This window comes from Phaenicophaeus curvirostris, chromosome 5 (assembly GCF_032191515.1).
Source record: "Phaenicophaeus curvirostris isolate KB17595 chromosome 5, BPBGC_Pcur_1.0, whole genome shotgun sequence".
Lineage (NCBI taxonomy): Eukaryota > Metazoa > Chordata > Aves > Cuculiformes > Cuculidae > Phaenicophaeus > Phaenicophaeus curvirostris.
Window position 1 is genome coordinate 53,283,996 of NC_091396.1, and position 72,089 is coordinate 53,356,084.

The 72,089-nt window shown below is 40.2% G+C and overlaps 1 protein-coding gene across 1 annotated transcript; it reads right to left on the reverse strand.

Annotated features, from left to right (window-relative positions):
• Positions 1 to 27,914: 27,914 nt before the first annotated feature.
• Positions 27,915 to 29,373, reverse strand: GSC (goosecoid homeobox). Its single transcript, XM_069857062.1, has 3 exons — positions 28,997 to 29,373; positions 28,628 to 28,887; positions 27,915 to 28,222 (listed from the first exon to the last, which is right to left on the reverse strand). Exons 1-3 carry the CDS (start codon positions 29,334 to 29,336, stop codon positions 28,070 to 28,072), a joined length of 753 nt encoding a protein of 250 aa, XP_069713163.1. The 5' UTR covers positions 29,337 to 29,373; the 3' UTR covers positions 27,915 to 28,069.
• Between the last annotated feature and the right edge of the window lie 42,716 nt (positions 29,374 to 72,089).

Sequence of the window (72,089 nt, forward strand, 5' to 3'; positions counted from 1 at the left end):
CTGGAAGGCAATTTATTTTTTTTTAACTTACAGAAAAAATTCTGCATTAACAGCATAGTTTCTGTTCATCAAAGTTCTAATTTCCATTGTTTTTTTTTGGTTTTCAGCTCCATAAATCCTAAGTGTGCCTTTCATTTAAATTTTCCACACGTTAAGGACATCTGTTCAACATTTGGTTCATGAAATAGTAGGAAGTATGTTCTGAAGAAATATTCTTTTTACTTGTCAGCCTACAAAGAAAATGCAACAAATGTGTACTAAAGTTTTTCTTTTCAGTAGCACACACTTAACCAGCTAACTCCCACACCTCCTAAAAATACACCCGTGGTTTAATTTACATGAGGTTAGTTCTGCACCGGAAATATATATTAAAATATCAATTCCAGTTGCTAACTCTTAGAATCATAAAAGACAATAAAAAAATATTACAATGTCTTTAATCTATCTTACGTCAAGGCATGTCAGGTTGGAATCTGTTTGAATCGAAACAGTGCTCTCTTTTACTAGTTCTCTCTTTAGCTACCTTTTACTCTTTTTAACACCTGTAAACAACCTCTATATTGGAAGAATGATGTTCCCACCAATTTAAAAATCTCCCTATTTTTAAAATTTAAAATAATTAAATATGATAACTGTCTTCATAGTGTTAAAGAAATATTAAACAAACAGCTAAACTTGTAACATAAAAGAAAAATAATTTTAACCTGTATTCGTCTAAGTGCTGACTTTAAGTAGTGTGACATCAGTATAGGTTTTAGTAGATCTGCTTCTCCAGTTAAGTGATGGAATATCAGGGTTCAGTGACTGGCTGAGGCATTTTCCTGTATCCTGGTACAAAAACACACAAGGGTACAAAAAACACAAGCCAAGCCTTTGGACAACATCCAAGCCAATAATACCTGCTGACCAACATGATACAGAAATTTTTGCACTCTAAAAATTCTGTATCTTTGTTAAAACAAAATTGAAATGTTGAAACAATAGCAAAGTCTCCAAGCAAACACTGCCTGCTAGCTGCAAGACCCACTGAAGCTGTCAGATGACTTTGTGTGAAATAAACCTAAAGTCTTCTCAGTCAATCTTTTCTTTCTCAGCTCACATCATCTTCTGATCCCAGGCTGACTGAATACGCTTCATCCATAGGCCTTAAAAAATTAAGATGAGGAGAAAGTATGACTGTGTATCTACTTGAAGTCTCATGCAGACTTTTCGAAGGACTGCACTTACACTAGTGCCAGACCCCAGCCTGAGAGGAGAGTCAGGTTGAGACTACAAGATATCAAAGGAAGCTAGAACACCTAGCAATAAATTAACAAGGAAAACCCAGCTTTTCTTGAGGAAAAATTGTAACCTGAAGCTGCCTCCACTTGATAATTGCAGTCTGAAGTGACAGATTACACTAGTGAACAATTTACAGCTCTTTCTCTCCTGAGCAATTGATTTATGTTTTATTCGTAGCGATTTGAAAGTAATGAAAAACAGGGAACTATGGATTAGAAATTTTCCCAAATATCTCCGTAATAATTTGTTTTGAGACAACTGGATTCATTCCCCTCACATTCCTCTGCAGAGATACTTCTCTCTCCTCAGTTGCCCCCCTACAGGAGGCCAAAGGAAGACTGTTTTTTGCAAACAAAGAAGAGAGCTTGGGGTCTTACCAAGCTTGCAGTATTTTCCTCTTAGCTCTTTTAATGATGGGTGTATTGTTTCCCAGGGGATCTCATATGTAAGGGATGACTGGATCCCTTCTGAAAGACAGAAACGCACAGGACAAATTGTGATCTCCTTTCTATATGTGAAACATTAAGTGCTATCTAGTGAAATGGTTCTGTTACCAAGGCCTGACATGTTCTCTGGTTATATCATTTGCCACTACACATTGCTGCTTTCTTACTGGAAAATCAAGAAAACTAAAAGAATGGCTATATGACTACTTAGGGAAACACCATTCCCCTATTCAACAGTTATATATGCACTTTTCTTGGTAGGAAAAATAAACCAAAACCCAAACAAAATCCCTTAAGTTATGTCATTCTAACATCACATAAAAATATTTAATTTTTCCCTCCTGGATGCAAATCTGTGGTAACATTCTTCTTTTATTATTATTTTGATGTGTGTGTGTGTAGCTGTTTGGAGTAGTAATAGTGCATGCTTCAAGCCTGTTTTTTAAAATTGCCTGCTTCTAGCATGTGCCAGAAGTGGAAAGCACCAAATTGAATTTGAGTAATTCCTTCAGAGGGATTACTCAGAATTCCATCAGACTGCAACTGTTTGTCCAAAAGGTGATCAACTCTTTGTCCAAATCTTGATGCTGGGCATCAAGATTTATTTTCTTCTTTGGATTTGGCTACATCAAACACTCAACAGACTGATAATTTTCCCTGATCTCCTTTTCCAGCTTTTTTGGCTTCTTGGGGTCCCCTATTGAAAGTACTCTATCCATTTATTAACTTATAAAACCCAGGATTGTTTTTGGATAGAACTGGTAAAAACTGCTGGAAAGTTGGTAATCTAAACTCCCCAAGTGAAATAAAACTTGCAGACAGATACTGTTTTTACAGGAGATAATAAGGAGAAGGGTTTAAATATTTTTATAACATGCCACCAGGTGCTGTGTGTTCTGTATCATGGGTTACTCTGTTGCTGAATTTACCCTTGGAAAGTAATGATGAAGAAAACTCTATAAGATTCAAAGAAACTGTTCTAGAGGGATTCTACAAAGGCGCAGAAATCTATTCATCTGCCTCCTATTTGAAATATCTTTATATTCTTTCCCGAGAAGGGAACGCTACTGGCACACTCCCTCAAATAGCTCATCCACTTGGCTACCCTTTGAGCACAGCTGGTCCTGTACACATTAAGGCCTAAGGAAAGATTTTTTTCCTTTCTTTTCTTCTTGTACCCTGTAAGCATCCACTTGGCCCCTTATGGGCGTCATTGCTTCATTCAGTAAACCTTCAACAATCAGGCTACTTATATTTTTAATGAATCGGAGAATTGTTTGTACTGTCTGATGTGCGACTTGGTAGAAAAGCAGTAAAAGCTGACACACCCTCAACCCTGCCTCTTACAACAAAAAATACCCATAAAAACAAATTAGGGCACATCTCGCACCCATGACTGCCCGCTCACACGAACCCAAATACAAATAGTAACTTGCTCCTGAAAAAGGAAGCCATGTGGGCAAACATACTGCAATCTATGACTATTTAGCACTGCTCAGCTGTCCTGACTGTTCTCTGAATAAAGGTTTCTGGATGGTATATTGGCCTAAGCAACTCCTACTGAACTTCCCTCTGATGTAGTTTCTGCTCAAGAGTTCTTTTCCCTTCATCCATTCCTTCCTGGTGCATCTACAAAAGCAAGGTCACCTAGGTGGGAGGTCCATTGAGTCTAATTTATTATTCAAACATTTAGAAAGGTACAGGTTTGGTTTAGATATTCGGTGAGCCAACAGTTACACCACTTTACTGAAAGAACAAATATTTTAATAGTCAATATTTAGTCCCACAAAATGTAATCCTGGTAATTTTTCCACAACATTTAATGACATTAGATTAAACTTACTAGATATTTTTTTTCCTTTGCAAAGCTAAATGTAGTACAAATTGTTTTTAAAGAATTTTATTGCACATTTTATACTTTGAGAAACACTGAAAGTACATGCTTTCCACCAAGCACACATGACTCAGAGGAATAAAAACTGCAGTTAGGCTTGTAAAAAGCGTATTATTTTTAAAACCCTAACGCAATGTAGCGGAAAAGTCTTGTATGTCTTTACTTCTTTTATAGGAGAATATTAAGTGCAACTCCAACCCTTTAAAACAATGTATCATCTGTTTCAAATTGGAAGCAAATCAACTCTCTAATATGGTAAAATAACATATAAGTTAATTTTCTAATTGAACTCTCTGGTCTTGGACTGCCTGCAATAAACCTTGACAATGTGAGACACAGGCAGTTTCTGGTAGTTTAGAGAGCGGGTTGAATGTTACTAATTATATATAGTTGACTATTTCCACCAGTATAAAGGAAGAGCAGTTGCCCGCATACTCAACATTCAGCCAAAAAAATACACATTAATGCCATATTATTGTTGAGAACTGAAACCCATAACATTCAGAAAATTCTGAGCACTGGTAATTATAGTTCAAAAACATCTTCTCATGCAATATTACAGACCAACTAAAAATTCACCATTAGCATATGCACAGGATAGGACTTTTCACATACTTGTAGCCTTTAGGGTTTTTTCCCCTCAGACAGCATTAATGACAAACCACAGTGGAATTCAAGTTGGAGCCAGTGAGATTCTGAATGACATTCTGGAAAGGAAAAATTTCACAGCACTAGTTTTAGTTGTAACGTACAGCTGTTCAAAACCCATTCTCCTGAGCAATGAGGACATGCATGGTACCTTTCCCTGTCCCTGACTGCTTTATTACAAATTATTATTATGAAGTGTGCAATGCACAAACTATGCACAAACACCAGGCAGCATACAGCTTAGGAGATTCTTTCAGAGATGATGACATTTCAAAATTCCCCCTAAAGATGAAGGATGCAGGCATTCAGCATATCTAACAAACAGGACTGTGGTATTCAAGATACATGAGGAGGAAGAAAACTATATTCCTTGCTGAAAGACTATTCCATCTCCACTCAAAAGCCACCCAAGGTGTGAACCACATGACCTGGAGGTATTTAAAAGATGAGTAGAGAGGTGCTTGGGGACATAGTTTAGTGGCAGATAGGAATGGCTGGACTTGATGATCTAAGAAGTTTTTTCCAACCTGGTGATTCTATGATTCTATGACCTCACCAGACACTCTGCTCTGTGCATTGGAACAGCTCATCAGGACAGAGCTGCAAGTAGGAACAACACTGGCAAGGCATATAAAGGAGGTAACATGGAATTAATCCTATAATTGTTGATTAATGAACTTCAGCTAGGAGGAGGGAAATGATATTCAAATGTATATACATTATACACACAAAGAATAACACAGGAATGTATGTGTGTGAGTTAATTTATCTTATGTCAGGCTGAAAAAGACAGTGGCCAACTATGCTGTTACCACTTATTAAGTCCCCTGGTTAGTGAGAAAGCTGTCCTTAATATTGTATATGTACATTGGCTCACAGTGGGCTTACTATAGCCCAAATTTAGAAGAGATTTTTTTTCCCTGAAATCAGAGATCTTTGGTTACATCATAACCAAGGTTTATTTCCAGTTTCCATTCCAGCATCAATCTAACAAATCCAGACTTCAATGGTGGGTTTAAACAAGCTGAAGTATGAGAAGAATGCCTTTATTAAAATATGAATATGTAGGCTTGCACTCTGTGCAACTTCATTTTCCAAAATAAAATTTATTTCTTCTCCACGGAAATGAGACAGTCCCAGAATTAGTCCAAAAAAAATATGAAAGGGTTCACTGATACAGCTAATAATCTGCTTTATTCTTCCGAAGTGCCTCTTGTGGGACAAAATCATTACCTGGATTTTGCAAAAGATGTAGACAACATTTATTTCTTCTTCATCCAAATAAGGAAAAGGGGGGGGTTGTACTGAAAAAATAAAAAATAAAATCTTCCTGCAAAGTTCTCTACTTAGAGTAGGTCTACTGACCTATCTTATTTACTTTCATAGCTGTGTAACATAAAGTGTGAATTTAGTTGGACAGGCAAGTAGAAATAACTTCTAAAATTGAAAAGGAAAAGAATTTTTTTCAGTGCACTAACCCACTGAGATCAACTAGCTGATAAATTTATGTGGTAGACAGAAAATATGATAGTTAAGACAGTCCAGGCTGAGGCTTGAAATTCACAGAGGAGAATCAATCCATGGTGGCAGTTTTAGAAACAAGACATGTGGTAGAAAGTGGACATCTGACTCATATAAAGAATTTCTATGGCCAGGTACTAACCTACACTATGCATATCTTCATTTGCCCCTTCAGAGATCTGTACCTCTAAGCTAATGAGGGTATTCATGAGTTAAATTTTCAGGTCTTCACTTGTTTCATTCTACCTTCTCAGTCAGTTTACCACTGGGATTTATTTACTAGGCATTGAAAAATATACACAGCTCTCAAGCAAATAGTATAAGGTATTTGACTAAGCAACTCTGGCAGGGAAGAAATTAATAGGTGAGAAACAACTCCAATCAAAATGGACTTAAAAGCCTTTCCACTTTGAAAGCCATGGGTCTTAATACCTGGTCACAAATGCAAAAGCAACCCTGACATTTTAATATAGCTGAGACCAACCTGAGCCAGGAGGACTAGCTAGGCAACATTTCAAGGTCTCTTCCACATTACTCTTCATGATCCAACAGACCCAGAGTTCAGCTGAGTAGATTTGCTCATATCTACAAAACATTTCTCTACTCAAAAGAAAAATTTATCCAGGGAGGAGTAAGGACTTAAATGTCATTCAATCCCTGTCAAAACAGAGAAGGCAGAAAACCACAGCAATGACTGAACTGAAGAAACCAGGCAGAAAGGCTGCATAGCCTCACTAACTCTAAAGGAACTTCTGTCCTGATGGCTGAGGTTACTAAGCCTTCCTCTGATGACCCTACACACATACTGGCTGAGCACTGTGCATGGACCTGGCAAACTTGCATGATCAAGATAGCCTCAAATGAACAGTGTTCCATTTAACTCCTTAACAAAAATCCACGTGCTTGTTTCTTTCTCCTTCCCCTCTCCAGAACTTCACATCATAAAGTACAACACCACAAACCAAAACAGGATCCTCCCCTTAAAACTCAGAAGTTTTTCTCTTAGTCCAAGTGTGACACAGATGGATGATGATGTCTCCATCTTTACTGAAGAAACAAGTAGTAGTAGACTACAACTCATTATTCTTAACCAACGTCAATAGCACCTCTGTTTTGCAGAATAGTTAACAATACTGCCATCCCCCTCAGAATTAAAAAAAAATAAACCCAGATCAGACTTGCAGAAAGCATAGTATAAATATTAAAGGGCGGTACTAAAGAACTTAAAATCCATCTGCATCGTATCATTTGTAGGCTTATAGTTACCCACAAAACGGCTCAGACTGCTCAGAAAGAAGAATCTTATTTCCAAAGCCAGAAACATTCTCAAGCCACAAAGAAACCACAGGAATATATGTTCAAATGTCCACTGTGAAGAGGCACCTAAACCGACCTCTGTTATGTCATCTTTAGGCAGCTGCATCAGATTACTTGTCTACTGGCTTCAAATTAATAATCCTTTTACATCTAGTAACCATCAAAACAATCCAAGAAAGCTGTAGAGCTAGATTTATCAGAGTACAACCTTCAGAAACAGTAATTACACAAAGGTCAGGAACTTCTATAGAACTATATAGCTGAAAGAAGGAAGAAAAGAAATTGCCACATGGCTTAATGTACTGACCAGCTGCTAAACAAACTTCTTTCTAATAAAGCATTCTAGTCTGGGAAGTTATTTATCTCTGCATAAAGGGTTTTTCTTTTCTTTGAAATGGAAGTAACAAAATCTCATCTTGTAATACTCCTGGCTGCAAACACAGATAAATTTGGGTTGTGCCAAACTGAAAGGACAAAACAGTCTAGGTGCAGACCCAGCTGTAATGCACACCAGTCATGACCTTCGGTGGAGAAAACCTGCAGTTCAAAAGATCAACTAGAGTTTAAAACTTTATTGCATGAGATTTTGTTTAAAAGCCCTGTTTGACTTTATGATTTCTCTTCAGTGACAAGCTTAATATCTATACTAAAACTGCAATAGCAATAACCATATACAGAAAAGTGAATTTTGAATGTGCTTTCAATGAAAAGCAATTTATAAGGCATCTTGGGGCGAATCTTCAGTGAGCTGTACAGGGTATTAGCCACCTGACTTGCATTAGCAACAATAAGAAACGGCAGTTAAATCTCTGCACACTGAGCTAAAAATCTAACTGCTTGTATTGAATCATTGCACTTTAAATATTATTTCATAACAAAAAAATTACTATTACTGGAAATACGAAAATGTGTAGTGGTTTCAAGAGGATCTTGTAGCTACTTTGCATATTAGACATGTATGGATAAAGAGGTGTGCTTAGATTAATGTACAACAGTGGCTGGCTCAAAAATCCGTCAGCCATAACCTCCACTATTTGCATGCTCTGTGAGAATATTCATATGAATAATTTCTGACCATGCAATAGACCCCAGACAGGACTAAAAGTGCCCATGGTTGTTGTAGCTGATATTCTGCAGTAACACCTCATTTATTCTAGAAGAGCACGACTGCACTGTCTGCAACCCAAAACCATGTTAAAACTCCCCTTTTCAAAGCTGCATGATACAAAATATTTGCAAGCTACTGGCACTTTATTAAAAAAAAATTAGTTGTGTCCACATCATGTCTCCTGATGTGACTACTTTTTCACATTGTAATAGTCACATAGAACTTATAAAAGCAATAATTAAAAGCCCATGTACAGCCAAAACTTTAGAGCGGGAACGACTACACTTATTTTGCAGTAAAACGTTAGATTTGAAATTCAGCAGTTCAAGGAAGTGGGGAATTATGTTACTCCAACGTCATGTGTTTCCACCTGGATTAGGTACCCTCTAGGCCCAGGATGGTCAAATGGAAGGGCTTTATCTTATACACACATATTCACCACAGAACTCTCTCCAACACACATCTCTATTAGAACATGAGACTAATGATTCTCCCCTTTTAAGAGCATTGGACATCAAAATATTGAGGTTAGATCATCTTAAGCAATTGTGCTTTCCTAATTGATAGATGACCTCACTCATGATCAGCACATTTTGAACTGAAATGCGATCAGCATATTAAAGGAAATGTTAGCATTGCATTCATGGTAAGGAATCCAGGATTTGTAAAATGCCCTCAATAGGTAACTTTCATTCTCAAAAATATCTTTGTAACTTTCTGTCACAGCCTCCAGCTGTTTGCCTAGACTTCAAAGGATAAAGATGTACAGCAGAACCAAAGAGAATAAAGTTACTGCTAAGGTTAGATTATTTTTGTGTGTGCTTTATGTTTATTTGTGCTTTAGTTTGGAATAGGAAAAAAATTCTGACCTTCTTTGTGATCAACTCACATAATCATAGTAATTTGTATGGAGGAATGGGACAGGTCTGGAATATCGCAGTCAAAGCTAAAAGAGGTTGAAAAAAGGTTTGATAAGGATGCATAATGAGAGTCTATGAAGAAGAGTTCTGTTGACTGCAAAGCACAGTTGATCAAGTTGATAAAAAGTAAAATGCTTAGGAAAACTGAAACCAGCTCATAAGAAAACATTTCTAATATTGCTCTACACAGAGCCATTCACCGCCATTCTACAACCTGACTCATCTGCCTGTCTATAATAACAAATTAATTGTATTTCTACTTTTTAGCAACAATGTTTGTTGCATATGGTTATAAATCAGAAAAAAAAGAAACCTCATCCCCAACAGTGCAATGCTACTTAAAGAGCCAAAGCAGCTCTTTCATTTTTTCTCTTGCATATTCATATGATGATAAATATGTGAACATTTATGTACACTATAGCAATGTAATGCCCTCATCTTCTTGCTTCTCACTGCCTGAACATGAAAAACATCCTTGTCTGTAGGCTGAGAGACATAGTACCCAGCTGAGTTTAGTTCCATCCAATAGAGGGCCAAGGTAGAGGCATACAGACCAATCCTTATGCACTACCCATTCTTCAATGATGACTTAAATTAGAATTTTTTCCTCCTTTCAGTGCTGTGAGAGTGAAAGATGGGAATCAAAAAAAAAAAAAAAAAGGCAAATATGAGGAGAAAAGAAAGAACATTTGTTTCCAAGATTTAGCACATTCCAGCCGGTAGCTCCCAAGGGAGCTACTAACTAAAAACCCCTACAATCCACAACCTTGCACCCTTCAGCAATGCTCTTTTAATGTCTCTTGAGGCTTGACTACAGCACCCCACAGTGGATGACTGCAATGAAACTAGGTGGCAAACTGAATTAGCAATCGCTTTTCCACTCAATGCTGTCTCTTGTATTTTCACTGTGACCCAAAGTAGTAGATAATAAACTTTTCTGGTTATATTTTATTTCTGTTAAAGTTTGACAACCATGCACTATGTGATTGCTGTACCTCATAATATGGAAAAGACTAAGTAGCTTGCTACTGCTCTGATCATTCTGAAGGTCCAGAGGTGAGGGTGAAACACGTTTGAAGGCACTGCACACCCTGCCTGAAAAACAGCTTCACAAGTGGAGCACACAGGTTGCCCAGTAATAGAAAATGTGGGCTCGCCACCTTCTAACACTGAACATATGTATACAAATAAGTAATTAGAAGAGGCTATCTAAACAATGACATCACATTAACTATACCCTGCTTTGATGAAGATTATAAATTACTTATCACTACACAGTATTACTACACTTGGCATGTTACCCAAATGGCCAGATATTATGGCATATGTGTTTATTTTGTTTGACTGAAGTTGAATCCTTATTTCTTCTGTCAAGATATTCAACTGATGAGCAACTAAAATTAACAACCAGTTATCAGAATTATTACTGGGGACACCATAACTAGACTTTTGTAATAGCTTCAATGAAAGCAACAGCTGCTTTTGTAGGTCTTTCTGGCCCCATGTCACACAGACATTATTGCAATATGACTAGAACCAAGTGTGATGCTGTATCCCAGTCAAGCTCCAAAAGGTAAAATGTTACAATTGACTAAAAAGAAAGTGACTCTAACTAGTCATGTAGTAAATAATTGTTAAGTATCAGTGCAGCCTTCGCTGCAATAGGTCTGGCATAAGGTCAAAAGGTCTGGCATATCAGACTTCAAATAGCAATAATTTTAGGGAAACAAAAGGACTTTATTTCTTCTTATAGATGTGTATTTTTTTTCCTCTTCTCTGTGGATTTAAAGCCAACTCAAGTCCCTTGCACAACAAGCCCTTGCATTATTCATTTTATTAAAATAAATAACAGCTAAATAAGTGACAGATAGGACAAAGTAATGAGTTCCTACAGTGAATGAAAATCCCATATGGCATTTTGCTTTTTGTCACACTTGAGTAAAGCTAACTGTGAGAGAAAGCTCTTGCATACAACAGCTATGGACACCCTGTAAGAACAGATGATGTGGATCAGTATCAATGGCAGTCCAGTGGTGAGAGGTGGCCCTCAAACCTTTGGTATCCAGCCTCAACCAAGCCAGCCGCATGGCAAGCATGACTGCATGTTACTATTTGGAGAGGGACAGAAAGGGGAGAGAGTGAACAGGTTGAATCTGGAAAGTTTCTGAAAATCAAGTACATGAACATGGCTCTATCTGGTCTGCCCAAAATACCTCTTTGGGAATACAGTGACCCCTATACAAAAGCTGGCTATCCACGCTGTACACAGCCAGCGATGGGTCAGCCAAAAGGCTGTGGGATCTGTGGCAGCATCCCAAAAGTTTTCAAGAGTCTACAACACTAGCTGTGATGTGCTGTGTTGCTGCCTTGTGGCTGATCCAAAGGTTTTTGGGTGTAGAAAATTCCAGCCTAAATTTGGGGATGTGGGAATTCACCCACCGTTACTTAGCTGTCTGCAGAAATGCACTGTAAAAATAACAGTCCTCAAGCACTTTTAAAAAAAGTCTCAGGGCTTACTACAGGAAAAACTCTATGCATCATTAGCAGGCCCAACCCAACATGCATTTCTAAACTTTAAAAAAGGCAGTTAAGTAGGTGACTATCAGACAGCACTCTGCTGGCAGAAGGGAGCAGATTACCCCTTTATATGGTGCTTCCTGAGCCAAACCCAAATCCTCAAGGGTAAAAGGACTGGGACTAGGGTCAATGGGTTAGGTAATGTGCTTATTTTAACCAAATGTAAGCTTGTTTGCTAACACAAACCACCTAAATTTCCCTACAAGGGTGGGAAAAGGACGTATGTTATTTATTTTAAAGTTCCACACTGTAATAATAATTTATCTTCCTGATTTATGTGCAAGTATAAATTCATATGCAGATTTAACATATCCAATATTTGAGGATGAAGATGGGAAGACAGAGAGGTTAAGAAAGAAATACATTATGGCTTAGGTATATGAAACATGATCAGAAGAGAGGGCAAGAGCTGGGATGGCAAGAAGCCAGAAGTTAGGACAGAGCACACTAGTGTCAACCAACATTTGAACAGGAAGGCACAGTACCTAAAAAAAATCACACACCAAGAAGCAGGACTGTGCAGACAAAAGATGAGAACAGGAAGTAGACATATACAACAGAAACCCAAAATCAAATAAAGAAATATGCTAAAAAATGCAAAGTGACCAGTAGGGTTCCCTCACAGACTCAAAGATGAGGCTACCTGTCATGGGCTTATCCCTCAGCCAGACCCCACCTTGGTTGCTCTCTGCAAAGCTAGTTGCAGGCACTTACTGTTTCCAGCTGCAGCTCTGATGGCCTTCAGACAGCTCAGTGAGGGTTGGTGAGGACCTGGTATTCAGCTGCAAGCGAAGATATAGCTGTTGTACTAAGGCCTCCACCATGACTGGGCTCTCTAGAATCCAAAAAATTAATAGATTATAGGAAAGGCCCATAATATTGCTTAATAAAAGAGGTAATGTGTCTCCAATGTCATCTTTCATATGACATCAGAATTATAATGGGCAGCAGATTCTTAATTTAGTGGTTTGGGTTTTCTTTCTTTTTTTCCTAGCAGAAATACCCTGAGAAAATCCAAAGTAATGTTTAATTTAGGCCTTCTCACCTGGCAATACAGAGCCAAACTAGTAATGCTGAAAATCTCAATGCAACAAGTGAACAGTCCTAACCATGGTAACCAAGTGTGGTACTTTTCTAACTTATTTTAGAGCAAATGCATGTGCTGGAAACCCTTGACTCTAACTTTCCTATTGAGTTCTGTGACATTGCCTCACAATTGTTGCTGCAATCTCATCAGATATGCCCTTCCTAAATAATCTTTATGATACTTCTTTTTGCCTCTGGTTGGCAGTGCACAGTACCTCTACTATTTACAGCTTTCAGCCCCAAGCAGCTGAAATTGTCATTGGTTTCATGCTGTGTTAGCTTACAGGGATATTTTTTTTATTGCGCACACACACAGAGCAGAAATGTCAATAATAAACAAGCTCCCAACCTACAGTTAAAAACCACCATGATACACAAGGAATTCCAATAGTATACAGCACATTAAATAGTGTCTATTACTTTTCTGTTTAGAAAGCATGCTTTACAGTTACTTAAAATCATGAATGAAGCATATCTGCATTGCAAGGCAAACCCTATAATCTGCCCACCAGGCCATTTCTGTCTGGTCTGCTTTCTTTGAACTAAGAAGAGTTTCTTGTTAGCAAAAGCAGCAGGCAGAAATCCTTCATCTTTCATGATCAGTCCGGCTGAAGTCAGTGAGATGATCTGCAAGGGCAAGAACCAGGCAGGGCTGGCCTCTCTTTGCCTTGTCTGAGATGGTCATACATATGGTGTGTTAGCTAGATCAATAATGTGTTTCATGAGATAAAGAATATTAAAACTCACATCTGAGGATTTTTGATATTCTTTGTGGGTTTCAGCCCCTATTTACACCAATGAAAAGCCAGATTAATTCCAGCTTATAAATATGAAAACATTCTGCTCCTATATGTAAAATAGCTACAATATGCTAAAAAAGGTCAAAGTGATAATTCTCTGTAGAAAAGAAGAATGCAAACAAATATCAGCTAATCAAGGAACACGTGTTGTTTTTCAAAACATTAATATAAAGATTAATAGCTCTTCTTTGACATTCAAGAGTCTTTGGAAGCTCTTCATATTAAAACACTTTGTAAATCACTTTTAGAGAAAAAGTATTCAGGGAGCCCCATTTAATCAAATTAACTACTAGGGAACCTTAATAGCATTCAATAAAACTGCGTGTGCTTAGAATTCTCTCCTAGGATATGTAATTATTTATGCTGCTTTACACCATTTTGCATTGCTGTGTAACCTCAAAAGAGAATTAGAAACGGTAAGGAAGACTGTTCATTCCCCTTGTGTCTGCTCATCTTGGACCCAGTCCTGGTCCCAGTGAAGTCAAACAAATCCCAATGAATCCCTGGCAAAACTCCCCGAGACTGCAGGAGTAAGAACAGACACATAAGGTCTGATTCAAACCCCACTGAAGTTGATGTAGGACTTTCATTCCTTTCTAATAGACTTTGGATAAGGCCCCATCCACAAAACATGTTTAGAATCGCTGTTTTAAGGCATCAGGAGGCAAAGAGCAGATTTCTGTCCTGCTTGATGCTGCCAACAGATGGAGATCTCTGTGTGGCTTAGGTCACCCATGACAAACTGTAGATGTAGCCTAAGGGACTGGCCATGTCTTGGTGGGGCCATGAATGACACTTGTGTCTAAAACCAAGCATACGAAGAGCAACCACAAGGCAGCACACTGTGGAAGTGAGCTAAGCCTGAACGAGGCATAGCGTAAAGCCCACAGAAAGAGGACTACCGTTTTCTCCTCTCCATTCTGCTACTCTGAGCATTCTCCAGCATCAGGAGCAATGCAAACAGGCGTAGGAGCTCATCCAAACCATATTATTCCCCCAGCCTCGCAAGCATCATTGCTGGACAAGTTTTAGACCACACCCTCCCAAGGTCTATGCAGAACGGTTAGCCAGGGGAATGTCAGTAAAGGATCTGCTAGTTTTCTGCAGTCTGTGCTGCTGGGATGTAGAATGTTTAACTTATCTCCAACTCGGTGTCTCCCACACATTTCCTCTACTTTATTTCCTGTGACTTCAGGATTCACTCTGTAAATGACATCAAGATTTAAACTAATACCTTATTTGAGAATATAATTAAACAAAAAGGTTTTAAATCCTTGAACCTCAGTTGCTCTTAAGAATCATAGAGCTGTGAAGTCCTGAGGTCCCCTGAATTTTGCCAGTGACTCATTGTAAAGTGTGAGTAGGCCTTTAGCATCCTGGTGACTCTACTCTTCCAGCTGTAAAATAGGTATGTTATTACTGCACATACTGGGGAATTTTCAACACGACTTGCTAATTGTTTCAAGTATATAGAGCTCTACTTGCAAATGCTAGGTTTAATTCTTTGGATCTAGAACTGGACCAGGATTCCAAAGTCTTGGGACGTGTTCATGCTTAGAGTTTTGCCTTCACCAGGACCAAAACTCAGGATACAGAACTAAAGTTCCAAGTTGCAGGCATTCTGCAAGAATACATGAAAAGAAAACAAACAGAAACTCAGAAAGGGGAAAGGTGACTACAGTATTTTACCCCCTCTGTAGCTCCCATAACTGACATTAGCATGTGCAGTGATGTATTCTTTACCAGTATGCACATAATCATCTTGGGGTCTGATGTTCCTCCCACTGAAATACAAGAGAGAAATTATGTATCATACGTCGTGAATATTTTGAGATTTGATTCCTCCCACATATTTGAAAAGGAGGAAGGCATTAAATGCCAAAACCAAAAATAAGCATACAGGACCTATCCCTCAAAACTGTATTTCATTCCAAGGCACGGCATTCATTTTGCTCTTACACTGACCTCCATCCCACACAATGCAAACCCATGGTTATTCTCCAGTTAACAAGGCAAATTCTGCTATTTCAAGTGGTGCATACAAGTCTGGTCTTGCACAGCTTCTACAAGTGCACATAGGTTAAAAAATGCATTTTTTGAATTTTCCTTCAGCTTTAATAATTTGTTGGATTTTCTTTTTTTTAGTAGAATTATTCTTTTCAGGTTTGCATCACAGACAAGCTTAAATCATCGGAGAAATCCAGATTATAGTGAAGCAAGTATTAAAATGGGCATCTACCATTTCTCCAAGCATATGGGCACAAAACTATGTATATGAGATATTGCCTAGAGATGGGCATGTAATTTATGCCCCGTGTCTGTAATCCACAGGTGGAAATGTTCTTGTTTACACTATATAAGTTCCCATCACCACCCTTTAACAAGTTCATTCTTATTTACTACAGTACATTCTGAGGAAGTTCACCCTGTCTACTGCATGCACACATTTTAATATTAGCATATGTGGGCATTATCTTCACAACCAAAGGAGGCCAATGGTTGGCTAATATCTCGGTTTCAAGCTGCACTAGTCAGTTTTAAGACGCCATTTTTGGTTTTGAGAAAAAGGAAACAAAGCATACCACCGGGCTCCATGCCAAAATTCCAACTCTGCTTCTCCTGCATTCATTCTGCTTTGATGTTGCAGGAGCCTGACCTTGTCTGCTGTGATCTGCATCTGCTGGATGCTACTATCACATGAACAGAAAACAATCTTAGAGTCTTGACTGTGGGTCAGGTCCCACAATGTCTGAAGTATCGAATCATAGAACCAAGAATCATTAAGGTTGGAAAAGATCTCTAAGATCATCAAGTCCAAACATCGGCCCTCCTTACCTTAAACTAAAAACTGTCACAGTCCCTTTCCCATTTACAGAAAAGTGAAAACTAAAACAAAAATAATGCATCCGCAATATGCTTCCATAATGAACTTGCATGTTTCATGAGGCTGGCAAAAAGAACTCTGAAGAGTAGTGATACGAACAGCAAAAAGGAGGTCATGATTTTATTGATTCAGGTTCTCTGTCTAATGTGATAGTCCCCTTTTCTCCCTCAGGCTTGAAATCACATGGTAAATGCAGGAATACTATGCACACCAGATAACATTTCCATTTGGCTCTCATTGCATCAGATCTCAAAAGCTGGCAGGTCAAGATTTAATCAAGAGGTCTCCAGGACCTGCAGAAAGTGACAATAACCACACAGTAGAAGATCTTTTATGGGGTCAGCTCTGAGCTGATGCACATGTTGATATGTAACTGCTATGACGTGACTAGAATTTTAACACTATCTTCCCAAACAAACTTTAGTTTAAACCAACTCTTGGAAGGTCCTCAAAACATGACATTACTGCAGATTATGAGCATATAAATTATGCATCAACTGGATGTACCACTTAAAATATAGTAGGTCCCTTACCACAGAAAGCAGATCACGCAAGAAACAGATTTGGTGCACCATCATACCCACTGCTTCTGCTGAAGCTTGAGTGGAATTTGACTCAAAAGACCACCAACAGGCACAGTGTAATACTTTAATTTGAGTAACATATAGAAATTAAGGACTTGGACAGTCCTGCTGACCTATGTGGGAGATGTTCAGTACTTCTAAAAACCAACTCAGACTGATATTGCAGCCTAACTACCAATTAAGATATTAAACTAAAAAAAAAAAATTTTAAAATTCAGCTGGAAATTTAAAAAATTACCTACACTAGCTCCAATAAAATATATATTGCTGTGCTGTTGAAGTTTTATTGTGTGTCGTGTTGTTGAATTGCTTGTGTCACCCAAAATGTTGGGGTAAGGCAAACAGTGAGATTTCCCTTAAAGTATCAAAAAAAAAAATCTGTGCTTGGACTGTTTGCCTTGCAAGTTAAGGGTTCTGTTAAAGATCCTACCCATGTCCTCCACAGAGCTTTTGAAATCTAACAAGGTTCTCAAGTACAGATGGTTGCAGAGGGATCACTACATCAGCATATGTATTTATACAAACACATGTCGGCCGTTGGCTTTCTGTATCTGTTCCACATCAGAAGTGGGTGAATTTCTTCACCACAGGGATAGAATATCTTGCATGATATAAATGAATCTCACTAAAGTGGTTTGCAACAGAAGAAATTAAATGAGCAAAGTGCTGTACCAAACACGCTCTTTTAGGCCAAATTACACCCATTTCTGGAGCTCTACAGTCTGAGAAGAGAAAGATTACGAAATTTGGAAGAATCTCTCAAAACATGAGTTGAGATTTTTAACCACAATCAATATCGTCCAAAGAACAGCTATTGGAGACGTAAAGAAAACGTACTAAAAGAACACAAGTCCTTGACTGAAACCAGTACTAGATTTCCAGCACGTGCAACAATAAACTGCAGCTATGGAAAGGAATGCCTATAAATTAGTGGAAGAATAATCATTCTGAGAACATACATATAAAGCTCAGTTCTCAGAGGAGGTAAAGTTGTTCATCATTAATTCTGTCCTTTAACTTTCAACTGTCTGGATATAAGAAAAGTTCAAACAGTAGCTAATCTTACCAGATGTCTGCATCCTATATCACTAATTACTTTTTAACTTGAAGCTCACCTCTTCTCTTGCCAGACTTGCAGACAGAACAAAACTTTATACGCTGATTTAGAGTGAATGAGTATAGCCGCAGAACAAACAGGGGAGGAAAAAAGCACTGTAAAGCTCTCCAGGCAGCAAAAGTAAAGGTATGCAGCAAATCTGTGATGTTACTGGAAATATACAAGGACTAAAAAGCTACAAACCAGAAATGAACTGAAACATGAAATGGCCCTAACATCCAACTGCACTTATGCGTTACTGATCATGAAAGCACAAAGCACTCTAGGAATTCCAACTTTTCCTCTTTCTTCATGAATGCTGGTATAGGCAGTGAGTCTTCCACCCGGAGATACTTGCCATGGAGACACTAACATTTTTTTTTCCAGTATACTCTTGCTTCCCTCCTCCCACAATCACTTTCCCATAGCTCAGGCATACAACTGCTGGTAGCAGAATTGGAACATTCAATACACAAATGCCACCAAAGAAATTTCTACTATATTATACATATTTATATATATACACTATAAATGCACAAGAGCATTCTTTGTCAAATTGAAAGCATCCTTCTGGATACCAAAACACACAAATTCAAAGAACAGGTTATTCTTTCCACTGATATTAATCATGCATACAAGACATTATGAGAAAAGGCATGCTCGGGAGATGCTGCAAGCCCTCACCTGAGGCAACTCAGTTACCATGCAATGGGAACACAAAGTTCTGTAGGGCACTGAGTCCCCAAAGAGCAGCAGATGTCTTACATGCTTCATTTGTCTCCTTACTCTTGTAATCTCATCCTCTACAGCTTGTACACTTCTCCTAGAAATACTGAATGCGTGGCACCCTTGGCATCTCACATTTGCTCAGATGCCTCCTTGAAAAGATCTAAAGTTGGTTTGTCCCTCCTTCAGGATGGATTTTTAAATAAGATGTCAGAGGAGAAACTGCGCTCTAGTTTACAAACTTATCAGTCTGTTGCTGCTGAAGCTACTGAGGTTAAGTCAGGTTTGGCAATGTTTCAATTCCTAAGAACCTCTTTGATCTGGTATTACAAATCTATCTAAGTATTTTAATTTCCCAATCTAAAACATGACTCTGTCCGCAACGAATGGAGGAAAACGCTCAGCCAGAAGATACTCGGATTGAGAAATAGTACTTGGTATCTATGGATATCATTATGAATTCTTTTATTTTACAGATGGAAACATATCTGGCCTAGATGAGATGGTAGGCAACCAAGAGTTTTTACCAGCAGAACTATGGGCAATGTCTCGTCAGTTACTCCCATACTAGTGTCCTATCCAGTGAACTGTACTATTCATTCTCAGTTTTTGCTGTAAATCCTACCTATTTTTTTCATTGAAAAGTCTCTGGCTAATCTATCTCAGCAAGAATTTAGACTGGAACACTACCCACTTGGCCTTGCAAGTTTTCCAAACACTTCATCGTTGTTAATGGATCCCAATTTGTATCTGCCAGGTATCTGTTCAAACCTGCTGAAATAGGTAAAGAAGGATCACAGTACTTGCAAATACAATCTGCAAGCCATGTATCATTAGACTCAGTACTACCTTCCGCTGATTTTTCTGCACAAAAGACACTTCTATACCAAAGATACATTTCAGAAGTTTTCAGTTTTATAATAAGCATCATACCATACCCTCCAGGTCTCCTCAGCTGCCTTATAATTGTTTGGTCTGTGTGGAACCTCACCATTTGAATGCAACAAATGAATAATCATGAGCTATCAGAAATAACTAGTGTTCCTAAAATGGATCAGAAGGTTTTGGTTATTTACAAGTGTAAATTCCTGTCTTTACAACTTATGCCACAACAACAGTAGAAGGACTTCCAGTAAAAGGATGTAAAAATAAATAAATGAAACTAAAAGCATATGGTGATATACAAACAGGAATATATTTGATTTTTTGTTTCAAAAATAAGCATGAAATGTATGTCTTATAATTTTTCAAAGAATCTTAAAACTTCAGTTGTACAAACACACTTTCAATCAAACCATAGGTGGTTTTAATCCTCAGCCAGAACCTCAATGACTGTTATTAGCTATACCTGTGGGACAAGTCCCCTTAGCAACAGCCATGGCCACTCATAAACACACTGAGTTTATACCTAACGTTGACTTGGAAATGTGCGAAGTGGCTCTTACCGGCTCTTCTTTTTTCTTGATCGAGGGGCAAGATGGCTTGGCAATGTAGTTTGGAAAGGTACAGCTTCCAGTTCACATCCTCTTCTTCCAGAGGTAAAGGTTAGACTCTATAAACGCAAGACCTTCTTCTTCCAAAAATGTCCTCAGACAGCTGTGCTTCTACTTTGTGCTGATCCAAAAGTGATTAAAAAAATGTAACTGAAATTTAGTGGGATCAATAGACCGATTATAAATTAGTATCTAGTCATTATTTGAATGTCTAGTGTTTTTTAACAGAAACTAGATTTGAAACTGAGAAAAGAATAGGAAAAGCCTGCAGAAATAAGTAAGATGCAAATTAATAGACTTTTAAAGGCTATTTTTAACACGAGATTTAACATAAAATATGCTCTTTTTTTGGTTTAATTTTGTAGTTATCTGACATCCATCCAGCCAAGACCAACATTTTCAATGCATAACGGAAGATACTGTGAAACTGAAAAGGAAACTGGTTTTGTGCCTAAGAAAGACAGCTACTTTGAAGGACTGATCTAAGAAAGAATGACTGCAGTGCACTTCATATCCTAGCTCTTAGTCATCAAAATGAATTCTACTTGATCCTTAACTGCAATGAGTCTGGTAACTGAATAGGTTTCCTAAGGATCAGTCAACTAAAGCGTTGAACCATCATAAGCACTATGGCTGTAATCAGTCCCTGTTTCAGTGGTTTTTTTCTGATGTCAGAATAATTTAGATGCCTGGATATCTGAAGTAGCTGTGCTAATGAATACGTGAACAGAGGAAAACACTGCTGCTTTCCTATTCAGGAACGCTGTTCTGCATTTTCCTAAATACCTGGTAAATCAGATGTTCCCTTAAGGCCAAGCATGATGGGTACCCATAAACTTTGATCTTACCTTTATGCAGATGGAAATAAGACTTTCACAAGGTCTGACAGTCTAATGTTGACTCAAGTCAAGTCCTCTTGCATGGGAAATACCTACGTCTATGTCAAGGATACACTTGCAAACAATATTACCACCTCTGAAATCTTTTCACACTAATAGAGGTATCTCCTTAAAGCTTATTTTATCAACATATTACTAACTGTAGTTACTTTAGTAATACAAATCCATTTCTACCAATAAAACTCTGCCTGTACAAGATGGGAAGGACCACTTTAACTAAATAGGTTAGAGTAGAACAGCTCAAGAATTTTAAGGGGAGAAATCTTCCCTGGGATTACTAATGATCCCTTCCAGCATGGCTCTGTCCCATAATCATTACCCTTTTTGGCCAGGGATTAGTGCCCTTGTCTTCACTGAATGTATTGCAAAATAGCCCTGTCATTTAATGTAAGCAAGGAAATATTACCAGCTCAAGAATAAAGTTTTTCATTAATTCACAAAGGCTTTGAGTCAGGCCCCCATGATATCCCTTCAACCAGGATAAAGAAGCCACAGAGTAAGTTTCACTGTGAAGAACTGTCTCCATAGCACTAGGGCCAACTAAAAGAAAAATACAGTATGTTCTAAAAATGTGCGTGATAAACACAGTATAAAACCAATGAAAAAGTAATATTAAACAAATAAGACCTAATAACTGATGTAAACGAAGCCTGAGACTTTCTATACAATGACAGGAAGCTCCAAATAAAGGGTACTGGGTTCATGCCCTTCTAAATAATTACAGTTTCCACAGAAAATATCAACCTCCCTGAGGCTCTTACGTTTGGGAGATTTGCAGTGATAACAATAGCAGTAGTTTATTTGAGACAGTTAATCAAAAAACTAGCACTTATAACCCCTCTGTGGAAACTACAAATTTAAGAAGTTAAAGATGAAGTATTCAAGAGTAAGCTTGCAACCTACACATGTACAGTAAATTTCAGTTATGTGTTTCATTATACTGGTGCCTTATAGCTTTTAAGGGGTTTACAACTTGGCTGTAATATCCACTACGGGGTAAAATTTGGCATAAAAATAACTCTTTTCCATTCTCTCCTGTTAATAGAAAGCTACTCACTCTCTGCTGGTACTGTGTTCCTTGCACATGCTACGCTCAGCAAGATTTTCTGGGTGTGCAAGAAAAGCAGGTCAGGACTCTCATTTTGTGGCTTTAACAAATATATCTTTCATACACCAAAACTATATTGCTTCTAACTTAACTTGTCTTCCATTAATTTTGCCTTCATTTTGGGTTCACTTGCATGGAAAAAAAAAATACATGTAATTTGTTCATGAACCAGGAGAAATTATACATTTAATTATGTAAAGCATAAGCATCAAGGCCTTATTTTCACCAGGAAAGTCAAAATTCCACCAGGATAACAGAAAAAACATGGTGATGGCATTAAAATTCACCACCAAAGATATGGCATCACTTCTGCTTCCTCCCACTGTGCCAAAGACTTTCTGTGTGTCCCACTGAAAAAGAGGTACCTAAGCTTTTCCAACAGTAAAATGGAGTAACAGTAGTTCCCTGACTCAGGATCACTCTAAAATTCACAGCTAAGTTCTTTGGCAGTTTGCCAAAAGGCATAAATAAAGGAAATAAATACAGTTATATTCAGGTTCAACACTTAAAACACCTTGGAGCCAAGAGGGATGCCAGCTTCAAAAGTTCTCATCCTTGTTCTCAGCAGCTCATTCCTGCACTTTAGTTTGCAGTACAGATCCAACTGGCTGTGATGCTGCCTTACAAATGAGATTGCTGCAATGATGCTGCCAGCATCTGGCTCATTTTTTTCCTAGGAAAAGAACACATTAGGTCTGACATGTCCACAGGTTCACCCATCTCAGACAGAAAGTGGAGCAGAAGTCCTTCAGGGAGCTGCCCTGTTGAAGGAGATGGTTCAGCCCAGGGGATGGGAGCTCCATACACCAAAGTAGACTCTTTTGCCCAGGTGTTTTCAAGTTGAAAACCAAAAAAAACATGTTAATAAAGCGCTCTCTGAGTAGCAAACACTGAATAAATCCCCTCAAAGACAGAAAAGCATAAAGACCTATTATTATTGTACACAAATAAACACAGGCATACTTTGATGGGGATTCAATGCTTAGTTCGGAATTCTGGGGAAGGTCCTTTTCCTGGGCATAATGCAAAGGGACAATTATAACATCCACATTTGCACATGTATTTGACATGTTTTAGAGTGTACTAATAAGGTGAAGCTCTGAATCTCCAACATAAGCATGAATCTTTGTCTGGACAAGGAGTAGAAAAGAAGAGCAAACATCAGCATTCAGATATCATGTAGAAGACAGAGATGAAGTAACTTTAAAGATTGAACTGCGTAAGTACTTTTAAGCTATAATAAGTTTCCTGGCCTTTCTTCTGCTCCTTATTATTCCATTCAGTTGTGCCTTAAGTTTTGCCATGTGTCCTGAATGATAGAGTCTCTGTCTGTCTGTAGACATGTATTCTATCCTGAAAATAAAAAGTGAAAGAAATCTGATTTCTATTTTTTTTATTTTACATTTGAATTCTCCAGCTTTGGATAATTCCAGTCCAAACCATAATATTTTAACACGGGTTCCTATATTTAAAGTTATCAGATACTTTAGACAGATAAGTCACTTCAAAGTTTGTATTAATTGCTTACAATCAATCATATTGCAGCTACAACTATTACCTTCGTATAACAGACTCTTAACCACATCAGGGAAAGTGGCAACCCCAGAGAAACAGAATAATTTGGCTAAACTTCTCTGTCTAGCTTTAGTTAAGACTCACTAGGTCTCCTGAGAAGAAAAACATAAAGTATAAATGGAATGAAACCCTAAGGGAGTAGAATACAAACCAAAAACTCTTTAGGTTTTTGTTCATTTATGCTCCATGGTGTATAACCCCAGAGAACCAATAAATGCAGATGGAGCACAAAAAATATGAACTCACCTTAATGTTGCTTTTTTTTTAATAACTTCCACTAATCCAAATGTTTGCCTCACAATTCATGTGTAAGAAAGAGTTTGCATGGTTTATATTCCCAGGATCCCGTTATGGTAAAACTCAAAACCAGTTCACTCAAGTATCAGTAAAGCTGAAAGGAAAAAAAAAAAAAAAGGTCCAGATTTTCAGCTCACACTAAATCATTTTATGTCAAGCAAAAAAATCTGACCTCTGCTTTCCAGTATTACTTATTACAACAAGACTACAGAAACACATATGGTAAATACGGTACTAAATAGAAACATAAATTTTGGCCATATAAATGCAGATGGCACAATGAAGATACGCATCAGACTGCTCGATCTGCCGCTACACAGAAGAAAGTTTCTGCATTGTCCGTTTACTACGTGCCGTTCTCTCTAGCTTTCCCTCACAAGAGAATTTTGTAGCTTAAATCAGCCTGGTGTCAGGAAGATTTATTTGGTATATTCTCCTTTGGTACAATTACTCAGTAATTACTCCTATAATGCATAGCATGATCTGGAATAATTCTTTGCTACAACAGTGAACCTCCAAAGTAGCTTATGTTTCTTCTTATAATTCTCCCCTCACCCCACCTCCCTGGGATCTAAAAGGAGTATTAGTCATTTTACAGATGGAAATTTAGAAAGAAAGAAGTCCAGCATTTCATAGAAAATCAGTGAGATAGCAAGAAATAGAACTCATGTTGTAAAACCTAGACAGTATATCAGTATCATAAACTGATATATACCGATAGCATATCAGTACCCTCATGTTTCAGAAATAGCAGTGTGGGTTTTTCAGTCATGTTAAATCTCCTGAGAACAGATTTGAACCAAGATGCAAGGTTGTAAATTGCAGTGGAGGAGACACAGACAAAACAAGACAAAAAATATTTTTTTTAATTATCTTTTGGTCTCCTTCTTAGCCAAATGTTAACAAATCTCACTGCAAACAACTCTTCCAAAGCCACTTAGTTAGAACTGAACCTGTTGGAACATAATACATATTCAGGTTTCTTCATTTGCCTTACCCCTACGGTGCAAACAGAAAGAGAAAATGATGAAGGCTGTTAGATGGCATTTGCATCTCGAAATGTAGGAATTCTCCTAAAATAAAAATCCAGACAAACATCTAAAGATAGATTATAGCAAATGAGAGATCTTCTTATTACAATCGTCCTCATGCTTTTGATTATTTAATTTTCCAGTTTCTTGATCCTTCTGATGTCATCTTCTCACTACTTTTCAGTTATTAGACTCCTCCAGACTGCATAGGATCTGACTTTGTAGTGTAAAAACAAGGCAGAACGAAGCCTTTAGGTTTTCAGCAAAAACTCATGAGAAAAAAAACCAAGATAGATACTGCTGCTGTCTAATGGCACAAATGTCATTTTTAGTAAATAAGCTAAACCTTTAAAGTGATATCATTAACTCTAACAGATCTACATCAATATGTTAAGAACATATACCAGTGACTACAAGATCAAGGTTATGTTAATTTTGAAGCAATCAGAGGTGACTTCATCACAATCCCATGCATAGAAAGGATGTTTTGGAACACAAGGTTTTGATTCTTCTGTCACATCCCGTGCTCGCACAGAACAAAATGTTTAAAATAAATCCATTAATCGGCCCGTTTTGTGACCTGGAGCTTCTGTGGTTCTCAAGCACTTTCTCCCACTAGAAGACTAATATCTCTGAAGATGTGGACTAGAACCTTAAGTAACTAGTGTTAGTTAAGAAAAACATAATTAAACCCCAGCCTTCACAAACCCAGATCCCGTTTAACTCCCACATTGAACCATGCAGGCTAAAATCTTTAACAGTGACTTCCAAAATTACCGCTCCACACACAAAAATGCAAACCAAAACAAAATGAAACCCTACCAAGATCCCAACGTGGCACTAAGGATATTTATACATGGGAAGTAAGGAAAATACATGAGTATTTGCAAAATCCTGGGCAATATTATCCTTCGACCTGGCTTTTATTTGCAAATCAAGTATGTACTTTAAAACCTTAGAATGACTGAATACAGAGGAGATGACATTAAAATTCCAGTCGGTGAGACTTCCTGCATATAACATAACAAAACACTTCTTTTGAAAACTAATTTTCAGTAATGTGAAAACTAGCTTTTAGTGCTTCTGGGTTGTAATTCAATACATTTTACAGAGATCAGATACACGTCTGTAGCAATATGGTAGCATCTCCAAAACACAATACCTCAGAAGAGCCAAACTGTGACACATATCCTAGAAGAAGAAGAGTCCATTTGCTTTTCCCATTCCTCCTCTGCTGCGCTAAGGAACAAGAGGATAAATTTCTCCTTCTCTTCAAGCAAGCAGTAGCTATGAAACTGTAAGCCCCCTAAAGGACTGACTCATACAAAACCACAGTTAATTTCTTCCACGACAGCTATTCCTGTCTTAGTACAGGGGGAGATTGCTCAGAGAGAGATACCACCTATGAAAAAGCATGGTTTCATTAGGAAGGGTTATCTGAGCAGTCAGGTACCAAGACTGACCCTATTGCACTAACACCTGCAATACACAACACACTACACCACCCATAAAGGGCTGGATATATCAGGAAAGGGAGGAAAACCACAAGGACAAGCAACACAGCAGCCGACCCTTTCTAGTGTCACTGGAAGCAATGGTGAGCACATTTGTATCAACCAATTTCTCATCTAGGCTAGATGAGCTGCGTACACGTAGGTGAGTTTAGGCATTGGCCATACTTACGGAAAATCAACTCACTACCACTTAACTTCTGAATAAAAGGCACAGCATGAAGATTTTTCAGCCAGATGTTATTGTCATTGCCCTTACAGCTTCAGGTCGTTTGTTTAAAATTTACAGGAAGTCATTGAAGACAAGGAGAGGGCAAGTCTTTTCTGTCCGAGATGGCATAGGGAAACCACGGTGGTTCTGCTCTGAATAGAAGGGCACTAAGAACTGAGAAGTCACAGTAAAAATAGTGTGAGGAAAATGAAAGTGAATTTTAGTGGGAGAACAGACATCTCTTTTAGAAGGCCCTCATAGCTGGAAGAGTAAAATGAGACCGGCCTTCCTACTTGCAAAGGTGCTGCCTCAAATAGGAGAAACCATCCATTGGCAACGTCCTCTGAAACACCCTCAGGAGCAGCACACGAGGGCTTGGGCTACCCTTGTCCTTAATTTAACTAGTAATGGTTGAAATGTACTAATAGCTATTTCAAACACCGATGGAGCATCTAGCTTTTCTAAGCAGGGATCAAAGACAAACTCTTCGGAAACTCAGCAAGGCGTAACTGCAGACAGGAGGAGAGAAAAGCGCAGGGGGACAAGGCAGAACAACAAACTGCGAGGCCGGATTCGCTTCGCCTGCAAATATTTCCTAAGGGCCGGCGGGACGGGAGGAGCAGGGGGACGGGGGCTGCCCGAGGGAGAAGCTCTCGGATGCGGGGACTGGGAAAAGGGGACAGGTCGGTATCGGAGCTCCGGGAGGGGGACGAGCTCAGTGGGGCTGTCCCCGGGGACGGGACCGGCCCGGCGAGAGGAATCCGCCACAGCTTCTCGGCCCTCCGCCTGCTCTCAAAACCACGCGAAACCTCGTTAAATCAGCACCGGGGCCGCCGCTCTCCCGTCCCCATCTCTCCGCGGCGCAGGGAGCAACAAACGCGCCGCCGTCTACCTGTGCAACACCTCCGCAACACATTTTATTTACACGGGATCAACTCGGGGTACGATACATTATATACAGATATTTTCCCCCTCCAACAAAGGCAGAGTTTGTGCAAGATAGCATCCTCTGGAGAGTATTCGACAGTCCACGGAAAGCGTCCCCCCTGCGAGTTATCAGCTGTCGGAGTCTAAGTCACTTTTCCCTTCCTCTTGTCTCTTCTCCGGAGACGTTTTAGACGCTTTATTCCACTTCTGCGCGTTTTCTGACTCCTCCGAAGACGATCGCTTTTGCCTCCTCCACTTCGCCCGGCGGTTTTTGAACCAAACCTGTTAGGTTAAAGTTAAAACTATTAGGGAAAGAACTCCCGAAATAGGCAAACCCGCGGCCGTCCCGCCCTGGGGAGCCCGGAGAAGCTGAGGGAGCCGGGGGAGAAGCTGAGGGAGCCGCTGGGGAGAGGCTGAGGGAGCCGGGGGAGAAGCTGAGGGAGCCGCTGGGGAGAGGCTGAGGGAGCCGGGGCAGAAGCGGAGCTCCTTCAGGAGGCACGACCGCCTCCGGACATCTGCTCGCAGCTGTGGGATCGGCTGGACCAGCCGCCTCCAGCAGGGAGCTTGGGGAAAACGAAAAATCTTTCCCTCTCTCCCCCGCCAACCTGCTACTCTCCCGTCCGCGGGCCGCCGGCGCGAAAAACGCGAAAGGGAGAGGGTGGAAAAGAGTAAAGGAAAGCAAAATACCTCCACTTTTTCCTCTCTTAAGTGCACCCTCCTGGCCAGCTGTTCCCTGGTGCCCACGTCCGGGTATTTCGTTTCCTGGAAGAGGTTTTCCAGCGCTTCCAGCTGCTCGTCAGTGAAGATAGTCCGATGCCGCCTTTTCCTCCTGCAGTGCAGCTGGTTGAGTAACTGCAGCTCCGTCCGGGACAAGGTGCCCACGTTCATGTAGGGCAACATCTGATGGGGAACAGGGGACATCAGGACCGACCCAGTGCCCTCGTAACCTACGGACAGACAGACGAGACGAGGACAGGCTTGGCGTGAGGCGGCCGGCCGGCCGCCCCGCCCGGCTCCGAGCGCCCTCCCGCCGGGAGCCCCGGCCCGCGCCTTTACCTGCGGCGGGGACGCAGGAGCACTGCTGGGCGCCCAGGGCCGGCGCGGCCCCGCAGCACGACGGGCCCACGGGGGACGCCGGCACGTGCAGCTGCCCGTAGTAGTAGTTGCTGTAGCCGAGGCGGGAGCCGCTGACGGCCGGCGGCAGCGCCGGGGCGGGCGCCACGGCCCGAGGGTAGAAGCCGCCGTAGTCGGAGGCGCCGCCGTAGAGCGAGTCCCCGTGGAGGCCCGGGAAGACGACGGGAGCGGCGGCGGCGGCGCTCGGGGGCAGCAGCAGCGAGTCCTTGCAGCGAGGTCTGGCCGCCAGGATGTTGTCGATGCTGAACATGCTGACGGGCATGCCCCGCGCCGGCCAGGGCGGCGGCACCGGCCGGGGGAGGGAGAGCGGGCGGGGGGGTGGCGGCGGTTGTGGTGGAGAAAGGGGGGGGGGGGGAGGGGAGGGGGAAAGGCTGGAAAGATCGAAACTTTTTCGCAGAAATTTTAAAAAAGGGATCGGAGCGAAAAGAAGGGAGCTTTTCCCGAGGGCAGCTTGCGGGCAGAGGGTGCGTGTGTGTCTGTGCGCGTGTGTCTGTCTGTCTGTCTGTCCGTCCGTGTGCTTGTGTGCGCAGGATCCACCCCTGGAACTTTCCCCCCTCGACTCTCGCCTGTTGACTGATCTCAACCCAGAAGGCTGCTCGGAGTATAATCCATCTGAACCTCTTCCCTTTTTTATACCCAGGCGACGTCATCCTGGATTTAGTTCCTGGTAATATGCAGATGACAAACAAAACCAGATTTCTTTTTTTTTTTTTCTTCTTTTCCTCCCCCTTTTTTTTTGGTGGGGAATAGGTGGGGGTTACACAAAAGAGCGAAAGGAGCCCGGGTCTGTGTATTGAGAATTAATGAAATTAACGTAATCCTTTCCATTAGCGGGCTTTTTTGAAAGGCCCCAGATTTAGGCTTGATCTCTGCTGCACGGGCTAATTGCCCAGGTTAATCTTATTAATGCCATTGTGCAGAAGTGGTTAGCGGCTCCTAGCCCTGCCTATTATGCACCTACTTTGCTCGTGTTAGTTCACATTAGTAGGTGCGATTTCCTCTGTCTGAAGCTCGGATTCATTATTTATGCTTCGAATTGGTTAAGAAGCACTTAAAAAAAAAAAAAATAAACTGCGGTACAACCGTGCAACTCCCCCCCTCCAAGTGTTTCTGTGGCAGGTTTGAATCTGGCGTCCCCCGGCTCGGAGAACTGAAGGTGCTTTGCGGAGTTTGTGTTCGTCTCATTTAAGATTTGTGCACGGGAGCAACAAACTCTTCACTGAGTAGTAGAAGTCATTTTTTTTACGCGTGAATGTTGTAAATATTTCTTTTTTTCTTAAGAGATTTAGATCCAGACAGATATCACCTTTCATTTTTAAACAAGCTGGGAGGTGGGAATGTTAAAGACAAGAGCCATCTCAAATCCCTGGGTCTGGTAGGTGTTACGATTTGCTTCTAATCTATCCTGGTACCTCTTTCTTTTCTTTTTGAGAAAGATTCTTTTTTTTTTTTTAGTTTAGGAAAAGAAAAAAAAAAGCCTATAGAGTCGCAATGATACGGAAAACTTTGTATTTTGGATGTTCCGTGAATGTAACATTGAGCGGTTTAAAGTCCCTAAAACTCTTCCTATTAAAATATTTGACTCTCTTGGTAGCTGGCGCTTGTGATTTGCAGAATACTTCGTCTGTCACGACTGTCTCTGGGAATCCACAGGAGGTGAACTGAATAAGATTAGACTATTTACCCCATCAACCCTCCATCAAAGAAGGTAGGAAATTGTACGCATGAAATGAAAACAAGCCATTAGGGTCCGCTTACGAGGAACACATTATTTTTCCTCAACAAAGAATATCCTCTTTTGAGCTTATTCGCACGTTATCCTTCCTTTCCTCGATATCCCACGATGTAAAACGGCATCAGAGAACGATCTAAACCAAACCCTTATTTCTAGCGACAGACTTGTGCGAACGTTAGTGGGGAAAAAAAAACCACACCAGGACTTAATTCTCACTTTCTTAATACAGTGCTATGAGACTAATTGCTAGCCATCTTTTCCTTTATTTCAGTTTATTTGCAGATTAATTTCTTCCTGCCTTCGGCATTTAGACCTGAGCTTCGTGAAAAATAGGAGAATTTGATATAAAGGGAAACTATTCGACTGAGGGGTGGTGGTGTTGTCGTTAGATTTGGGGGGTTCTGTTGTGGTTGGGGGGTGGATTTTCTTAATTTTTTTTTTTCACCGATTGTTCGGGGTTGGATTCGGGGTCAGTTCGGGGCTGATTTGTTGGGGTTTGCGGGTAGGTAATTCCCCGGGGTCGGCTCGGTCAGGCTGCGGCGCTGCTTAATTCCCCCATCGGGATGCTCCTTCACGTCCTCAGCGGTCGCATCCCTCCGGTGGCCTTCGCAGCTCCCGGCGCTGAGCGGGGGCTTCGGCGGTGCCCCGGGGGTCCCCGCGGGGGCCGAGGGGACAGCCTTGTGCCCCCAAAGGGCCGCCCCTCGAGGCTCCGACGAAGTCCCCCGGAAAGCCGCTTCCTCGGGGGCTGAGCAGCGCTTGCAGCAGGATCTCATCCCCGCGCCCGTCCGAGAGAAAACGGGGCAAGAGCGGGGGTCGGGGGGGCGCCGAGGGTAGCCCCGGCACCGGCGAGGCTTGTGCAGCTCGGGCTGTGCCAGCGCTCGGCTTCCCAAGGAGATTTTCGATCGGCAAAGCTCCTGCAGAAGGACTCTCCTCGCTGCTCTCCACGCTTGCCTTTATTCCCCATTTGGAGACGTTTTATTTTCAAATAACTTGTCACCCCCGTGGGGAAGTCATATTTTTGTTTTGTTTTACATTAATCTCAGAATTCTTCCCGTCAAAACCCCCTAGTTCCGACACCCGCCTCGCGAAATCTGCTCTCGGAGTTTCTCATTTCGCGTCCGCCCGGCGCTAACTTCGCAAACGTAAAAAAATCGCGTTAAACAAACAATCAGTTGCACACAATGTCGGGATGAAATTGTAATAACAAATGAAACGCAAGCAAATTGTGCTGCATAGTGTTGCTAAGCAATTGTTTGTTACCGGAGGGTAGTCACAGCATGGGTTGAAAGCGAGATCTAAAGAGGAGTCCAGCACCGGGCAGAACAAGCTGTTAGGTATGAAATAAAGTAAACACTGCACTGATTTTCAATATTATTACCCAAACACGATTTCATATAAAGCAATCACCATACACAAGTCTATGAAAATGTGCTTGTTGAGAAGTCGGACAGGTTTTTTTTTATTTTAAGGTATTAAGGAATAATTCCCGGGGATGCAAAACGCACTCGGCCTGATGGCAGCAGCGGCTCCCCGGGCTGCCCGGTGGAGGCATCCGAGGAGCATCCCCCCCCGTGCCCTCCCGGCTCCCCCGGGTCCCTGCGGAGCCTCCCCCACCACGCCAGGGGGTGAAAAACACGGGGATGAGACAAAGTTTTCGGTGGATCTCCTCTCCGAAACGACATCATGGACAAATGCATCACCTCTCGGCATTCCCTACGCTTGTTTCAAACTGATTGCATCATTACTTAAAATACATAAATAAATAAATAAACAATACCCCAAACCCAATGTGAAATTACGGTAACTTTTTCTCAAAATAAACTTCTCTTGAACTGATTAGGAAAACCAGTCATTTCAAAACGAGGCAGAAAGGCGCTTTTTTTTTTTCCCCCTACAGCTTCCCTCTAACAATATCAGCTTCTAAAGTTTTCATTCGTATAAACTTTATTAATGAAGATCTTTTATTTAAATGTCAAAGGGATTTGAAACTTAGAGTAAATTATGAAGCATGCGTGTCTAGCCAAGTCATGGGTCAGATGCATTTGTGAAAAACTGCTAGAAGAACATATGGTTTTTAATATTTCTACAATGACTAGTGTTTAAATAAATTGCTTGTACTGCTTAACTTCATGTATAATTTTGACAGAAATTGGCCTATAGCCTTTTGATATGTAAACATTTCAGGCTTTTATGCGGTATAAAGAGACACTTGCTTTTGGGGATCAGCTAAAGCAGTCACGCTGTAATTCAGAAAACTGGCACCTAACATTACATTCTTGCTAGATTTCAACTTTCAGGTGGCACCATAAGGGGGGAAAAGAGAAGGGACATTTAAAAAACAGTGTCCAATTGGAATTTAAAACTGCAAATGAAGTGAGAATGGGCCACTCACTATCTGATTGAAATGGATAAACCCTAGCGCTATAGAGAACTGTATGTCTGGTTTTCTAAAAAGCAACAAACGAATCAGTGAAAACAGGCTTCAACGTGGCACAGACCTGATTTGCATGTCAAATTAATGCTTTAGAACAAAAATCTACCTGAAGTACAACTAGGTGTGATAAAGAAAACCAAGATATCCTTTCTGAATTCTAGCATTTGTTTCTCTTTTACAGCCTATCTTGGTCTGTAAAAATTCAAATAGGGTTTTTATATAGTATATTGCATAAAATGTGTATGCACTTACAACCCTTACTTATAACCCTTTGAATTGCTGCTTAGCTAGCTGCATGTTTGCTTGCACCTCACCAGTTCCTAAGTCTTTTGCAATTTGTGCTCCAGCAAATGTCCCATCTATTTCAATTAGTGGTTTGTTTGCATTTTTTTCTTGTGAAGAGAATAGAATTTGCTAAGGGCCTCAGGATACAGCCCATAAAAGTAGTGGAGGCACTCATTTTTAGGTCTCCTAAAACTAAAATGATTTTGTACATGTATAAATCCACCGAGCTACTGAATAAATCCATCTATTACTAATATATCTCTCTCACATAAATAAACCTCCTAATGTTGATTGGGTGGATAAGCCTAGCCCAGTGCTAGACAGAAAAAGACCTGGATAGTTGCCTGGTGCCAGACAGCTCAATGTGTTTATTTCCTGTGTGCTTTAGCTGGGACTTAGCTGAGGCTGAAAAAAAGGTTTAAATGAACTATATAATTTCAATTTGTTACTGTAGTAACATTCATATTTATTGTATATGTCAGTTTGTCATACACAGAGTTCTCAAGATACACTACCCCTTTTGTTAATGGTCAGAGGTGATTTTTTTCAGAATTGCAGCAAGTCAACATAGACACATTCTGTTGCAGACAATTCAGATGCAATATAGCGATTTAAAAGCCGTTATGGATTCAGTCTGATGTGATGTAGTCTAATGAAGAAAATGGAATCTCCTAAAGATTTCCAGGAACGTGAACAAGACAAAAGTAAGAGAGGTATTTTTGTGGATTTCATATATTCCAATACACAACATGTTTCACAGACAAAGAGGTATAATTTTAGTTATATAGCATCTAAACCATGCAGATCATTGCAAAGAGTTTTGTAAAATAATGCATCTTTTCAAGGGGACAGTGGGTAAACACTTCAGGTCCTTGACTGCACATGCAGAAGTCAACAGGAGGATGTTCTGCTACTTGGTAATTTTACTTTCTGTCAAAATGTAGTCTGAGTGAAATTTTTACTCAAAGATGTGTTTAAGCTCAGTAAAAGGGGATGATCTGGACATCAACATTAACAAAAAAGTTTTATGCCAAGGAGTGTGCTGTAGAGGCTGACACAGCAGAAGTCTGCTGCACATGCATGACCAGCGCATGTTTTACTAGTGGCTCTCTATCGCAGTACAGCCAGGAGCCAAAATTTCTCCTGCAGATTGGACCATACTGTTACAAACTTCCAAGACAAGGTGGCTTCACTCTAATTTTTTAGTACTTTCATTTTTCTTTGTAATGGTGAGTAACTCTCGTTCCCTGTGTTACACACAGTCACATATATAATGCTGCATTAGGTAGATATATGTGTACTTAGTCCCTACATACAACGTGCATATATTGTGCACATTTGAAGCCCAAAGACTGCTTTCCTGATTGACAAACATAAAACAAACATAAGACCTCCATTGTTGATTTGCTTTCATCCAATGACTGAACTAAGTTTCTGGACCAACATGTAGCAAACTGGATTTTAAACCGCAAGAGATCCTAAGCACATACGGTTACAAATCAAGTCAACAGAAATTGTGTGTGGTCAGCACTTACCATTCTACACAAGTATCATTACATTGACTAAAGCTCTTCTTTGTAGTATCAACTGTACATACTTAATGCCATCAGAACCTCTCCTCTCTCTGAAATGTCCCTAGGAGATTACACCCAAAGTAGCCTTTTATTTGTAAAGCAAAGAGCCTCAAAAGGCTTTTCTAGGGAGTTAGAGCAACAAATCAGCTTTAAAAATAAAGAAGTCAACTGTGCAAAAGACAGCTATTGCATTGTTTTCTGTAATGAATGTACGTACGATACATTTTTTAAATATCTATTTTTTTTTAGGAACGTTAGAGTTTATGAATATCAGTGTGGTATAATGTAACAGCTTTTACTCTTGTGGCTTCAGAATGAAGGCCCAATCCCACACCTAAGGAAGTCTGGTTGGTAATTGCAGTGATTTTGTATCAGAAAGGAAACGGTGATCGATCTTCCAGCTAAAATTCACATTAACATTCCCTCACACAACATGGCTGGAACCTAATAGACTTTTTTGGAGTGGAGTGTGCCAGATACAGATCATGAAGGTTTATAGTTTAATACAGAACATAATAAATACAGAAAATTATATTAAAAATGAAAGGCAGAAGTAAAAAAAAGAAAAGGATAATTATAGTAGAAAAATACATAATGAAGGGTAATAGATTTAAAGAAAGCAAAGCAAATATGCCAGAAGGGATTGCAAAATTACTACCTTGGTTAGATGATATTTTGCACTAATGAAATAAAGAATATCACTATAATCAGTTTCAGTGTCCAGTGGTCGCATTGGACAGGAAAAAATAGGATCATCCAGTGAAGCATCTGAGGTGGAAGAATTATTATACTTACCTACTAGTGCTCTCAACATTAATCTAGGTCTCTTGATTGAACCACACCACTGTCAGTCAACTGTATCCCCATTTGGGTTCTAATTTATACATTATGGGGAAAATGGAACAGCTTTTTTACAGCAAAGATCATTTACAGGATTGAACACAAGACCCAAATCACTCAAGGAGAGAAGTAAAAAGGTATGTTTATACGGTATTATAAAGCTTAGGTTTGCTTCTTTTTACTATTTCTAAAGCCATTTTAATTCGTAGTGTCAGCATATTTAAGAGTTTCGATACTTTTCTGAAAGTCATCGGAATCTTTTAAATTAGATATAAGTACATTGAAGTCTAGATTACTTTATGGCTATTCCCTTCCTATCTAACCATCCCCAAACCAGGACTAGATTTTTAGAGTCCCGCTATAGATGTTAATCTGTAGTTGATGGGTTGCAATTTATACTTTTTATACTTTGATTCTCATCAATTGAGATAAGGATTTTTTTATAATTTGGGATGATATAAAATTCTGGGGCAACAAGTATGTCATCTGCTCACACGGATCAGGAATATCATGCCAGTATTTATCCATTTGCAACTGTCTTCAAGGACGCGACTTTGCCATTTGATTTAATCTTTCTTCCTAATTCTTACACACTGCTTCCATGCAGTCTAGTCTTCAGCATTTTGGCTTGGGAGGAAACTCTGTTCTTTTATGATATTGCGAATTCTGGGTTTTCTTGGTGGATTTGTACCAAAGTTTCCAAAAGATATGCAAGATTATGGTCTGGGCCCGATGCCTGTTTCAGATAGTCAGTGTGGTGTGCAGTTAGATGTAATTCTGGACAAGGAACTAAGCTGAGAACGTGATACAAGAACCAGAAGTCAGGATAATACCTCTTCCAGAATTTTTATTAATGACAGCTTCTTTATTTATGTGCTGACATGGCATAACTTGCCTTTGAGAGTGAGGATGAATTGTTGCATGACTTTTGCTATTGATAAAGTATTCTCAGAGAGAGGAAATGATTACTCTTTCCCCACTCTGCCTCTTGCAGTAAATACATCAACATATCAATATACATTAACAACTGATTTGAGGATTAAATATGTTAAAAACTTCAATAGATGGATATTGGCATATCTTGGGCCATTTTTTCATCATGCTTTAACTTCAGGGTGGAAAATGTGCGTTAGCTATCATGCTGAGAAAATCCAGTGGGCACAAGGTGTTTTGGGACAGGTCTAACCAAAAAAGTTAGTTCATGAAGAAGAGGAATTTATAGAGTACTTTGGTCTACATTAAATCTGCACATGGAGAAGGTTTTTATACTGGGAGTACTTTGAGCCTTGCTGCCATCACATTACGTCTACCAGGAGCATTTGCACAGCTATCTTGAAAAAGACAGTGAGGTGCAGACTCTACCTTATAGCGTGCTCCTAAAGAAAGCCTACAATTTCACAGAGCAGACTTACCTTAAAGTAAACTGAGGGCTTGTACCACTTCGTGTTCAGAAGCAACCTAAAGATAAGGAAAGGCATGCAATTCAGCAGCAAGGGTCTTACTGAGGCTACAGGTCTTTTCAGAATTCTGACTTGTAGCCCAGTAGTAGCTGTCACAGTCACTGTCTGTGCTTAGTTTTGTTGCTCCGGACCTTTGAACTTCATGTTAGTTACAAAATTTGCTGTTTGGAACAGAGCACGAAGATAAACTTGAAATAGCAGTTGGTGACAACAATGTCTACCTGTTTTCATTGCTGGTTTGGGCATCTGTCTGAAAGTTTGTCTGCTTGCACACTGTAAGCTTCAGTGTGTATACATTTTGTTATACAGATTAGAAAAAACATCAAAATTTTGGGGGAACTGTCAGAACCCTTGAAATCCAAAATATTTTCTAATATACATATTCTTAGACTGTCCAAAGCAGGTAGTGCACTGTTTTGGTTTCCTTTGTAAAATATTTTCTTTCCCTCAAAAGGTATCAGTCACCAGATAAGTAACGCTTTAGCCTGGCAATTAGAGTTTAAATTCTACAAATTTTAGGTTTCCCTAAACTCGGCCTGCCTTAATTCTGCAAAAGGAGACTGGCTCATGTTGAAACATTAGCAGGATCTAGGGAAACAAGAGAATAACTTTAAAAATATTCCCTAGTCTATATTCTTGCCTCAACAACTGAATTCTTAATTCTAAGATGATTTAAACATGAACAAAAGAGATACACTGAAAGAAATCAGACTTTCTTGTGCACAGAATGACTTGACTTCAGAACTGGCTGTGGTTAACACAAAGACTAGCTTAGCATGCCACTTGCTTGCCCTGTTCTCAGAGAGTGATAGACAGTTTTCAGATTGTGTCTTAAATTTTCTGGACTATATGCCACACTTAGTTGTCCTGCGTGTTGTAAACTCTCAAGAAAGAAATCTCAACAAGAAATACCAAAGCATTTCCTCTTCTCAGGCTATTCAGGAAGTAGTCTATGTAGAGCAAATCCACCAACACATTTATTCTGAAATAATTCTTGATTGAATTGTTGTCATTTCTCTGTGAAAATCCAGAAGGAAAATCTATTTTCTATCAATCACAAATTTGACACCATTAATTCAGAACCCGCAATTGGATTTTCTGCCCGTTTACAGAATATGGAACGATTCAGTGCTGTGAAAGACTGTAATTACAAAGATGCTATTCATAAAGAGAAAGAACCATAGCATATAAAGTTGTATGATATTTTTATTTCCTTATCCTGTAGTTTGCTCAAGTCACTGTAACCCCTCCAGCCTATACAACTCCCATCTTACCCTCCCTCTGCTCTAATAGCCTGTCTGTTGTCTACCTATCACTTGAAACTGAGGACTGATTTCAAACACTTTCAAGCCTGACTGGTAAAACACATGCTTTTCTCTAATGTGTCATTTACAATGTTCATTTAGTGGGATTTAAATGGAACCTTACTCTTACTGCTTGAAGGAAAATAAAAGTACAGGAAGAGTCTATCATTTTGGCACTTGACTGCATGTTGCATAGTGATGCATACATACATTGTTAAGAAAAAAAATGTACTATCAGAAGCAGCTCTGAGGTTTTTCTATTAAAAAACACTCATTGCTATGTGACACAGTATAAACAGGGTACAGTAAGGAGCAGTAAAAACTGTTCAGGTCAGGGAAGAAAAAACACATTAAACATTCATGCAATCTAATGTAGGTTTTTAATATATAAACACATATAAACATACATGGAGAATAAATCATTACATTTCAGAGAAGAAGCAAGTGTCAGTGCATTCAAATTTATAGCACTAATAATCAGCTTAAACAGCAACCACCACAGATTTTTTCTTTGGATGACTCTGACTTTGCGTAATCGTGCTGTGCTTACAATGCAACCTGTGAATTAAGCAATTCAGAATGCCAACTGCAAAACCTTCCATATGCAGTCAGTAATCCTCAAGGACTACAGCAGGCAGTGTGACTTCAGCAAAGATCACTTCCATATCCTTGGTCTATAAGCTCTGCATGATTTGAAAGATTAGAACATGATTTGGTGCTCCCAGAGGCAAGTGGGGAAGTTTGTGCCACTGCCTTGCAAAGGTGAGAGCTGAGATCACTCCCTTTCCCTTCTTTTTTTCTTCATTTTCTCAGACTGCTCTGAACCAGGTGAGAAGACTGCTGCATGACAGGTAAGCTGTATGGGGGAGACGCTCAAGCCCCTAAACAAGCTACATTTGACAGTGAGAGAATTTTACCAAATCTTCAGCACCTCTGGTTTAAAAAGGAGTTGGATTAGGTTTTAATGCAGATTACTTTGCAAATACCTTCCTGTGGGATAACTGGCTAATTGCAGGGATAGATGAAAACCACAGGACCTCTAGGGTAATTAAAACTCTCTAGAAAGCAGTACTTACTCTTAGGGAAATTATCTTGCTGTTGACATTGGGTGTGAACCACAGGTCCTCCTATCCCACCCTCAACAGCACAATAAGTAGGTTGGCAAACATGAAAAAAGCCAAACACTTTAATGCCATTACAGAAAGCTCTGCTAGACATACCACTCTTCAGGGTCCAAAGTGTCACTTTTGTTCCTGAATTCTTTTTCTGTACTGACCTTTTAGACTACAGCTACAGTTGTGGTGGTGCAACACCTTTCCCAGTAATCTGTTCTACCTCAACCAAGTTGCAGATTATCAATATGAAGTTAGCGTGATTTAATTTAAAAGCTTGTTTTGATATAGCTTTTGCACTAGCTGAGTACTATGAAACACTGATCATTGTATTAACTATGTTTATATTAGTTAAGTTCAGCTGAGTAAGAAAGATTCAAATTAAATCAGAACAAGCCATTTTACAATTGATAGAAATAATACTGGGCCTATGTAAGAATTCACATCAATTCTTTTAATCCAATGCATAAAAAAAGCACAAAGACCTTTCCAGTTGTCAAGCAGATTCAGAAAAAGCAGTTTTAATACGTTTTAGAGAAAAGGCCTTTTACTTCTGCTAATGCATCAGTGGATTATTTCTAGATGCTGAAAATATCAGAGCTACTTTTTATGAGAAGTGGGCCAGAACTGTAAGAACAGATCTGAAGTCTCACATTTGTGGGTTGGAATGTAATTCTTACACCTATTTTTCCAGCCTTGCTGGACTTATTAGCACTGCTTGAGCCCTAGGAGTGAACCTACTTTTACAGCTTTGTTTCCTGATCAGATGCAAAATTGAGATTCATGTATTTTATGGTTTGGGACCAGGCAGAGCCAAAACTTCCTAGAACACCATTCCACTCAAGACCAAGTAGACTCATCTCAAGTTTACCTAATATCCCAGGTCTTCCATTTAGACCTTCATTTTGTTGAAGACACTCGTGGGATTTAAATAGGATGTATGTGAAGCACAGCTTAATGCAGAATCTAGAATCACTATAATCTTCAAATTCTGTCTCTGCCTGTTCCTTCCAGTAGCTGCAGCTAGTCTGGAAAACCAGTTGGTCTAATGGCAATTGCTCAGGCAAATAAGCACTTTTAGCAGTATTTGGTTTCTGAGCAATTTATTTTTAAGCAAGCTATTCATCCCATACATATATCAGAAGTTAATTTTTAAGCCCACTGATTTTTTTTCCCCCAAACTATATGCACACAAGAAAAAGCAATCCTTACGCTCTTAAAAGCATGGAAATTACAGGATGTAGGACTTCAAACTGAGCCTGATGGAAAGACATTTGGGAAAGGAGAATACACGTTCACTATGAATAAAAGCAAGTTGTTAACCAGTCAAAGAAAATGTAGCCTAATATATTTTCCTTTTCAAGAATACTGGTATCCTATCAAACACCTTTGTCTCCTATTATCCAATTCTGCCATAGCAATAAAGTCAACTGTCTGCAACAGTTTTATTTCATTCTATGGTTAATACCAATAACGTACTCAAAATTGATGTTTAACAGAGTGAACTGATTTGTTAGAGTGTTAACAGCCACAGACTTTAACTAATAAACAGATCATTAACTGCTGGTAATAAACAACTTGCCAGGATCATTTATTATTTAAGAACATACTTTGTCTTAAGAAAAGATGGTCCCACTTAGGTCTAAGTATGACACCTTTCTGGCTGTCATTCAAAGTGGGAGTCACAGATGAAGCTACAGAGAAACGATTCCACTCTCACTAAGTAAAATTTTGTTAAAAAATACTGATTTTTCATGTGAAAGTAATCACAAGAAAAATATCTACTCTTTCCACTGTTCAATAACATAATCAACATTTTTGCAAAGCTCTTGTTTTAAATACTGCCTCTAGTTGTAATGTGAGGAATCTAATTTCCAGTTCTGATGAAATATCCTAACTTCTTCATCCTTCTTACCAAGTGGGATGTCACTGCAGCAGGCATTTTCTTCTGGAAGCAGTTCTGTGTGGGAGATACTCTTTGCAATCAAAGAGCTTTCATAATGGAGGAGAAAGGAAGTTGAAAAGTCACACAAGTTTTGTTATTGGAGAAAAAGGCAAAAAGCTAGCATGAAATCATTCCTTCTCAACAACAACAAGAACAAGAAGAAATAGAGATTTCTCCTTTGAGAATCTAAGGTGAAGGAAGAAGCTAAAAAGTTGTGTATGCATCATCTAACTACTCTAGATGACGTCTAGAGATTTGGAAGTAACAGAAGAGAGCTATTGTCTCCCAATGGTCTCTGAGCCACTCCATTTGTAATAAAACAAAGTCTTTCATATAACAAGATAGATTTTGCATGTTGGCCTACTCTAATTTTGTCAATATTTGAAGTTCAACCGGATTGAAAAGCAGAGAAACCTTCTAAGACTTAGTGTTGGCTCTAAATTTAAGCTACCAAAGCAATTAGATGAAGATGCTCTATCCTTTTCCCTACATTACTTCATACAACATTACTCAATCCCATACATATACACGTGTTCTGAATAAGAGTGACTGATAAAAGCAGCTTGATGACAGCTTACTGATACCCAGATTTTAGTTCAAGAATCATATAAGATTAATTTCCTTTCTAGTATTTCCTTAGAGGCAGCAGCAAAAATTGAGATTATTTTGCTAGGTGCTGTGTAAATAACAGCACAAATGCCCCAAAGATCTTGCGGGTTGACAGCAAACAGTCTCAAAGCTAGTGGTGACCCTTAACGTTTAACTCTGAATTCCTGCTGAGACGTACACATAACACCTTAATCACAGACACGTGAAAGATGCCTTTTTTATGCCAGATCCTTTACAAGTGAAGAAATGTTGTTTAAGGAAAAAGTTTTCACTTTATTTTTTTTTACATCCCTGTGCAAGCCAGGGAGAAGGCATTTTAATATCATCATTAAAATAATTCTGGACTTAAACTAATATCACAAATTGGCCACTATGTGCAGTAAGAAACAAAAACTGTATTTGCATGCTGGTTGGAAAATTGTTTCCACTTAATTACTTGTGGAAGAAGCCCTTTATTTATAGACACAGTGTGCAGGAGGAAATTTGGCTCTCCTACCATATAATAAGATGCATGGCTCTCTGCCAGGACACTGGCTATCCCAGGACATTTGGTATTCCATATACCAAGAATGTAGAACTGCACTGCCTATAAACAGAGAAGGCTTTTTTCCAAGGGTACTTTAAGACACACTTTTTCTTGGATGCAAAAGTGAAAAATTAATGCAAGAGTTATGTAATTGCAAAAGAAGGAACTTTATTATCTTCATCATCAGTTGCTTTAATTAGTTAATGAGTAGCTAAAACAGATTACTTGCCACTGCTCCTTTTCCCATTTATGGAAAAAGCTGGAAAAACCTCCTATCTTTTATGAGTTTTGAATATAATTCTTAAAAATCAAAGTATTACTTACTTACACAAATATTTCCACTCAGCAGCATGTCTCACATAAGTAAGGATTTCAAAGCTTGGATATACTAATCTGTCAGAGGCAGCAGATCCAATTAATTCGTGTGTTTATTTAGGTAGGAGGTTTTTGCACTGTATTATCTTCAGCCTCTCAGACCACAGGGGAGAGGAGGCTATGGGCTGGGGAGTGGAGATGGATTTTTGAAGGGGAGCCATAATTAGCTCAATTCTTGGATTGAGCTCAGGAATGTTGTTACTGCTAAATAGCTCCTTAAATGGAATATTTATAAACTAGAGGCAAAGCTGTAATATTAGAAGAGAGAAAAACGCAAACCAAAATAAATTTAGATGCACAAGCCCTAGGTTAATGCTCTGGCATGATGACATAATCCAACCCAAGGGACAGGGAATGAAGAAACTTGTTATCAACAGTAAATCAGTACATTGCTCACGGCCCTGTTGGAGAGCATGGAGGGGGTCAGGAGACCTCAGAGGTTTGATTCAACCTAAAGGTCTCTTAAACAGTGCCTGGCTCTCACATGGAGACCATACATGTCCTTCCCAGCAACCCATGTGTCCACCTGGCTGGAGTCTGCGCTGTTCCATAGCCACAGCACTATTGGAGTTTCACAGAGCCACCCTCCTCTCCTCCTTCCTCCCCTCCCTACCAGCCACCCAGAACGCATTTTTCTCACGAGGGATGTCTACACAAATGGGTGGAAATGAGAAGCATTTTCCCCGGACTGGCCAGGCTGCTTTCTGCCTGTTCTTGTTGCTCCCTGGCAGCAGGCAACAGGGCTGGGGTCTACCTCAAAGCATCTTCCAGCTACTCTATCTGAGAATAAAAATGTATTCCACATCATGTCCACACGACCTTGCCCTACTATGCCCTGGACCCAGCAGTGTTTATTCAAAGTAGATTTCAATTTTTTATCACTCAGAAACTGCAGGGCTCAAACCAGCTCCCATGGAAGTCCTTTGGACTTAAATAGGGACAAGTTCAGGACCACAACTGCTTTCCAAGCAAAACAAATCATCAAGCTATGATGCAAAGGATTGGTGCCAGACATCCATACAAGACTGAGTTTAATCATTGATGATCAGGGTATTTGGGGACAACATCCATTTTGTAACTTCACAAAAAAACAAAACCAAATAAGTGAACCACAGCTGGTCCAAAATTTAAAATTAATTTCCACATTTGAAAATTTTTGATAGGCAAACTTTGCTTGCACTGTAATATCCCCAGGAAGCTTGTTCAATGACTTTCCAAGGCTGTATGTTCTTAATTAAAAAGTTACAGCGCTGTCTTCTGGACACAAAATGTGAAGGAATAATCTATTTTTCAGATCAAGCTCTTGAAGGCTTGCAGTAGTGGAAAATAAATCTGACAAATTCTGTCTCCATTCCCATCTAACATTCCCTGTTCCAAATGCAGAGAGAGTTGTTTCCTCAAGGCACTGCAATGCATTCATAAATTGGAGCAATACTGTTTACTTGACAAATCCAATAAAAAATTTAACTTCTTGGACATTCAGTTGAAAAGTTTAGTTTAATAGAGCAAACCCCAGTATGTTAATATATTAAGAGTGCAAAATAAAGTAAGGGGAAATGGAAAACAGAGAAATAGATAAGCAATAGAAATGGAGACAGAATAAAAATAGCAAAGAGCTAAAGAAGCGATTCTTCCACCTGGATGCAAGTGGCTGTACAAGAATGTGATCCTGAAGTGTGGGTACTTGTAAGCAATAACTGCAAGCTCTGCTCCATGCAGAGCCCTCAGGCAGGACTCCAAAAAGGCTCAGGGGTGCTGGAGCCCCTGATCCCCCCGCAAGAGAGAGCCAGGATGACCCACGGCTCTGTGGTTGAATCCCAGTGGAGGAAAATTTCCTCCCAGTTGCACCAAACAGGTTGTATTAAAAGTTTTTTAATACATGTCTTGCCATTGCCGAAGGAGGTGGCCTGACCATCGCAGGCAGAGCCACAGTGGCAGCCTGACACAGTGCATCTTCAGTGGTACCAGTGTCTAGTTGTGCTGGGATCCCTGCCATTTATGTTCTGTACAGAAGACAGTGAGGTTATGGAAGTGCAACATAGCTTTTCTGAAATGTACATATATATATATGTATGTATATATATACATATATATATATGCACATGCGTGCAAAGTTTTCTCCTACAGTTTTTCGCTTGACCATTTCACTTAAGATGCAAAATTCACAGAGAGAGGGGTTAGAAGGGCTGTAGGAATTGAAAGCGTGCTTCCTAATTGGTGTTTGTGAAACTTAATGACCAGCACAACGAACACAGCATTTCTGACTCACCCTGAGGAACTATTGTAACAAATACAGCAGATAGGCCTTTGTGTGGGCCAGAGAAAATGATCAAAATCCAGTAGCCAGCTCTGTTTGGTTTGGCATTGGCTACACTACAACTCCAGTTTTAAAAACAAGCTATAATTATATTGGTAGGAAAATACTAGTAGAAAAGAAGAAACGCGTTTTTTTTTGGAGACAATTCTACTCAGACATTTGAATTTCTCATTTTTTAGCAAGAAATTGTTCTTAGATTTTTTTTTTTTAATCCAGTTCATCTGCTTGGCTTGCTTATTTCTTCAAGCAAGTCACAAAAAAAATCAGAACTGCATGACTGGAATTTGCCACATGGTTGTAAAAACTTTATCTGATTCAGATATATAAGTATAAATAGAATGCGGTGAGATCATGAGCCGAGTTAAATATCGATTGGTAAAATATAAACATGTATGGATAAATAAAGGTTAAAATAATAGTACAGTGTAGTAATTTAAGAATTTTCCAATCAAAAGTTGTTTCTGAACTATTTTTGTATTCGAAGAAAAATACCTTTGCCTGTGTTTACTATTGCAAGCTGTGCACTTTTCCATGTGCAGCATAATAAACCACCTTGGGCACACGGTATTGGTTTTATTCTCTTGTTGGAGAATGGAACATGAATTCTGCAGGAACAGACGCTTAGATTTCTAACATACTCAATTTTTTTGTAAAGCCTCTCATTAACACAATGACCCTAATAAAAAGGAATTAAAACATGTCAAAATATCCTTCAAGAGAATCTATTATACCCATCCATTCTCTCCTCCCCATTCCTATGCAGCTCTACACACAGAGCCAAAACTAGAAGATTTTCCCTATTATGACATATGACTTCACAATTTTCCTATGTTCTTTTTTAAAGTGCTGCAAACGCATATTAGGTTCAAATTATCAAAATAATTTAATGCAGTATTCTGCTAGTATTTTTGTATGTAATACAAAGATACAGAAATACTCCAGGACCATATGAATACCCTGTTCCCCTAGCTCACCTCTGTTTTTATAGAGGCTTCCAACTTTGAAATCAATAGTATAGAAGTAACAAACATAAAGATATAAACCTCTGGGCTTTTTATTTATAACTATATACAGCTGGACACATATATCTAATATATTTAAATTAATTTAAAGTTTTTTGTAATCCGTGAACTTTACAGGAGATCTACTGTCAGGCCAGTTAAGATTATCTTTAAAATTGGGGTTTTCAAGCATTTTTGGCCTTTACTTTTGTCTTCTGATTTTTAAGTCTTTAGGGCTCTGACTTCCGTGGTTTTCTCCACAACCAGAAGAGCTAAAAGCATTGCTTTTCAATGAAAGCTGAGAATCAGAGGTAATGAGATGTCTCCAGGAGTTTGGTGTTTTAAGGAAAAACACCAAATGTCATGAGACTTGTAATAAAATCATGAGTGTTGGAAGCACTGTTATAGTTTTGCTTTCAGAATGCAATGATTCTTGTAAAACACAAAATAGTGCATGCTAAACCAATTTTTTCACATTAATATCTCTACCTTTTGTATTTACACTGCTAGGCTGAGGGTCACATGGCTGTTTTTTCATACCAGAGTGATTTATAGGACCATGACAACAAACTTTATTTGTTAAAAATGAAGAAGAAATCAAGGATCAAGGAAGGGACAAGAACTATTTCTCTTGAAAATAGTTCTTGTCCCTTCTTGCTATGGATTCAGTCTGACTTTTCCTCTTGAAGCCTTACCTTACGTGACCCTTATATGACAGGGACCACAGAACTTCCAAATGGTGAAAAGTGCTTTGTGGGTGGCAATATTTTCCTGGAAAGGGAAAAAGTTGCAAGCAACAAGTCAGGAAAGTGAAGGAAAAGACATTAAACTTTTGGAGCTCTACAGGCAATAAATTTATTGTCAGTATTCAGTTTCTTATAGCATCATCTGGGGAAAAATTCCCAATAGAACCACAGTGTGGATGAGAAAATAATTTTGATCACTTGAGTTCTGACATTTTTATGAATTTAATTTAAGGTGGCAAGAAGAGACCTATTAAAAATGGCTGAATGCCTACCAAAGGGAAAAAAACAAATAACCTGAAAGAAAATGAAACACTTTTTTCAGAAGAAAAGCTTTCATGGCTGTTGATGTGTTTTTAGGTTCCAAGCTAAAAATATTTGTAGCAACATTTCGGTAGTGGGACAATAAGAAGAAAACAGTCACAGAAACATTTCAAATAGTCTGGCTTGAATTACTTTTAATGAAGGGTTACTTTGTAGTCTAAATTGAGAACTGAACAAGGTAATTGGGGCTCTTGGTTTGATAAATTCCTTTTGTGACTTTGGACAAGTCAAGTGATTTAGTATTTTCCAGTTTTTAAAGTCCATATTTCCCAAAAGGTATAATGTACTTATGTTTAGAGAAGAGGTCTGATGCTTTCTTTTCTAGTATTGAATTTGTACCCTTAGAGGAAACCGTACTTTGAAAAAAATCTTTTATTTCCTTGTCCTTCCTTCTTCTCCTCTCTCCCACTGTTATGTATTTAATGGGATATTGCAGGAAGGAAAAGATCCTAAGTGGTGTATTTGAGACAAGGGCAAGAAATGATAACCACGTACTGGGCTGTGTTAGCAAGTGTTGTGTGAAAGTAAATGGGTATGATTATTCCTCTCCATTAGGCGCAAGTGTGACTGCACACAGAGTGTGCTGTGTTCCATTTGACGTTCCTCAGTACAAGCAAGGCATTGGAACAAGTCCAGCGAAGGGCCACCAAGATAGTTAGGGAGCTGGAGCATGTGATGTACAAAGAAATACTAAAAGAAATGGATTTATTCAAGCTGGAGAAAGACAAAATGAGACCTCATTGCTTTCTTCACCTTCATAGTTGGTGGTTATAAAGGAGGTGGAGTCAGAGTTGCACAGAAAAGGACAAAAGGCAGTAAGTTGCCGCAAGGGAAATTTAAGTTAGATATAAGAAAATAATTCTCTCAAAACACTGAAGCATATTGCCCAGAGAGACTGTGGCATCTGCATGCCTGAAGATCTTCAAAACTTTACAAGGAACAGAGCAACGTAGCTGCCCTACTTTGAGTGGGGAGTTAGATTACATGTGATTATGATTAGTAAAGTCTGCTTTTCACCCCCAAGATAGAGGTTTGTGTGATTTGTGGTTTATTGAGAGTTTTGTCTTAATTATGTGTCATCAGATCAATCTAATTTACACTTTTTCTTTCCTTCAGAAGCATCATGGTGGTATTTACTGTAAGTGTTCCTACTGAATTTAATGTGCTGCCTTCACTGCAGTCCAGAGCGTGATGGTGGTTTCTACAGATACGCATAAGCAAGATTTCATCTACCATAGTCAAGACATGCTAGCAGAACAGTTGCAACAGCACCTTACTCCTCATGTATTTGGAGTCATTTTTTATGCTAGATTTTGCTAATGTATTGTTTTATATGCTACCATGACTATGCATAGTGTCTAAGTTACCTTCCTTGGGTATGTTTACATGAGTTGCAATCACACCTTTGACAGGTGCTAATGAAATTGTTATGGCACTAACCTGACTAAAGATCTCCCATGTGAAATGCCTAGCAAATAGTACTTGTGTCTTTTTCTAAAAGCAGGCCGTTAGGCACTAGGAACAAATATGTAAGTGCTATTATTATAAAGCACTGGCGGTGCAGCATCTTTCTGTATAGTCTCTATTTTTTTTTTGCTAGTTGCAGTGGCAACGCATGCTGGATGCTTACCTGACAGTTGCCATCATGACGCTCTGCTATCTTGCCTTCTCTGAGGTATCAAAAGGTATCAGAAATGTTTTCTCAGGAGTCTTGGGAAGCCCAGGAACTGTGGGCAAAGACTCAATATCTACTGGGAAACAAAGGATGTGCATTCCCCAGTTAAGCTCTTGACATGGCCATCAGGAAGAATATCTTTTAAAATATCAAGAAAAAATAACAAAGAAAAATGTACAAAACCACATGGAGAACTTCAGATGCCCTCACTAAGCAGATGAAATTGTTTCAGGAAGGTAGTGGGGATTGCTCTGAACTAGCCAGTTCAGCAAATTGCTGTTATTTTTGCAAAATCGTACACACCCTCTAGATATGCCAGTCCTTTGGTTTCCACTGGATTGAGTTCTGGATTTGCATCTCAACAATTAGATTCATAGAAACATAGAATGTTTTGGATTAGAAGGGACCTTAAAGATCATCCAGTTCCAACCCCCTGCCATGGGGAGGGACACCTCCCACTAGATGAAGCTGCTCAAGGCTCCAGCCAATCTGGCCTTGGACATCTCCAGGGAGGGGCCATCCACAATTTCTTTGGGCAACCTGGGCCAGGGTCTTACCAACCTTAGCATGAAGAATTTCTTCCTAATGTCTAATCTAAATCTTCCCCCTTCCAATTTGTACCCACTGCCCCTGTCCTATCACTACCTGCCTTTGTAAAAAATCCCTCCCCAGCTTTCTTGTAGGCCTTCTTCAGGTAGTGGAAGGCAGCTACAAGGTCTCCCCAGAGCCTTCTCTTCTCCAGGCTGAACAACCCCAACTCTCTCAGCCTGTCCTTATAGCAGAGGTGCTCCAGCCCTCTGATCATTTTCATAGACCTCCTTAGGAACAATTCCAACAGTTCCAAATGCTTTTTATGCTGCAGATTCCAGAACTCGACACAGTACTCCAGGTGGGGCCTCATGAGAGAGTAGTAGAGGAGGAGAATCACCTCCCTCAACCTGATGGTCATGCTTCTTTTGATGCTGCCCAGGATACAGTTGGCCTTCTGGGCTGCAAGTGCATGTCGCCAGCTCATGCTGAGCTTCTCATCAACCAGAACCCCGAAGTCCTTCCCCACAGGACTGCTCTCAATCACATTGTCCCACAGCCTGTATTGAAACCATGGATTGCCCTGACAAAGTGTAGGACCTTCACTTGGCCTTGTTGAACCTCATGAGGTTCACACAGGCCCAAATTCCCAGCTTGTCCAGGTCCCTTTGGATGACAACCTGTACACCACTTAACAACTGAAGTAAGTGGGATCTGAACTGCTTTTGAGATCCTGGGTAAGCTGTCAAGCACATCACTTTTGTATGAGGACACTGACTTTCCCGCATCTTTTGCAGTGACCACTCTTGTGTGAGGCACCACATCATATGATGAGAACACTGCTCCCAGTGAAACACAGTGATTACCAGATGTTGTTCAACTCCCCAGATGGAAACAGAGGGTCTCATCATCCAGCTGAGCAAGCCCCCGTGTCATTCTGTTTGGTCAGTCACCTGTATATGTATATTAGTTGCTATGTGCAATTGCAAACAGAATTCCAATGTATTGATTTTGTATATGCAAGTAGCCAACAGAAATCCTCAGCTATTGCAGAGATGGGTTCAAAAATTGTCAGACCAACCAACTAAAGGTGTCCGTTGTACAGAAACTATTGATATCACTAGATGCCTTTACAGCCCTACGTGACCTGATGTCGGATTGAGGAGAGCTTGGCTGCATGGAAGACCACAGTCCAGCTAGCATAATTTCATACCAGTCTTATCAAAAGTGATTGTGAATTCTTGTTTTCAGTTGGGGGACAATTTGTGTGCAGTGCATTGCAAGTGTCTCAGGCAGACCAAAGTGTGGTTAGAGCACCAAGTTTCTTTAAGTTGTAGACAAAACCTGAGTTACTGTTGATCAGACCAGATTTTGTCTGTTTTTCTGACTAGCTGTCCAGAATTCCCTGAGTGAATGAATAGCCGGCCTTTTTCTCAAGTGAATAAGTCAAAGCAGATTCTAAGATGTTCCACTATAGAAATTACTATGATCACTGGATATAAAAAACCATTTCCTTGGTAAATAGTGGCTTATCTTAAAGGCATAATTCTGAGTACGATTTTACTCTTGGTGATGATTAAATTTTCAGATTTCGACACCTTAACAATTGACCTTGATCAAGGTTTTGAATTGCCCGTCATATGAAAAGAGCTTTAGACACCAGGCAATTATTTAGTGATAGCCATCAGGATAAATATTCACCTAAAAGGAAAATAGAATGAGTGCACATCTCAAAGAGCAAGTGCAAAAAATATAATCAAAGTCAAAAATTAATTTGCATGTGTCCACAACTCTGCAATGTAACTTTTCCCTCTTCAATTTCCATGTATCAGAGCATACCAAAGGTAAAATTTAAGACTTCAAAATAAAATTGCATCTTTTCAATAACTATCATGAAAAGATGAGGAGCTGAAATCTAATGTCAAATCAAATTAAAGTATATTATGGTGCAAATTCAATTTGCATTTGGCACATTTTGATATCTTGGCTATTTACAATCTAAAGAGACAATGTTCTACTTAAATGCAGCTACTTCTGAAATCAAAGAAAAAGCACAGTGGACTTGCTTTATTTCACAAGCAACTATGATGTATTCTGTTAGAACCAGGATAGATGTTAAATTTATTATATTAGAAGAGTGCTGATTACAAAGAGATTCCCTCTCCCTTTCTTTATAAAAATCTGCCTTTCTTGAAGAAAGGTTTATCAGATCTCAGACAAAAACTAATCAAGGTGAAATGAAAACTCTGAAATTGCTTAGAAAGAATTAATGCACAGAAGTGCTGTCTTATGTCACAAGGCTTTACATATTCATCATTACAGCAGGAAAAGAAAGAAAATAACACTCATTGAACACTGTAGATCAGCACAACACTATCTCTATAGACTGGGAGAAAGTATCTCTCTCTTTCAAGAAACAGTATATGGCATTCATTAATATTTTTGTCATATGCTTTCTTATTAAAATATGAGAAAGGCTGCTCTTATAATATCTTCTCACATTTCAGTTTAAAAGGCCTAAGTGTCTATTTATCTGTTTCTCTGTGCAAGAAGTTTGATGAATCTGATGCCATCTCTGAGCTGACATTTTGCAAAGTGAAAAATCAGCAGTATTTAATGAATTGTTTATACTTCATGTGGCTGTGAGGAAAAGCTCAAGGGCATGTCTCAGGTAGATAATACAATGACACATGGGCATGGAGACAACTTAGAGTAAAGAGGGATAAACTCCTTGTGTTAGTGAGTTGCTGTCTGCACACTGTCATTTAAGAGAAGCAACTAATATAATGGATTGGGCCACAGAGTCAATCAGCATGGGTTTGTGTGCATTGTGGTTAGAGGACGGCTGGTTCCCTCAGTCCTACTTCATCTGTAATAGATTACAGAGCAGCAAAACAAACAAACAAACAAACAAACACTTCTCACCCCTTCTGCAAGAATAAAACCAGAACATTTATGTCAATTTATGCTCTGGAGTCCTCCATATTGACATAACAGCACATAGTTCCCCTTAAAGTTCAGCCTCATGAGTTGGAAGAGTGAAGAACTAGGAAGCATGTACATCCATACCCATCAACCTGTAAATACATGTGTATAGTTTTGTATACGCATGTGTTGAAGACTTCTGAGGACTCAGAACAGGGCTCATGGTGAATGCAAGGCATGGGACACCTGGACTCCAGGAACATCCACTGCAGCATTGAGAACAGCTGTCCACCCACCTTGATCCAAGAGCAGGCTGTATGTGAAACCACGCATCTGTCAAGGCCTTTGGCAACTCTCTTCAGGCTGCAGAGCAAGACGAGTGTGGGAATGGGTTTCCTGTGGAGATGCAAAATCCATCCTCTTAAAATAATGTCATTTCTACGTTGTCCCCTCTTCTTTCATCACCCAACGAAGACTGGTGTACTTGTGTAGATCCAGGCCTACATGCTCCTTTTGGGAGGCCGTGTCCATTATTGTCGCTCTTCAGTAGACCAGCATGGCCAGGGAAGTCCATCATTTTAGGTCTCATTTTCTTGATGATCCTACAGATCTTGTGGCAACAGTAAATAATGTTATCTCAAGGGCTCATTTCTCTTTCAACTTCTTATTCTAAGCACTTTTTCCTTAGCAGCAAGTCCAGTTAACCTGACACATTTTCACAATGGTACATAAACATACCATTTGCTTGGGATTCTGAAGATGTATTTTCAAGGTCTTGTTTTTGTCTCCTTTAGTCTAAAGACCAGGTCAGGATTCCTACATCCTCATGTTAAACTGCAACAACATGACTACAGCCAGTCATCCTGGTATTCTTGTATCCCATAGGTGAGTTCTTCAGCAAATGTATTTTCCAGACACGACACAGAGACTAATGCAGTGCTGAATTATTCTTCCTCCTCAAAGTAGAGAGACATTACTATAGTCCTTTTCTAATCCTGAGATACTCTTTTATTGCTCCAGATTGTTAAGAAAAAATTTTAAATACTTCTCTGGTAATTCCACCAATACCCAATGGTCATTGTTCCTCCTTGTCACTCAAGTTACCTGTAACTGAGAAATTTCCCTGTCATTTCTCTGGGCAACTCAAGTTAATTCTTTTGAGTTCTTGCTTTTGACTGGGATTCAGATAGTAGCAAAAAGCACAATATCAGGCCATAACTCTTTAACAAGAGGAGTGAATGTCAGAATAGCTTTTTCAAGTCACAAAAGTAGCTTATCTCTTCTGATACTTTTTTCTGAGACCAACCAAAACTGAATGCTGCAAAGTGTGTGAACTCTGGATTTCTCTCATGTTGTACATGGAGCAATTTATTCCTCACTGAGTTTATCATGACTCAAAAAAATAATTCACTCCTTTTTATTTGAAATCTCAGTCAATATAACTGCAGATGCCTACACTTCTTTGGCATTTTGCAGCTGCAAGTTTCACAATCAGACATCAGGCACACAAGTTCGGAGCCTACTTGCTGAAATATGGATATTTGACTTTAGCTACTTTGAAGCTCAGAGAGAGTCCAGCTGTGCCTCTGCATGGTTATGCCATTGCAAAGCAATCTCAAAATGCTTGGATAGCCAGCAGTAAAGGACAAGGGTAGTGAATATGCCTAGGGCCGGCATGCTGATAATGCAGAGGTGCCCTGTCAGGACCTCCAGAATGCAGGCACTGGCTCAGTCCTGAAAGGCCCTCTTGGGCCTCTCCAGATCTCTGCAAGACTGAGAGAAAGGATCCCACCAAGGTGTTGAATTCACAAATATTTTGTCTGTCTTTTGTCATTGGAGTCCAAATTATCTGAACAAGAGCAAAGATTTATTTTGAAATGAAGGATAAGGAGGCTTTACATCAATATCTTTTTTACTAAAGTCTCACCATAATCAGCCACATAATAAACATAACTCATGGTTTTTAGATCCTAATCAAATTCTCCTCTTTAAGTGTGTTTTGCCTGCTGTCAACTGAACTGTCCTTTGCAACAAGCCATCTCACTTATCAGTCCTGAGCAACGAGTAAAGATTCAGCAAAGACTGTCTGCAGGACTGTATGCAGCCATACAAACCGATTCTTTACATGTGTTAAGGATTATCATCTATCTACCTTTATTCTCACTTTTTCTTGTTGGTTTGTTGGGTTGGTCATCCACTAGATGTCTGTCTGTCTGTGATTATAAAATAATGAGTGGAGGAGAACAACATGACCTACTGCATGGTCTGTGAGGCTTATGGACAATTCCTGATATTAGTGGGAATTTTGCTGCAGAAAAAAATGGCAGGATCTTCTTATGATGCTTAACTGGATCCTCCACAGGCACTCAGGTAAAATTTCATAAAGTTACCATTACAGGAAGCATTCAAGTTCAAGAATTTGTCCTCCTAAAGTGATTTGTTGGAGGTTATTTTTGTTAATTTTCACCAGTCAGAAGAATCGTTTCTAAACATTAAAAAGTGTATGCACCCACTTTTAATTTAAAACAGTCCTGTAGAAAAAAGTGCACCAGGAAAACAGCTGTTCTATGCACAATAGTGACACAGTGACTTACAAGGACTAATTAATGAAAACACCTGGAGTATCTTTCAGAGCTAAACTGGAAACAAAATACTGGAGATTAGGTTTTCAAGCTACTGGTGGTCCCCACTAATCTCTTTCAGGTGTAAACCACAGTGTACATGGAAAGCAAAATCTGACTCATTCCTGCGAGACAGGAGGTCTTCGGGCTAATAATTGCAGCATGTAGTTTCCATAAAATTTACAAGGTTGGCTTTAAATTTTAGTAGTGGCAGGCCTGCAATAAATGCCAATGAGGTCCATCAAAATGAGTATTTGTGTGTGTCCTCATAAAAATAGATCAATCTTTTAAACAGACTCCATGCAGAGGAATTTGTATAATTACAACACATATCTACAGCTTTAGAGTCCTTTCCACACCAAAACCGACATGCTAAGTCATAAATACAGAGGAAAAATAAACACAGGAACATAATAAAAGAGATCTGGTTGAGTTAAGTCATTCTGTCTCAGCTGCCATGTTGTAGCTAACAGAGTTTCCGCTAGGGGTGGGCAAAGGGATTATTTTCCTTGTTTGTCAGCTTTCCCCTCACCTTTGCCTTTAGCACTCTTGGGGATGGCAACCAAGTCTGTTCACATAAAAGAAAGGAAAAGGAGAATCTGAAGGGTGGAAGGGTCCTACCACACATACACACATTCATTCCCAGACCATGCCTTAACTCTTATCATGCTGGTCTTGATGGAAACATTCAACAAGGAATGAGAAGTGGAAAGCAGCTCAAAAGAAAGGACAAATTAAGTTTACATATTCTGTGTTGTGTCTATAACTTGCCAGTTCTATGGTCACAGCTGAATTGCCAACTCCAAGTAATAAAATATGGTTTATGTATGGGATTCTCCACCATGCCAAGTTTCCACACAGTTCAGTTGAATGGGAGGGGAGGCTGATTCTCTCTCCATCCCAGCCACATCTCTCATCCTGATGAATTATCCATCAGCAGGGAAGAGCTAGCGTGATCTGTGTCACAAATGTTCCTCATCTAAGCATACCTCTGCTGTCAGGGGCAAGAACCATGGAGCATCAAAGCAGGAGTGGCCAGAGGAGCAGAAGCCAGGGAAAATGCTAGTGGGAGACCACCTATGATTTTTGTAAAAATCAGAAGTTGTTAAAATCTCAAGAGGAACCTCTATACACCTTTAGATTCCCAAGTATCTTTAAAAGGTCGAGTCCGAAAATCAACAAGTACTTCCCAAATTTTATTTGATTTTGAGGAATTTGAATAGCCAGAAAAAAGAGACTAAGTGTGGGACTCAATCTGACTGATTCTAGGCATCTGAAAATAAGGTATGTGATTCTCAACTAGTTGCCTGATATTCCTATAGCTGCTAGAGAGAGCACACACCTCTGAAAGGGATGAATCAATCCTTGAAGGAGCCTGTCACTCTCCCTTGACCACAGAGGGAGCATAGACAGCAAACTCAGATTAGAAACCTAGTTTGTAACAAATGAAGCCAAATGAGATTAATTCCTCCTTCTCCCACAACTTAGCCAAAGGCATACAGAAAACAATGGGAGAGTGAGACGCTGAATTCAGCCTCCCAAGTCTCTGGCCAGTGTTTAGCCACTGAACTGAACTTCCCACTCTAGAGGACGTGTCAAAGGCTCTTGCCAAAACAATTTCAATTGGTATATGATAGCAAACGATGAAAATTGTGCTGACTAATGAGATAGGAGCTGGAGGGAGCAAAAGGGAGATACCCAAGCTTGAAACCCTTCTCCACAAATGAACCAGTTCACAAGACAAACAGCATCACAGGCTGTGCACAGGCTTCCCTCAAGGGAAAAGAACTGCCAACAGAGCAGCATGGGCTGCTAACCCTGCCATGGGTCCCAATGACAGGAATCCAAAAGCAAAACCAGTTCCAGCTGACCGGCCATGATAGCTTTTTCCATCATACATCTATCTCACTAACCTGATATAGATCAAAAGCAGACATTTTCCTCTCAAAAATGTAACTGTTAATAATAAGTAATTGTTTTCAACTACTTTCAAATCCTAGTGAAAGCTGAAGGTACTCTGAAGTTCGACAATATAGAATCACAGAGTCATAAGATCATAGAATCGTAGAATTATTGTAGAATAGTTTGGGTTGGAAGGGACCTTGAAGGTCACCCAGTTTCAACCACCCTGCCATGGGCAAGGACACCTCCTAGATCAGGCTGCCCAAGGCCCCATCCGACCTGGCCTTGAATACCTCCAGGGATGGGGCAGCCACGACTTTTCTGGGCAACCTGTTCCAGTGCCTCTCCACCCTCATCATGAAGAATTTCCTCCTTATGTCTAATCTAAATCTTCCCCCTTCCAATTTAAAGCCATTCTCCTTCATCCTATCGCTACATGCCTTTGTAAACAGTCCCTTCTCAACTTTCTTCTAGCCCTTTCAGGTACTGGAAGGTTGCTATAAGGTCTCCTTAGAGCCTTCTCTTCTCCAAGGCTGAACAAGCCCAGCTCTCTCAGCCTGTCCTCGTATGGGAGGTGCTCCAGCCCTTGTATCATCTTTGTAGGCCTCCTCTGGAACCATTCCAACAGCTCCATATCCTTCTTATGCTAGGGATTCCAGAAATGGACACTCCAGATGAGGTCTCACAAGACAGGAATAGAGGGGCAGATTCCCCTCCCTTGACCTGCTGGCCACACTACTTTTGATGCAGCCCAGGAAACAGTTGGCCTTCTGGGCTGCAAGCGCATGTTGCCAGCTCATAGAATCATAGAATAACCAGGTAGGAAGAGACCGACCAGATCATCGAGTCCAACCATTCCTATCAAACACTAAACCATGCCCCTTAGCACCTCGTCCACCCGTGCCTTAAACACCTCCAGGGAAGGTGAATCAACCACCTCCCTGGGTAACCTGTGCCAGTGCCCAATGACCCTTTCTGTGAAAATTTTTTTCCTAATGTTCAGCCTAAATCTCCCCTGGTAGAGCTTGAGGCCATTCCCTCTTGTCCTGTCCCCTGTCACTTGGAAGAAGAGGCCAGCACCCTCCTCTCCACAACCTCCTTTCAGGGAGTTGTAGAGAGCAATGAGGTCTCCCCTCAGCCTCCTCTTCTCCAGGCTAAACAACCCAAGCTCTCTCAGCCGTTCCTCATAAGGCCTGTTCTCCAGCCCCCTCACCAGCTTTGTTGCTCTTCTCTGGACTCGCTCCAGAGCCTCAACATCCTTCTTGTGGTGAGGGGCCCAGAACTCAACACAGGATTCGAGGAGCGGTCTCACCGGTGCCGAGTACAGAGGGAGGATAACCTCCCTGGACCTGCTGGTCACGCCATTTCTGATACAAGCCAAGGTGACATTGGCCTTCTTGGCCACCTGGGCACACTGCTGGCTCCTGTTCAGTCGCTGTCAACCAACATTCCCAGGTCCCTCTCCTCCAGGCAGCTTTCTAGACAGACGTCTTCTAGTCTGTAGCACTGCATAGGGTTGTTGTGCCCCAAGTGCAGAACCCGACACTTGGCCTCATGTTGAGCCTCTCATTGACCAGCATCCCCAAGTCCTTCTCTGCAGGGCAGCTCTCAATCCCATCATCCCCCACCCTGTACTGAAACTGGGAATTGCCTCAACCCAGGAACAGGACCTTGCACTTGGCCATATTGAAACTCATAAGATTTACACAGGCCCACTTCTCCAGCCTGTCCAGGTCCTTCTGGATTACATCCCGTCTTAATATAGTGTACTGTTAACTCACAGTGAGGCACGTGAAGGAACAGCTGTTATAAAACAGTACAAAAAATATTACTTGTATTAAAAAAAACTGTTTCATTTGAAGATTTCACCTATTTTTAAGATTTAATTACATTTCATATCTGTTTCTCATTCTGATCAGGAAACTGTTCTCCCACCAATGAACTCTGAATCTTAGGAGGAAAAAGGTTTTAAACAAACTTAAGAAGAGACATTCTTTTCTTAAAAGTTTTCTTAGCACTGCCTTTCAGATTTTAAATCTGAATTTTAGAAGTACCTAAAAAATCCGATTTTGAAAGTACCTAAAAGCATGACTTCTCATTACAAAACCAGTTGATACAAAAAGTATTTACGAGACAGTACTCAAGGGCAAGGGAGCCCAGGAGGGCTGGGAGCTCTTCAAAAGGGTGGTCCTAGCAGCTCAGGAGAAAGCCATCCCCATGGTCCGGAAAAAAAGCCGGCAGGGGAGAAAGCCAGCTTGGTTGAATAGAGAGATCTTGAGGGATATCAAGAAGAAGAGAAATGTTTATGGGCTCTGGAAGAAGGGACAGGCCTCTTGGGTGGACTACAGGAGGGAAGTGAGATTGTGTAGGGAAAAAATCAGAAGGGCTAAGGCTCAGCTAGAAATTGGATTGGCCAAGTCAGTGAAAGATAACAAAAAATCTTTCTACAAATATATAAATAATAAAAGGAGGACTAGGGAGACCATACAGTCCCTATTGGACGCAGAAGGAACAACAGTGACAGGGGATGAGGAAAAGGCTGAGGTACTTAATGCCTTCTTTGCCTCAGTCTTTAGTTGTAAGGAGGGTCGTTCTGTCTGTGTACTAACCCAGGAGCCAGAGGAGCATAATGAGGCTCCCATGATCCAAGAGGAGGTGGTCAGAGCCTTGCTCGCCCAACTAGACGCCCACAGGTCTATGGGGCCGGATGGGATTCACCCTAGGGTATTGAAGGAGCTGGCGGATGTGCTGGCCAAACCCCTTTCCATCATCTTCCAACAGTCCTGGAAGACTGGGGAAGTCCCACTGGACTGGAGGCTGATGTTGTGCCCATCTACAAAAAGGGCCGCAGGGAGGACCCAGGAAACTACAGGCCTGTCAGTCTGACCTCAGTGCCAGGGAAAGTCATGGAGCAGGTGATCTTGAGTGCTATCATGAAGCACATGCAAGAGAACCGGGTGATCAGGCCCAGTCAACATGGGTTCACAAAAGGCAGGTCTTGCCAAACTAACCTGATCGCCTTCTATGACAAAGTGACTCGGCTGCTGGATGAGGGAAAGGCTGTGGATGTGGTCTTCCTGGACTTCAGTAAAACCTTTGACACAGTTTCTCACAGCATTCTGCTTGGGAAACTGTCATCCTCTGGCCTGGACAAGCGCACACTCTCCTGGGTGGAAAACTGGTTGGATGGCCGGGCCCAGAGAGTGGTGGGAAATGGTGTGAAATCCAGCTGGAGGCCAGTGACAAGTGGGGTTCCCCAGGGCTCAGTGCTGGGTCCAGCCCTGTTCAATGTCTTTATCAATGACCTGGATGAAGGCATCAAGTGCACCCTTAGCAAGTTTGCAGACGACACTAAGCTGGGTGGAAGTGTCGATCTGCTGGAGGGTAGGGAGGCTCTGCAAAGGGATCTGGACAGGCTGGACCGCTGGGCAGAGTCCAATGGCATGAGGTTTAACAAGGCCAAATGCCTGGTCCTGCACTTGGGGCACAACAACCCTATGCAGTGCTACAGACTAAGAGAAGTCTGTCTAGAAAGCTGCCTGGAGGAGAGGGACCTGGGAATGTTGGTTGACAACTGACTGAATATGAGCCAGCAGTGTGCCCAGGTGGCCAAGAAGGCCGATGGCATCTTGGCTTGTATCAGAAATGGCGTGACCAGCAGGTCCAGGGAGGTTATCCTCCCTCTGTACTCGGCACTGGTGAGACCGCTCCTCGAATCCTGTGTTCATTTCTGGGCCCCTCACTACAAGAAGGATGTTGAGGCTCTGGAACGAGTCCAGAGAAGAGCAACAAAGCTGGTGAGGGGGCTGGAGAACAGGCCTTATGAGGAACGGCTGAGAGAGCTGGGGTTGTTTAGCCTGGAGAAGAGGAGGCTGAGGGGAGACCTCATTGCTCTCTACAACTCCCTGAAAGGAGGTTGTAGAGAGGAGGGTGCTGGCCTCTTCTTCCAAGTGACAGGGGACAGGACAAGAGGGAATGGCCTCAAGCTCTGCCAGGGGAGGTTTAGGCTAGACATTAGGAAAAAATTCTTTACAGAAAGGGTCATTGGGCACTGGAACAGGCTGCCCAAGGAGGTGGTTGAGTCACCTTCCCTGGAGGTGTTTAAGGCATGGGTGGATGAGGTGCTGAGGGATATGGTTTAGTGTTTGATGGGAACGGTTGGACTCGATGATCCGGTGGGTCTCTTCCAACCTGGTTATTCTGTGATTCTGTGATTCTGTGAAAGGTTATGGCAAAAAGATGTCAGTTACTTCTAATGGCTATTCAAGGGAAGCCCTTCAAAGAAAGTCTTCTAACCACACACTGGCTCCCGTTTTCATCATCCTGTATAAGTTCTTGCCATAACACTACCCAGGTCCGCTCTTCTCCTCCCTCATACCTTTTAAATGATATTTGAGAATACAAAGCAGTTGAGCACCTACATCAGTTAGGTCAGGACTTCACTTCAATCATGGCTTGTGGGCAGAGCACAAACACAGGTAGCCTACAGACATGTATTTCAAGACCAGGGTCTGGTAGCAGCTACACAACTTAGTTAATAAACTTATTATGATCTTCTGAACACTGTGATCTCAGAGGTTCAGTATCACAGGCAATTATTCTTATTCCAGTCAGAAAACTGGCAATTTAAATTTTTTTGCATTTCAGTTTTACTTCTACCTCTATACAGCTTCAATCTTCCTAACACTGTTGGTCAATGCAGTACCCAAACAACTCCAGTTCAAGGTATAATTTCGATCCCCTATCTCAGGTTCATCCTCTCAAACAGCTGGAAAATTTATTTATCTTTTAACTTTCCACTGGGCAGTTCACTACACAAAATCTTCAGCAGACATTGAGCTAAATACTGCCAACAGATAGAAACAGGCAGTACTCCCAAGGGCTTATGAAAAAATTAGATAAAATGATGGCAAGAAGACAAAGTAGCATTTCCCTTTCTGATTCAAACACTAAACAAATAGTTACCCTAGCATAGGTTTTTCCATAAGAAGAAATCAACAGCTGTCAGGTGTTTTCTCTACCAACCTGAGGAACTTGTAAAGTAGCCACTCTTTGGGAGGCCAGTAGGTCAGGAGCCAGCTTTCAAAACTCTTGCCCAATTAGTGCTTAGCTGAAAACCTTCTGCATCTTAGATTCTCGCAGACCTGACTCTGATAATCTCTTTGGCTGACATACCCCTGTAGATTTATGCCTTAGGTTATCTTTCCTGCTGCTTCTTCCTAAATACCAAACTGTCTGTCAGCACACTGGGCCATCCCTTTCCTGGTCCAAGCATTGTTTCAACAACATTTGTCTACACTCATTTCTGAAGTGAACTTTACTTCACTACTGCAGCAGTAGCATTTGAAGCACAGTGCATTGCAGAACAGGATTTTAACCCCAATGTCCATTATCTGCAAGACGATACTCTGAAACTTGGTCGTAGCCTGGCATCCTGCTTCTTTGGTATGGGAGGGGGACTTCTCACTGATTTAACCCCCTTTTATTTTCCTGCCTTTTCATAATTAAGAACAGAAGCAGTACTGGAGTAAAGGGTCATGTCCTAAACGTGCGTAAAGGATGATGGCTTTTAATAGCTTTATATCTGCATCAGATTTGGCTTAATTAAATACCTGTATTATTACTTTCACTTCTCTGCACCAGCCTAGTCACTTGCAAACTGCAGTGATAGCTGTACGAAATCATCACACTTCAGTACAGCTGCATCTTTGAGGCAAACGAGATTTTCTTTCCAACATATTTTGAAGCTTATTGTTAGTTTAATAGAACAGCACGCTCTCTCTCTCTCTCCACACTCTAAAATTCTTTTTATTTTAAATACTGCTCTGCATAACTAAACATTTATCTGAATTTTTTATTTGAATGCTTGGTGTTTTTCAGGAGATTTGAAAGCTTCTGAAAGGTGCCTGATGACAAGCCTGATAAGCAAAAGTGTATTGTCTCTGGAGAGCACCAGAGTGAAGGTAACTGCTTCCACCATCAGGACCACGGGACAAGCTAGTGTAAGAAGCAGACAGATGCTTGCACCCCAGTGGTGGATTTTCCCCTACAGCTCGCAGTGCAGTGCTAAGCTGTATGGTCTTTTTTTAGTCACACAAATTTTGGACATGAAACAGTGTAATAGGGGAAGGAGGAGGAGAGGAGACCTGGTGTCACGTCAGACAAGTTGTACACACAAAGTCATTGGCATTGATCACTTACAGCCTGGGCTGCATTTTAGCAAGTGAGCTAAAGATGAAAGGATTTCTATTCCCATTGGAAATCCTAAGAATCATCCATTTACCCTATCATATGTTCACTATCAGAAACTGCACTTCAAAGCTGAACAAAAACTACTGTGCTGCATAAAATTGACAAAGTTAATCGTATACAGCATGTTTCCTCTGCCATAAATATTCCCAAACACCATTTGTTTCTGGATTTCACTGTTCTCTTAACTAAAGAATAGCTACGTTATTGTTTCATCTGTAGCCCAACTGTTTTCTTTAAATTTTTACCACTAAATTGAATCTACTGCAAGTAATCTAATTTACATTTAAAATGCACAATATGCCAACATGACCAGACTTCAATAAAATTTTTACTGAAGCTCATAAATGCCTTGATTTTGGTGTTTATAGAAATTTTAGAATGTTCATTCCCTGAATATTATGTCGCTAACATCCTGAAATCATTCCCATATGAAACAAGAAATATTCTTAGATACATACTGCATCAAGAAATACAAAATATATTGCCACTAGCCATCAATCTCAAAATCAAAGATTTGTCAGCTCTTAACAAAATGTCATGTCCAGCATGCAGTGTGATGAAGTATTAGCTCTACTCACCTGCTACAGTTATTGACTGCACTGCATCTCATTCCTTGCATTTCGATTTACAAGTGTTTCTTATCATCTTTGTTTCATTTAACTTTCTTCCTGTGTATATGAGTGCTTGGTTTCAAAATACTGCAGAATTCTTTAGGACTTCTATGAGCACTGTCCATCATCACTGAATCTACTCAGAGGCATCCTTCCTGTATTGCTACTTGACAATACTGGGAAGATCATATGGTAGAGGCATGGATTACATTTCTCAGATGCTGACTGTCAGATTTGTAATTTTAGTGAAATGAAAAATTACCAGAAATACTGGTGAAAGCGGAACAAATTTTCAGGGTGGTCTTCTTTCTTTTTGTTGTTTTGTTTGTTTGTTTTTTTAATGTGGGAATTGATTATGTAGTAGATACAGCTCATTTTTGTACTTCTTAAACATTTTCACTTCTTTTTTAAAAACAATGTTTTCAGAGGGTAGTAGCTAAACAGAGTTTTTAGAAGAAAGAATTGAAAACAAAGGATGTATTTGCTTCCTATTAAATAATTTCTTTATCTTACTTTGAAAGAAAAGTGGCGGGATGTGTACAGAAATGGATATGTTCATACACAGGGAATTAGAAAGGGTTGGTCAAGCCCTCGATCTGGTGGGGGATTTTTTTCATTTATTTTTGTACTTTAGCAATCAAACCTATTATCGATTATTTCCAAAGTTCTACTTATAGCACTTATTTATATCTTTCAGATAACCTTTGATTTTGCAAACCCTTATTTGTTTGACTGTCTGCTCATATCAGAAATGTGCCCAAGCTATAGCAGTAGAAGGATCAACAGCATAGTCAGTTTCACAAGGTTCATGCACTGTTCTGTGGTGTCGATACTCTGATTCAATAAACAGCTTTGATTTGCAATTAGGGTCAAGCATGGATACGTGTCTCTTTATCCAGGTGGCTGAGAGCACATTGGACCATATTTTACTTTATATCTCATTTTGAAAGCTCGAGCATTGTATGCTTTCATTACTCTATGGAGGAAAGGGGGGCAGAATATCCATCTAAAGTTTGTTGAATTTAGAGTTGCAAAAAGCTGAGGAGAGATGAAATAAAACTTGTGCTTAGATATTTGGATTGTAGTTGCTTTAGGTCAAAGAACAGGTTACCACTGTTACTTTGAAGGATGAACCAGACACCTTTGGGTAAATTTGCTGCCTAATCCCTGAATGCACATAATTAACTTGCAGAAACACAATCAGTACATTATATTGTTTTGAAAAATCAGTTCAGTTATGAATGTTCTTTCCTATGTTGGAGTCTATGATTAAATTGTATGGGATCAATTCTTTACTTGAAAGCATTCATTTGAAAGCGTGCTTCTAAAAGCATAGTTTGGCTCTGAATAAAGAAAAACGTGAGGAGGTCAGATTTTATGCACAACAGACCATTGCTCAAGTTGTGTTCTTCTCCCAGGAACTTTTAATAGGATTTTTGTGTACAACAGGACTGTTGTACTCCAGGGTGCAACTATTTATGTAAACATACCCATGTTATTTATGTAAGAAATTGGAAGGTTTACAATAAGAATCAAGAGCAATTTCATCCTGAAGTAGTAATCATTTAATTGAGAGTGCAGAGTTAAGGTTTAACGTTTCCTGTTTTCCTTTTCCAAAAAGGTTTTGCTAGCATTCTTACTACATTCAGAGTTACATAAAGTAAATATACATTTCAGCCAAGCAAAAACTGCCGTGCCAACAGAAAGCAATACTCGCACCTGCTGGGAAAATCTCCCTTCTCAATGCCTGAATTTTGCAAAGGCCCTTGTTGGGACATAGAAGGTCTTGGCTGTACTGCCTGATGAGCAAGCACCACAGCCTTTCTGAAAACTGAAGCACTCTGCACACACTGCTGGGAGACCAACACCAGACATGTAAAATCATGTATAGAACTACCCAGGAGACAGCGGTCTGGGGGGTCTCTGGCCAATCTTTTAAATTTCAAGTGTATGTTCTCATTCATCTAGTCTACACAACAACATGGTAAACTTGATTCGTGAGGCAGTATTCCAGGAATTTTGTTGATTACTTGAGAGACCAGGAAATATATTTTCCCACCCTTCTGTCGAAGAAATTGTTTCTAGATGGTTGGGTTTTTCTCCTACCTTTGAAGCACTGAACATAGTGATAGCTAGGTACAATATACAAGCAAAGGGCACTAGTGTTCATATGAGCATTATACAAAAAGGTCATTTCCTTCTGGGATCAATAGTGCAGGATTGATCACAAATTTATTTTGCTTAATCGTCCTCTGAAGCATGGTCTACTTCCCAGAACCATCCAGGAATTTCAGTTCTCTTATAACCACAGAGGACAAAGCTACTGGTAATGGCCTTTTCTCCAGCTGTGATTTTCATTCCTTCTGTACAATAGGTCTCAAATTTATTACAGTATACAGAAGTTTGTTGCTTTGCAGCTCACATTGAAAAGAAGAACTGTAGATGAGAAAGCTGACTGTAGTTGAAGGTCTTGACTCAATGATCAAAGGGTGCTGTGCACATCTTTAGACTGAAGACACTGGATTAACATGCTTAATGGAAAAAACTCTCTCGTTTTCAGAGGGTCTAGACTCCCCCTTGGGCATAACCACTAGCAGCAGAAGTAGTTGCTGAAGATTACTCCAGCCTCAATAAACTACTGATTGAAAGACAACATGTGACAAAAATGTACAATAAGATTGTTTAGGATTTTTTTGCCCAGATTGTGAACCCTACCACAAACATTTCTTTTAAAAAGTGTGGATCAGTAGTCTAAATTTCTCAGTAAATTCATCCTAAATAACATGTTTTTGTGCAGTCAGCTTGAAAAGTCAGACATCCAAGTGCAAAGTGCTTAGGTCTCATTTATGAGCCTGGGAAATGGCATCTCTAAAGGGACTTGGGGACCTTTGTGGATATGCATACTGACATCATTGCCACCACTGGCTCTAAAGGTCTAGTCATTCTCTGGAGTTGGTACTGATGAGACAACTGAATGAGAGGTTGTAAAATCCTACGCCCAGGCACTCAGACAGCTACAAAACTGTCCAAGATGCTTCTTGTCAAGTACTCATAGAGGCCACACACATATGATGACCAGCTTTGTCAGATTTGGAGAGAAAAAAATATACAAGATCCAGCAGATGAAATTGAATCCTGACATTTAAATCATCAAATGAGACCCATTTGCCAAGTGAGGGGATGTAAACTGTGCGAACGGATTCAGACATGGAAACATCACCATGCTGTGGGAGGCCTTCTGACACTGGAAACTGGAAACCAAGATTAGAAGGTTGGGTTTGGTTTTTTTTTCCTAAAATATATGCTCTAGCTCAGCTAGTGTTGTTACTAGTCTTGGAACAGCAGTCAAGCACTCAAAGTGCATCTCTACAGTGGTCTCTTTTGGCTATGGAAATCTGTGAAAGAAAGGAAAACACAAACAATGCTCTGGAGGTTGATTTTGTTAAACCCCAGCAATTTTAATACATACACCTAATAATTAAAATGACTTCTTGCGTAGTACATCTCCTTACCCTGCTGTCAGTCTGTCCTAGGGTCAGGGAAAGAGAGGTTGGTGTGCTCAGCACCCTGCCCAAGCCCAGAACACGTTCCCACCTTGACATAAGAGCTTACAGTATCAAAGTCCCAGAATGGGGCTACTTACTTGAGCCATGAAATTTTTATTATTGTGAATTCTGTGACTGCTGGTTAACCTGAAGACTGAATTTACTATGAGAGTCAGAATAAAATTTAGGTTTATTCTGTGTGCCCTGAAAGTTCAGATCCTAAGGTGGTAGAGAAGTCTTTTCTATTTATTGATGTTAATGAGACAGTGACACTCAACTGGACACTACTAGCTCTCTCCAGCAGAGGGAAGCAGCAAAAAGAGAGCCATATTTGTTGATTTATCATTTTAACAATCACTAAATAGAATAACTAGTTACTGCCTAAAGAAATATATTCACAAAAGGCAGCCAAAGCCAAACACAGGCAGATTTGTTCATTTCTAGCCATTGACTAAGGCTGTGCAAAAGTGCGACATTTTGTAACACAGAGATGTTTCCTCTGAAACTGTGAAACATTTTAATATAACTTTAAATCCCTGTAAATAACAAATAGTCACTGGAGATGATACTAAACCTGTGTTTTTACCTGCCCCTGTAAAACTGAATAGAAAAGTAACAGTACCACTATTGTGATTCGCACATAATTGAGTGTGCCAACTAATAATAATCTTCAATATCCATTGCTGACAGGATGGAATTAACTGCATTTTTCCCCGTCCAGCTTTCATTTTTTCCCTGTGGTGTACGTTAGTATCTAATCCCATCCTCCTATCATTTTGGCTATATTAACTCAATTGAGGAGAAAGTACTTAGCCTAAAGCAGGTTAGGGTGAGACCTTGAAATAACAATGTTTACACAACCTAAAGATGTCTTTTGTTGAAGCTCTCTACTGATGCTTGCCAAAAAAAGCTTTTCATGTGCTAAAGAGTCAATACCAAATTATAGTTAAGCCATGTAATAATTATCCTCATTAGATGTAACCAGAGCATGGATAGGATGAATTCAGTTATAAACTCTGCTAATACTCAGGAAGCATATTCTATATGTAATTTAATAATCTTGGAAATAAATACACAATTCTTTCTGTCTTTTAGCACAAAGTCCACTAAAGCAAAGAGGCAATTCACTCTACAGTGAGAGGACTGATGTTTTCATTATTAGTTTTTAGCAAAACCTGGTGGAAGCTTTGAATACAGTGTTCAGGTGAGTCTAGCAGGTCTTCTTGAGAGCAAGAGAGCTGGGATGTGCTAACCACCCCACCTTGGGGATGCTGTCCTAGTGGAGACACTGGCACAGGTGGGAACTTCTCTCCTGAGCAGGGAGCGCAGTCCTAGGCGTGCTTTGTCTTTGTCTTCTCCTGAAGCTGGAGAGAAGGGAGTTGGCTCCCTATGGAAAGGTGCCATGGTTGCCCTGAGACTTCTGGACTCTCTTGTTCATGTTTTCCTGTGCACCCTTACCCACTCCTTTCAGTTTTTTGAGATCCTTTGGCTGGTTTTTGGTGCCAAAGTGGTTTCAGCATAAGGAGCTAACATTCAGATCCTGGCTAGAAGCTGACAAGCTGCTCCTCAGACAATTTCTGTCTGTGCTGTTGGTAACAGTGGTATAAGAAACTTCTCCACTCTTCTGAGTTCCAGACTAGTCAACCTCCCTTGCTTTCTTCTGTTCTGCCATTGACTATCTGTATGTTTGTCAGGTGACATTGAAGGCAGGTCACCTTAAAAACATCATCTCAAAACAAACATTGAGGGAAAAGGGTGGTGAAGAAGCAGGTTAAAAATAAAAAAGAGCCTTTTCCTTTGTCTGATTTACAATATCTACTCACAACACTGTGAGCAGAAATATACAGGACAGAGAAATCATGATTTTCTGGACCGCTACTGCTTTCAGCATCCTCATATTGACAAGCAGTGGCAACAGCAACCATCTTGCTGCGTTACGTATACTGTGAGACTTTCCTGATCCCACAAGGGAAAGCACAGATGCTCTTTTACCTGAGCTTTTCTTCCTCCAGGACAGGATGCCTGGTTTGGCTGTCTGAATATGGCATTAGACCCAAGGGCAAGCTGGAGTCCCAGAGTTAACTGGTGCTCAGTTTGTCCCTGAACAGTTCACTTGCAACATCTCTGACTTTGCTGCTGCTTCTGTAATAGAGATATTACTTTCCTATCACAAAAATAACCAGCTGTGTCTGAAAACATGAAAACATCATGTTTTCCTCTTCAACATTTAAACCTGATGCCACTCTGTGAACAAAATATTCCAGAAAATTAGCTTTGGGAGGTTGAGAAACTATGAGAGGCAGGAAGCCATTTCAGTGCTGCTCTGATCAGACCTCCAGAAACTCTAGTAGACCAAGAGAAAAGCTCAGCAAACTATGGCAGCTTCCTTCCATACCCTGCTTCACCTCTTCCAGCCTTGGATGTGCTGAACACAGCAGTGGCCATGTCAGTGAGATGTCCATGGTAAACAATACAGGGTTGCGAATATGTATTTGCATAAACATTTTTACATAAGGGGCTGAACAAAACCAGCAGCCAGGCATCATGTTGCCAGCATCCATTTCACTTGATAGCACAGTCCATGGGTGAAACCCTGCTGTTCTCTATAAGCCAGCCCACTACATTTGAGGCAGTGGCAAAAATCCCGTAATTACAATGAGATGAAAATCTGCTCTTTTCTAGTGGTGCAACTCTGACGTAACCATCAAAGCTGGTGGTGGTAAACTGGTGTGGCAATAATGTAATTCTAAGTCTACTAAGGTAAGGAAAGCAGACGGGGTCGGGGGGGGCAGGGGTTAAGGGCTGGTTAATGAATTTATTTTTCCAGTGATTGTTTATTTACTTTTGGCAAACTGAAGAGTTATTCAAAGAAGATTGATTTTTTTCCAAGTATTGGCATGCCTCACAGTGATAAAGCGATCAGCATTTCTCAGAATGTCATGAAAAAGGCCCATGTTCCACGAAAATGTCATATTCAAAACAACTGGTGTAAAAATATGTTTGTGTAGTCTGAACAATTTTAAGCAGTGAGGCCAAGACACTAAATTAAATATCCCATACTTTAAGTTTTCATTGCAAAAATATTTTGTAGTTACATTCAAAGTTATCAGCATTTGAGGAATGACATAAATAAGACCTAATCTCCACGCTATTAAATTAAGCTGCTGCCAGCGTTATTATTGGCAGTAAAATTACTTTGATTGCTATCAGCTATAATCAAATATAGGAAAAGCCTGAAATGCTGATATCTTCCACAGTAGTATGTTCTTAAACAATCATTAAAAAAGAAAGCACTGACATGACATATCCATTTAAAATTCTGCTCCACAGTAGCAGATAAATAGCATAATGAATTCTTGAGTTGCTGCAGCCTATGTGTTTAAGCTCAAGTTATTATTTTATTTCCATTTTTCTGTTTCAACAGCATAATGCTGTAAGTAAGCCATGGCTCAGTATACTGAATAATTCACAAGCCCACGGAGTGCAGATGCCTAACACAGCAATTCTGGAGAAATCTCTCCCAGCGCTCGCCAGGACGTCCATGCTGAAATGGAGAGGGCAGTTCTCCAGCACCCAGATCATCCGGTCTGTCCAAGTTCAAGACAGTGTGAATCTCTTCTTACAGCTCACAGGTGGATTATTTCTTCAAATTAGGAGCCCCTCAAATGAATCAGCACTGAAAGGCAGAAGTTCAGAGCAGAGCAAAGTGCTGCATAGCCGGAAGGGGATAAGCAGAGTTTGAACAGACCTCAGAGGTGGTTTCTCAGTCAGTCCACAGTCAGGCTTCATCCAGAAAATGCACACAGATTGTGGGCTGAGCCTGAGATTTGTTCCACTTGTGGCTTTCACAGAAACCAAGAGAACATGGGCTGAGGCTGTAAACACAGCTGGATACCAGGGTTTTTTTCCATCTCTGGCAGGAGCACTGCAGGGCTAGTCTTCCCCTAGCTCCAGGACACCCGCCTTGCCTCCTCACAAGGTTATCTTCCCCAAGAACCTCTTAAGGCAGAGAATAGGGTCTGGGGCACATTGGGTGAGGGCAGCAGCCACTGCAATTGTTCAGGTTCATCCAACCCTCACCCCACAAGGGAAATCACAGAGCCTGGGTCACTTCTCAGTTCTGCAAAGCCATGCCACTGGAGCAAAAGGGGAAAAAAAACCAAAACAAACCATAAAAAGTCTTCATTAAACAAATCATACAGGATTTCTTCATGATAATACTCTGCCCAGAGTAGCATACCTGCATTGCTTTAGTCACTTGCTGTTCTGAGGAGCATAACTGCTGGATGAGCAGGAGGGCAGACTTGCTCAGATATTTCCTCCCTGTATACTCTGCATAAAAGAAATGCTGCCTCCAGATATCCTGTCTTAG

What these genes read in the sequence shown, in the direction of transcription:
- GSC (XM_069857062.1), bottom strand. Translation starts at nt 29,336, where the DNA reads ATGCCCGTCAGCATGTTCAGCATCGACAACATCCTGGCGGCCAGACCT. An exon ending in CTCCTGCGTCCCCGCCGCAG is followed by an intron (nt 28,888 to 28,996) that starts GTAAAGGCGCGG and finishes GTCTGTCCGTAG; the next exon opens with GTTACGAGGGCACTGGGTCG. An exon ending in TAAGAGAGGAAAAAGTGGAG is followed by an intron (nt 28,223 to 28,627) that starts GTATTTTGCTTT and finishes TTAACCTAACAG; the next exon opens with GTTTGGTTCAAAAACCGCCG.